This window comes from Eleutherodactylus coqui, chromosome 2 (genome assembly GCF_035609145.1).
Source record: "Eleutherodactylus coqui strain aEleCoq1 chromosome 2, aEleCoq1.hap1, whole genome shotgun sequence".
NCBI classification, from domain to species: Eukaryota; Metazoa; Chordata; class Amphibia; order Anura; family Eleutherodactylidae; genus Eleutherodactylus; species Eleutherodactylus coqui.
In genome coordinates this window covers 329,478,057-329,548,991 of record NC_089838.1, presented here as the reverse complement: position 1 = coordinate 329,548,991, position 70,935 = coordinate 329,478,057, and the positions used below count along the sequence as shown (strand labels likewise).

General features: G+C 50.0%; 4 protein-coding genes across 4 annotated transcripts; 2 read left to right on the top strand and 2 right to left on the bottom strand.

Moving 5' to 3' along the window:
* The first annotated feature begins 20,260 nt into the window (after positions 1-20,260).
* On the top strand, positions 20,261-31,559 carry LOC136613040 (dnaJ homolog subfamily C member 18-like). The gene is made up of 2 exons (XM_066593848.1): positions 20,261-21,643; positions 29,806-31,559. The coding sequence occupies exons 1-2, from the start codon at positions 21,149-21,151 to the stop codon at positions 30,799-30,801; spliced, it is 1,491 nt and encodes a 496-aa protein (XP_066449945.1). The 5' UTR covers positions 20,261-21,148; the 3' UTR covers positions 30,802-31,559.
* A 4,597-nt stretch (positions 31,560-36,156) lies between these two features.
* Positions 36,157-42,381, top strand: PSMB6 (proteasome 20S subunit beta 6). Its single transcript, XM_066593847.1, has 6 exons — positions 36,157-36,307; positions 37,855-37,922; positions 38,246-38,377; positions 39,935-40,064; positions 40,216-40,360; positions 42,187-42,381. Exons 1-6 carry the CDS (start codon positions 36,212-36,214, stop codon positions 42,312-42,314), a joined length of 699 nt encoding a protein of 232 aa, XP_066449944.1. The 5' UTR covers positions 36,157-36,211; the 3' UTR covers positions 42,315-42,381.
* A 2,241-nt stretch (positions 42,382-44,622) lies between these two features.
* On the bottom strand, positions 44,623-58,408 carry C2H17orf114 (chromosome 2 C17orf114 homolog). Its single transcript, XM_066593846.1, has 3 exons — positions 58,260-58,408; positions 50,385-50,464; positions 44,623-45,484 (listed from the first exon to the last, which is right to left on the bottom strand). Exons 1-3 carry the CDS (start codon positions 58,322-58,324, stop codon positions 45,312-45,314), a joined length of 318 nt encoding a protein of 105 aa, XP_066449943.1. The 5' UTR covers positions 58,325-58,408; the 3' UTR covers positions 44,623-45,311.
* Positions 48,437-50,357, bottom strand: LOC136613173 (uncharacterized). The gene is made up of 3 exons (XM_066594016.1): positions 50,349-50,357; positions 49,794-50,304; positions 48,437-49,539 (listed from the first exon to the last, which is right to left on the bottom strand). The coding sequence occupies exons 1-3, from the start codon at positions 50,355-50,357 to the stop codon at positions 48,962-48,964; spliced, it is 1,098 nt and encodes a 365-aa protein (XP_066450113.1). The 3' UTR covers positions 48,437-48,961.
* Positions 58,409-70,935: the final 12,527 nt, after the last annotated feature.

Genomic DNA, 70,935 nt, shown 5'->3' with positions numbered 1-70,935 from the left:
CTCCGGTGTGACGGCCGTTCTGTACGATCGGAGACATCCTTACACGGTGGAGCAGATCTGCTGGACGTCCCTTCTACAAAAAAAAGAGGATCAAAAGTGATCAAAAAGACGTCCGTTTCCAAAAAATAGTATTAATAGACACTACAGCTCACTCTGCAAGCCTGCCCCCACGGCCCAATAGGCAAGAACATAAAAAGTTACGGCCCCAGAATACGGCCGCAGAAAGCAATTGGGTTTTTAGAATTTTTTTTTCTACTTTTCAAAAATAGAAAAACATTAAAGAAGTATAAGAATGTAATCTCACCGCCCTGACCCACAGGACAACGCTCAGGCGTCATGTCTACTTCACTGGGCTGTTCCAAAAATGGCGTAATTGGTACTGAAAGGGTTAAATACCTCAGCAGTGAACTTCTCTTTGGCCAGAAGTGGTTGATAACAGGGAGCAATAGATGGTATTTACCTGCCCTATAATCAGCTTCTCCCAGCTTGTGATGTCTGATAACAGGGAGTTTGAATAGATTGTACTCCTCTCTACCCTGAAATGGCTGATAACAGGGAGCAATGTCCAGTCCAAGGGTACTAGATGAGCCATCAGTTCTCTGACCCTCTATTTAAAGATGCATTCACTCCGCTTAGAAAGTTGTGCGAGTTTTGCAGCTTATGAGACACTGAAAACGGGTGCGAAGATAGACCCCCTTGTCTGCGATCTCATTAATGGGGGGATTCTTCTCTTGCAGCGACCCCGGGAGAAGGGAAATCGCAGGATGTTGTATTTTCGTGCGGTCTCCCACAAGTGGATGGAGTGTCCGTGTGCCATGCGATGTAGCTCACGCCCAAGAATGTTCTCGCCGTGTGAATGACCCCCAACGTTCCTACCTGCTGGATATGTAAGGAGTAGCTGCACTCTTTTCAAACTTTTGACATTCAGAGCGACATGTCAGAAGTATTGATAATTAGGGGTCCCGCAGCTGAGACCCCCGCTGATTGGGAGGGGTGGTGGTGCTAACCCAAGGGCTGTGCCCCTTCAGCTATCGTGGTTGCTTGCTGCCTCCTCGCGTCAGTTGAAGATGGACACATGGAGGTCTACAGCCATCAGCCCCCTAATTCCAGTGACCAGCGGGGGTCTCAGCTGCGGGACCCCACTGATTAAAACATCCGACATGTTACTCTGAAAGTCAAAAAATTTAAAAAATGCAGCAACTCTTCAACTTCTCCCATGTTTTAGAGAAGCTGCAGTTTATAGACCGATGACTCCGGAGCGCCACCTGCTGGCCACTGAAAGCATATCACAGCTTATCTCAAATGATTGGGCGCAGAAGTCATGTGATGTTATGTAGTTGTATTTAATATTTAATCCCTTAACATCGCAGGCTGTAAAGCCAAAAACATCTCCTGATCCAACCCCCAGCCCTTAACCCCCATAACATGCCCCCTGCCCTTCACCCCCATAACATGCCCCCAGCCCCTCCCTATGGCTCCCCGTACCTTCCACTTGACCTATCGTATACATCTTCTGCCCCTGTGCCTCCTTATAACCCCTCCACCCATTCTGTTTCCTAATAATTAAATACCTATGTAATTTTCCTACTGTTTTGGGCTCCCCTGTGTCCCCCTGTACCTCCTGTGTCACCCCCACCTGTCTCTCCCCAAATAAGTGTATACCACGTCATTGTCTTGTTTGTATTTCCCATACTCTGTAAGTGCGGAATAAGTTGGCGCTATACGAATAAAGATTATTATTAAATACTCTCAAGGATGGAATGATCCTCGTCACTGCCATCTCCTCCCCTGGGGGTAGCGCGGGACCCGACCACATTACTGCAGGGGAAGGTCACAGGGGTTGTAACCGGGGGTCACCTCAAGTCCAGTTGTCACTCGTGACGCCAGTGTTCCGTTCTCTGCAGCGGATCTTCCAGATGTAATAAAGTAGTCCACACACAGGGCAACTTTCTGAACAAGAACCAGGAACGGTCGGTAATGTCCGTTTTCTGTAACCTTGTAAACTCCAATCCAAACAAACAGTCTTGGTACAGATATGACAAGCCAGAGTGGTGCAACAGGGAGGATTCTGGGGGTATTCGGATAATTCCCAGTTGTGATCCCACTACCGGCAACTCTTTCTCTGCCGGTCCACACTGAGTCTTGTTCTCTTCCTGCTGTGCAGTGACTTGTCCTACTCCCAGTGCTCCGTAGCAGCACCAAGGTCCCCCAAGTAGAATAGGCCCAGGCCAAGCACAAGAAGATCGCTCTGCCTCCTCCATTCCCTCCACACACAGACCGATGTCGGGTGTCTGTGTGGCTCATGTCTGTGTGGCTCACTCACTGTCAGACCTCACTCTTCCTCCTTGACTGACAGATTTCTTCTGCTCTCTTGCATTTTTACAAACACACACATCTCACAACATCACATGCACACATTTGATACATTTGATACATATAAACAGATACATTTCCCAGACAGGACAGGACATATCAGACATTAGGGCTGCCTGTCCACAGGCGAGTTTTCATTGCGTTCCCCGCGGCAATAATCCGGCCGCAGGGATCGCAGTGAAAGCTCTATGGAGAGCTCTTCCCCCCTGTCCATGAGCGGAGAATTATTGCGATTCTCCACTCGCAGGCGGCAAATCGCAGCATGCTGCGATTTGCCACGATTCTCCACGGTCAGCCTATCTATTAGATAGGGCTGACCGCCGAGATCCGCCTGCAGGCTCCTGCTCCCGGGCGGCGGAGAGGACAGGCAGCCTAACCCTCCTAGTCCTGCAAACATCCAATCCACATAAATCAAATGCACTCCATAAACAAGACACTGACAAGACAATGGCACGAGGCAGATGTATGACATTATGGAGGGGCCCCATTAACTCTGGGCCACTACACGTCTCCGGATGTATTTCATTAAGGGCTCTTTCACACCGCAGCTGGAAATAAATCGCATGAATGTGAGGAAGCCGTGACCAGGTCCTGGCTGCATCTGCCGTTACTCGTACGCTGCAGCCCGGAACCCTGTCAGCCGAGGGGGGTGAGTTCAGCTCGGGTGAACTCCCTCCCTGCCTCTTGCTGGCTGCTTAGCAGAGTTAGTCCCTCCCCCTCCATCCCCAGCCTATGGGAGCTGCCAGCAAGAAGAGGGGGAGGGAATTTAGCAACGCGAGCCTCCCACCTCCCTTTTCCGGCAGCTCTCATAGGAGTCTATAAGGACCCTGAGAGGTTGGAAAGCTCGCTGTAACATCATGGATTTGTGTTGGCCAGTACAAGGCCTCATATCTACAGGATCAGTTGGTTTCTCTCGCTGGGAACGATCACATTCTATTGCGTGTTTCGTTTTACCGTGTATTACGTGTTAGAGCCCGACCGCTCTTTATGGCTGCCTTTGAAATGCAGTGCAATTACATTGCATATGTGCGGCCATTTTTACACAGTGGTTGCTAGGCGACATGAGAAAGAATTTTTTTTTTGTTATTAGAATCCAGGAAGCCATTGTTATGGCAGCGCCCCTAACATCCGCTGTACGTGCGCCAGCATACATGAGCAAATACACCGCAATACCCAGTTCCCTACACCGGTAAATTGCAGCATATTATGATACAGTTGTGTGAGCCGCCCAAAGTCAGCGTCCTGGCCCAGTGGTACTTAGCACAACAGGATGCCAACCTAAACCCTGTGGATGGCAGGGGATCAGAGGTGAGCTAAGCCATCACGGACAGTCAGCAGGAGCCAGCCGTGACTGACTGTCAGCACCCTGCTGCCACAGTGGAGATCAGTGTGAACGCCGATCCCCGCTGTTACCCCTTACATGCCGCCATCAATGTAGATCTGTGACATTATTAGCCCTCCGCAATGACATCCCGCCATGGCCTGTGATCACTGTTGTAGGTAATAATGCATTGCAGTACTGAAGTACTGCAATGCATTATCATAGTAATCATTGTTTTTCTGGTTCAAGTCTCCTACAGGGGCAGAAAAGATGAAAAAAAAAAAAGTTATTAAAAAAACCTGTAAGTTGACATTCGCATTAAAAAAACACAAGCGTGCGGGAGCGCTAAGGCCTCATGTCCACGGGGAAATTCGGGACCGCACGGGTTCCCAATGTAGAATCCCACAGCGGGTCCCTCCAGCCCCACAGACACGAGGCCAGAAAATCAGATATACTTACAAGTCCGGACGTTGCGGCCGGATCATCTCTCTTTGGCCCGACGGATGTGCCTGGCACGCCGAACGCATGCGCCGCGCACATTTTTTTCCTTTTGGACTCCTGTTTTCCCGCGGTGCCACAGCACAAATACAGCTGCGGGTGTGCCGCGGGACCGGATGGAAGCCACGGGAGACCCGCACAAAATGGAGCATGCTGCGGGTGCTTTCCCACCTGTGCGATCCGTGCGCCGGGTAAAAATGGCATCCACAGGTATTTAATTACCTGCGGGTGTCCAACGATTCCCTGTGGGCGCAGATCACACATGCGAGACACCCGCGCAGATCTGCTAATTCTATTTTGCCCGTGGACATTGGGCCTAAAGGCCGGTTTCACGACAGCCGAGAAAATCACACGAGATTTGTGCGTCTCGCAAAATCTGAAGCCCGCCCTTTTGGATGTCGCCATTTACACGAGTGGAGTTTTCCCGCACCTATCGTGGTGTGAAAAACAAATCCTGGCATGTTCTAACTTTTCGCGTTCCTCACGAGGCATCACCCATTGATTTTAGTGGGACCTGTAATGCATCGCGCGGCTCTTGCTATACGATGTGCATGCGGGTTTCCCATTGAAATCAATAGAGCACACTGCGATTTTTGGGTTTTTGTGCGACCGAAGTGCGCAGGAAAAATCGCGCTGCATGCAGATCTTATTTGTCACATAAAATGCGGGCGGCGGAGTGGAAAGCGAATGGACACCATTATAGTCAATCATAAGACGGATCCCTTCAGCCGTGGGGATTCCCCTTTCTTGCTCCTTGAGTGGGGCAGAAAAGCAGATCCCCGAGTGCAAATGTGAGAGCAGCTTTTGTCAATTCCTCCACATATTCAAGATCTGTTTGCTGTCAGTGAATAGAAACCTTGGTTGCACCTGGTGGCTGGTGATTGTACTGCGCCGTGGACTATGTCATTGCTATGTGAGTATAATGAAGAGCCGTGATTCTGGGTCGGTGCGCCCCTCCCCCGTGCATCGTCATTGGCTCCATAATGCATGCAGAATGCTACGAGCCGCGCAGACCCCGTGACCCATCAGAACCGCGGCACTGAGCGGCGGGCCGCAGTCACATCGTGTTCTGTGCTCACCCTGTTTACGCTCTATATATAACCTGGATTATCCAGGCAGCATTATCCGAAGCGGCAACGACAGCCAGAACCTGCAGGAAGTACTGAGTGTGTGAAACTGGATCATCTGCACAAGATCAGGCAGCTGCCAGTCAGCCTCCATTATACAGGCACCGACGGATAACACTGTGCAGGTGGAGGATCTCAGGAGGCCAGGGACAATGACACCACGGATGTGACACAGAGCCTCAGTATGTGACTGACTGCAGACGTTCTGCTTTAACCCCTTAAGGATGCGGCCCTTTTTTTTCATTTTTGCTTTTTTCCTCCTCACTTTCAAAAAAAAAATCCCAATTCTTATGTATCCACCGACGTCGCTGTCGGAGGGCTGGTTGGTTTTTGTGGGACGAGTTGTATTTTTCAATGGTTCTGTATAATGTACTGAAAAACCTTTAAAAAATTCTATGGAGGAGAATGGGAAAAAAACACGATTCCGCCATCTTTGGGGTCTTATTTGTACGGCGTGCGCACGGCAACAAACAAGGCCCCCCCCCCCCCCTTTATTCTGCGGGTCGGTACAATTATTACCAATATTACAAAGTTAAAGGTTCGGGGTTTTTTGCTGTATTACTTTTAAAAAATAAAATATTTGGATAAAAATAAATAAAAAAATGTTTTTGCCGCCATAACTGTTTTGTTTTTCCGCCGACACAGTTGTGCGCGGGATTGTTTTTACAGGACGTCCTGTAGTTTCTATTGGTTGAATTTTCAACTACATACGACTTTTTTAAAGCAATTTTTATTCCATTTTTTCTTAGAGACGGGTCCAAAAAAGCTCGATTCTGACGTTGTGAGGTTTTTTTTCTGACGACATTCTCCATGTGCGTCAATAATGCGTCACTGTGATTCATCCGACTTACGGAAGCAGCGATACCAAATATGGTTTTGTCTTATTTATTTGGACATTTTATTATAAATATGGGAAGAGGTTTTTTTTTATTTTATTATCTTTTTTTTTAATAATTGACCTGAACTTGAGCCGTTCGATCAGACTATTCTACATTGTCCTCGATTGTTAAGGCGCATTCAGACGACTGTATATCGGCTGGCTTTTCACACCCGTCCGATATACGGCGTCTCTCTCTGCAGGGGGAGGAGGCTGGAAGAGTCGGGAGCAGTTCTCTGAGCTCCCGCCCCTCTCTGCCTCCTCTTCTTCCCCCTGCACTATTTTCAATGAGGAGAGCCGGGACAGGGGCGGGGCTAATTACCAAAACAGCCCCGGCCCCGTTCCGCCTCCTCTCATTGCAGAGAGGGGGCGGGAGCTCAGAGCACTGCTCCTGGCTCTTCCAGCCTCCCCCCCCCCCCCCCCCTGCAGAGAGAGACGCCATATATCGGCCGGCGTGAAAACCCACCGATATACGGTCGTGTGAATGCAGCCTTACACATATTTTGCTTTATCACACATTTGCGCAATGATTTTTTTGTGTGTGAATCGGCGCATTTTCCTGTACTTTTTGCACACACAGCGCAGGCTCTTTTGCTCGCTGGATACTACCACCCCTGATTTAAAAAAAACTATTTAAACTAATGAGGTCTAGATGTTTTTTTTCACAGAATTGTCCAGAATACTACGTATTTGCGCACATTTGAGCGCTTCCCACTGACTTCTATGGAGACCCTTGGTGCGCAAATGCACACAAAAATAGTGCAAGCTGCATTTTTCCACGTCTGCAAAATAGTGAAATGAGAACAAACTGAAATCAGTGGGTTCTATTCTTTACGTATTACATGCAAATCTGTTCGTGTGAAGGGGCCCTTAGGCTAGGCTGCTGCCTGTTTATGGTTGACTAGCTTAAAGGGGTTGTCTCGCGGCAGCAAGTGGGGTTATACACTTCTGTATGGCCATATTAATGCACTTTGTAATATACATCGTGCATTAATTATGAGCCATACAGAAGTTATTCACTTACCTGCTCCGTTGCTAGCGTCCCCGTCGCCATGGATCCGTCTAATTCTGATGTCTTCTTGCTTTTTTAGACGCGCTTGCGCTGTGCGGTCTTCTTCCTGGTGAATGGGGCCGCTCGTGCCGGAGAGCTGGTTCTCGTAGCTCCGCCCCGTCACGTGTGCCGATTCCAGCCAACCAGGAGGCTGGAATCGGCAATGGACCGCACAGAGCCCACGGTGCACCATGGGAGAAGACCCGCGGTGCATCGTGGGTGAAGATCCCGGCGGCCATCTTGGTGAAGGAAGAAGTAAGAAGAAGGAAGACGTCGCAGAGCGGGGATTCGGGTAAGTAATACAATTTTTTTTTTTTTTTAACACATCCCTTCGGGTTGTCCTGCGCCGAACGGGGGGGCCTATGGAAGAAAAGAAAAACCCGTTTCGGCGCGAGACAACCCCTTTAAGTGTGGTACTTATAGCCGATGCAGTGAGAAACGTTAGATCCCAGCTGTTCAACCCCTTACATGCTGTGATCAATAGTGACTACGGCATCTAAGTGGTTTCAGAGACAGGTGCTCCCTCTGTACCCCTTCCTAAGGATGCAATTACAAGGTGCTGGTTGGTTGATTTGGCAGCTGGATGCCTAATAGAGCTTTCACATAGCCTTTTAGGCCCTGGGTTTAAAAGGTTTACCTGTCAGCATACTGACAGGCATAATACACTGCACTACATAAGTAATGCAGTGCATTATGCAAGAGATCACATGCACCAATCTCCTGGTGAGGGGGGGGGGGTAGCAAAAAAAGTAAAATAAAGAGTAACAAAACAAAGAATATAAAAATCCAGACTTTTTTAGGGAAAATGTGCTGTGTTGGGTACAGTGCTCACCTGAAGTACAACACTTGGGTGTTATTTATACCACACGATGAGCGCCGTAAAATAACCACCAAAATTGGGAAGCAGCTGCTGTTTTGGTGGTTCATTCACCTTGCCAAAAAGAGAAAATAAAAATGATGTACATGTTCGATGTATCGCAAAATGTGAATGAAAACTACATGTCATCCCGGGAGAACAGGCGCTGCCAGTGGCAGAAGAAGATCGTCGTGCGCCTTCAAAGACCGCGGCAAAAAAATAACATTTTTTTAAATGTTTTTTTATTGTGCAAAAGTAACAACACATAAACAGCTGCATCCGCTGGATGTCTGTGAGGTCGGGCTCACATGAGCGGGTGGTAAAAGGTTGTGTATATAACGCAGTACTTGCCACAGCTCCATACATTTCATCCGTATGAGACAATGACAGCTCAGTGATATGGTCAGGACATCCTGCAGCCACATGTGTTCCTCTCAGGGCGGCTTCCAGCAAGATAATGCTTGGCCGCACACAAAAGGGGGTCACAGGAGCCCCACATTGTCACACTCCTGTGGCTGCACGATCACCAGATTTATCGCCAGTAGAACATGTATGGGACTATCTGGGATGCCAACTTCCACAGCCTATAGGTGTCAAACTAATTTTCACCGAGGGCCACATCAGCCTTATGGTTGCTTCCAAAGGGCCGATTATCATTGTATAGTAAGGGCTCATTCACAGGAGTGCATTTGTGCAGTATATTACGAATGCAAGTAATACGCAGCAAATAGACTTCCTTGATTTCAATGGGTTCGTTCACATGAGCATATTTTTTCACGTGATGTGCAGTCGCATAAAAAAATATGCAACAAGACCTATTTTGGTGCATATCACACACCGCGATAGGCCATTGAAGTGACTGGGTCGGTACAAAAGGCAGTGAATTGACAGGAAATGTGCATACTCACGTATTTTCACACCATTTCAATGGGCCTATCTGCACTCTTTTTTATGGGCGCAGATAAGCAGTGTATTTGCACACAAAAAACATGCCAAAGTGGCTAAAAAATACAGGCATAATCGATCTGCTGTGCAAATACATAATATATATGCATGACTAAAATGCGCTTGTGCCCATGTGAATGAGCACCAATAGTGACCCCCATTCTGGCCCCAGTAGTAATAGTGATCCCCATAGTGACTACAGTACTAATACTGACCCTCATAGAGGCCCCAGTAATACGTGACACCCCATAGTCATCACAATAGTAACAGTGATCCCCATAGTGTCCACAATAGTAACAGTGATTCCTCTATTGGCCTCTGTCTGGGCAGCATCCCTACAGGCTTTCCAATCACCCAGCTTTTTATAGGCCAAATAGGTCTCCAGGAGAAACAGAAAGGGGTGTTACAAAGCCAAACACAGTTACATCATTCATTTGGTTCAAACTGGTTTTCCTTTGAAAGGGAAAGAAAGGATCAAGTACTGTTTACTCAACTCTCTGCAGGTTTTATTGTATAGATAGAATTCTGGTATATCTTGTTTTTTCTTGTCTTTTGGAGACTCGCTGTGACAAAACATCATTAACATAGTGTAGAATTTACTCTGCCGAACATTCTGCCTGCAGATATAGCCGAAATTAGACTGGAATACAAAAACTAAATCATACAAGATATTATTTCCCTCACATTTCCTCTCTTTTGTGACCAATTCTGTTCTCTCCTTCATTATGCCAAGGGCCTGACCCTATTCACTGAGACCTAACTATCCCTCAGCCATGAAGCTATCCTTAGTGGTGGAGATGTCCATGCCGCGATTACCTAACCCTTATCTCCTACCATTACCCTTCCTACCTGAAGGGTTTTATAGGACAGTCAGAAACGGAACACATTTTACTGAGATACATAGTCTTGTTGGGGGTTACTGTAAGTTGGCTGACTTAGTGAGGATGTACCGTTCTAGTGAGGCTCCCAACATTCTTCTTCTTACCTACATTGCACAGACAGGGTACACAGCATAGAATCAATATAAAAGTAACATATACAGCAAAACATAGCAGAAGTATTTGGAAAATTGCCTGTACTATACCCATGGACCACCCTCCAATAAAGTTGAACCAGTTAGCTGGATTAAAAATAGAGACAGTGTCACTCCACCTGGAGTCCTGTTTCTTTTCACATTTTTCTAACTATGTATCTCTCATCTACTGGATTATCTGGATACTGGCGCTAACCTGTATGTTAAGGCCCATTTAGACGCAACAATTATTGCTCAAAAGTCACCTTTTAAGTGATAATCATTGTGTCTAAATGGGCCCATCTTTCACTGTTCGGTTGAACGATGGTTTTCAGTTCTGCTTGAAAACCGTTGTTCAGCAGAACAGCTGATAAGCAGGACTGCACGCTGTGCTCTGCCCGCGGAGAGCTGATTACATTGTTACTGTTCTCAGTTCTCAGCCCCACCAGCAGAACAGCTGATAAGCAGGACCACAAGTTGTGTCTGCTGTCCATGGTGCTGAATTTCCCCACGGGTAGCCCGTGGCTAAATAGTGGAGCTAGTTACAGAGCTCAGACCTCGTGCTGAGTTCTGCAACAGCCTCCAGAAGCTCATTTGCATGCAAATGAAGTTCATAAAGTACTAATAGCAATTAGTGCCTATTAGTACTTTATATAAAACGATCACTGATCTTTCAATCTTTTGAAAGATATCTGTGTGTGTAAATGGGTCTTTACACATAGGATCTATGTAATGTCAACAGGTAGGTCCTATAATTTTACACATTCCACCCTGGGCAGCAGGGAGATCATCTAGTACTATTGTGTGTTGGTGGGTGACCCCAGTTATCTGGGATCGTTTTTGATTTGTCTGATTAACCGACCCTAGAACAGCAAATATCTGGTCATCTATATAATCTGTGGCCTCCACCAACTTATCTCACATCTGCATGACCATTGGGTAGACAAATACAATCAGGAGGCTGGAATCGGCACACGTGACGGGGCGGAGCTACGCGATGACGCGTAGAAGGGGCGGAGCCAGAATGCCGCTCGTGCCAGACCGAGCAGAAGGATGAAGACCCTTCTGCGCAAGCGCGTCTAATCGGGAGATTAGACGCTGAAATTAGACGGAGCCATGGAGACGGGAACGCCAGCGCAGGGAAGGTAAGTGAATAACTTCTGTATGGCTCATATTTAATGCACGACGTATATTACAAAGTGCATTAATATGGCCATACAGAAGTGTATAACCCCACTTGCTGCCGCGAGACAACCCCTTTAAGTTGGTGTAGACACTAACAGTCTTACCTGCAGTCAGCTTACATGTTTCAGCAAGTGCCATCAGCTCTACTTCCTGAGGTTTCACCAGGAGAGAGTGGTTTTTGCATAACTACCTCCTTCTGTTGGTTACCAACTGCATAGCCTGTTTTGCTTCTCCATTTTCATGATATCTTGAACTATTTACGAAAAACTCAAAATCTGCATTAGTAATGGGAGTTTCAACATCATTTTTAAGACCCCTAGTTTCACTTTCCTTTAATCTCCTGACAATCATACAATAATTGCCCCTGCCTCACCTTCCTCCCTCCTTTCCAATTTTAGCAGAAGACATAAAACTGTATTTGGAACTCTACCCCTCTTGATTGTGATATGTGAGGGTGCTAGCAGGGCAGTCTCATACTTAGTGATTCTGGCAGCTGAAAGATGTTTAGTTTGTGCTCTATGCAGTATTTTTATGACCAATTGAGGGAGTGTGACAGTAAGGGGACCTGTGCAAAAACCTGTTGAAAATAGGAGAGAGAAAAGATTGTCATTACATTCTGCAACCATAAGAACTGCACCAATGGTGGTTAATTACTGATTCATTAGGGACTAGTAACCCTGCTACCATTTGGGATATATTCAATTGCTGCTTATATCGCTGTAAGCATGTCTGCCCCTAATAAGTTGACTGAGCAACTTATGACTGACATCAAAAATCTACTCATATTTATAATGTAACACACTTTAAGTAAAATCTATGTTATTAGTGGAAAATGAGATACAAATGAGATACACTTTAAATAAATCCTTGTTAATAATTTATTGTTCAATCATTTTTTATTGAAGTCATGACATTTAGCATATTATCAAAGAATAATAATCGTTTGACAGGTAGACCTTGACAGCATACAAAACTGGATCTAGATATTTCAGTAAGAGTATTACATCAACAAATGTGTTTAAATGTTACCAATTTCTATAGTTATGGTGAACAATCAACTTAAGAGGGGTAGGGGAGAGGGTAAGAGGGAAAGGGGAAGGGGGGTAAACAAGAGAAAGAAGAGGGGGAAAGAAAAAGGACTTGTAGGATCCAGTTGATATTCAGTAAGCTTAATATCAATTTAAACATATTAGGATTCCATATTTTCCAAACATTTGCATAAAAGACTCACATGCTCTAAAAGGCTAGCTCAACAGGAGACTCTTTACCCCGAAACAAGTCTACACTGCTGATATATATCTCAGATTTTGAAATTTTCTAATTGAAAATAGTCGTCACAAACTGCTTAACTTTATCATTTCATATGACACACAGAAAGCAGTTGGATTATGTCTGTCAATGATAGAATATGATTTGCTTTCCAGTTTCTTGCTATAAGCAATTTAACAAATAGGAGACAATGTGCTATTAGTTTCCTAGATTTGGTAGGAATGTTATCCAACCCTAACAGAAAGATAGCCAATTCTGGTGAAGAAGGAACTTTTATCCCAAAAATTCTCTTGAAAAGAGAGAAGAGTTCGTGCCAGGTTACTTGGATGTCAGGACAGCTCCAGAAAATGTGGAGTAGAGAACCTTGCCTACCACATCATCTCCAACATTTATTGGTAACATCAGGGAAGAAGTCTGACAACCTCACAGGGAATCTACACCACCTCTTGACGACTTTGCTATGCAACTCCATTAGAGTGGCATATGTAGAGGCCTTATTAGCCCATAAATGTGCATTCTTCCACTGCGCTGGTGAGAAGGAGTGGCCCAATTCTTCTTCACAATTTAAGAGATGGACCTTCTTATGGGGACTATAGTCATAATCTCCTTCACCACAAAAAATTTCACATAAATTTCTAAGTTTTAGTTTATATGGGGGAGGGTCAAATATAAAGCTATATAAATATAAAGCAAAGAAAACCTCTGGATTGAAACTGTCAGGACCGGCAGCTCTCGAGGTCTCTGTGCCCGCACCGCCTGTCCTATCACCCAGGCTGATGATGTGCGGTGCAGGGGAGTCGTGGTCTTGGTGACTTCCCCTGGCAGCCGCAGTCCTGGACGCCAGCTCCGGCCGTGCGCATCCCCATTGCAATGACTCCCGGGCTCTTTTGTTCTGCTCTGTCTCTGCAGGCGCCGGGGGGCTGTTCTCCCGGCATCTAATTTGGCCCTGCTGCTGTCAGGCTCACCGCCCTAATCAGCTGCTGGGGCGGGAGTTCTGACAGCATTTAAACTCCTTAGTTTCTCCTGAACATTGCCAGTGTATATTTGTCTCCAGGCTACACCGCATTATTCTGATCTGATTTCCCGTTGTGACCTTCTGCTTTTGGACCCGACTTTGACCTCACCTGATCCCTGGTACCGCGTATTCTCCTGTTGCCAATCCGGACTTCTTGACTTGCCTCTGTGTCTGTTTGTCTCTGTATTTGTTTGTAAGTCTGACCCCTTGCCACGCTTCCCTAGAGAGTAAAGGGACCGTCACCCAGTTGTCACCCTGGGGCCTTAGCCAGGGGAACAAGTAGGTAGGGACAGGGGTTGCGGGCAGCTCTTAGGGACTACCAGTACCCGGACCCCAGTTCCGTGACAGAAACCTTTGCCCACACACTATTAATTTTGGTATACAGGAGAAACTCTCTATCTGGGAGGCCAAATTCCTCCTGTAAGCATTTGAAGGGTTTCATCTTTGTACCATCAGCCAGATCTGATACTAAATTGATTCCTCTAATTTTCCAGTGTTGTGTAAATAGGTTATCTGACCAGAACTCCACTATCTCTATAGGGAGAGAGACCCACTACCTAGGGGAATGATTTTTAGAAATCTGTAACAAGTGCTGCCAGGTACTTATTACTATTTCGATCGTAGGGGACTTTGGTGGAGTTATATTAGAGTCTATAATAGTAGCTAATAAAAGGTTAAGGAGGGAATTTTTTCCCAAAACTCACTGTTCAATGTTAGGCCAGCTGATCCCCATTTGTGGCGCTCACCAAGCTCTCAGCTGGATTACAATAATAAGCTTCTAAGTTAGGGACTCCCAATTTCTCCATGTCCTCTAAGACTATACATTATAGATGCTGCCACTCTCGGTCTCTTTTTTTCCCCAGATAAATGTCATCAGTTGTTTTTGAAGGTTTTTGAGTAACTTGGTGGGAAATTTAATTGCAATTCTACAGAATTTGTGTAAAATGTTTGGAAGAACCATCTTTGTGTAAATTACAATTTTTCCCCACCTAGAATTCCTCCTAATTGTAATTATTAAGACTCTCTTGAATATCGTCTAACAAGGAAGCGATGTTGAGGTTCATTGTATTACTCAATGGAGAGATGATAGATATACCTAAGTATTGAGTCCCTGGTGGCTCCCATCCATATGAGAATTCTCGTTTAATTTGGGTCTGAAGTTTGATGGGTTGATTTAATAGTAAGAAATCTTGCCAACATTAGCTAAAAGGAGGGACGCTTCTCTAAGAGATTCCAAGGGAGAAGTCAACATCAAAATTATGTTGTCTGCAAACAAACCAACTTTATGCTGCCTGAATGATAAGGAGACACCCTTGATGTTGCTTTCCATACGTATTGCTTCGGCTAGGGGTTCCATGGTTAGTAAGAACAGAATAGGAGACAGGCGGCAACTCTGTCTGGTCCCGTTCGTTATTTCAAATGAATTGGAGATAACTCCATTTATCAATATTCTAGAGGAGGGGGCTCCATATAATGCTTGAACTGCTCTCAAAATTGCACCCTCAAACCCCAACCTCCTCAAGACCGTGAAGGCGTATCCCCAGTGGATCCTATTGAACGCCTTCTCCGCATCCAAAGCGAGGAGCAGACAAGGTGCTCAAGAGGCCTCCACTTCCCCCATCCAATAATCTTCTAGTGGCGTCCGAAGTCTGTCTCCACTTCCACAAATCCCATCTGGTCACTATGGATAAGATCAGGAGTTATTTCAAGAAGTCGTAGCCCTAAAAGTTTTGCATAAAATTTAGTGTTGCTATTTAATAATGATATTGGACTAAAGTTGGCTGGGGTGGCTGTATCTTTACCAGGTTTGGGTATTGTCACAATGTTTGCTTGAAGCATTTCGGGGGAAGGTGGCCTTTTGACATAGTCTCATTGAATAAGTTTTTCAGATGAGTTGCTAGCTGTGATTTGTAAATTTTAAAGTACTTGTCCAGGCCCGGGGCTTTGTCTTTCTTGGAATTGTTAATAACCTGCAAGATTTCTTGAAAAGATTTAGGGCTATTAGGCATATCCAAGTGAATTTTCTTTCATTTTGGGAGTTGAATGGAATCTAGAAAGCGGTTTATCTCACTTTCATTAGGCTGTGGATTGGAGGGTTCCCCTCTAAGATTATAAGGGATTCATAACATTTCTTAAATATTTCAGCAATTTCCATCGGGTTTGAAGTCTTACAACTTGAGATTGGGTCGATCACAAAAGGGATCTTTGCTTTGGCTCTCCTTTGTTTGACTCTATTAGTCATCAGTCGGGGAAACTTATTATTGCCAGGATAATAGGAGGATTTTAAGCTTTTTAGATTTTTTTCATGCTCGTCTCTAAGAAAGTTTCTATGAGTGCATTATGTAGGGAGATAGTCGGTGATTTTTGGAGATCTCTCTCTAAACTAGCTAACTCTGATAGGTTGTTTTTAAAGTTGTTTACCTCTCTCTTTTTTGTAAATGGCACCCTGTTGGATCATCACCCCTCTAATCACAGGTTTATGTGCGTTACACAGAATAAATCGACATGTTCTTAGGGAGTCATTGAAACGGAAGTATTCCTCTATTGCATCACATACTTTCTTTTGAAATTTAGGTACTTTCATGAGGAAGGTGTTGTTTCTCCAGTTTCCAAATGATGGAACCTGGGGACCCAGCTTTAATTTGAGTGTAATCGGGGCATGGTCAGACCATGACGTCACTTCTATTTTCGCCTCTTGCACTCTTTAAAGAACCAGGAAGTCCACAAGGAACATGTCGATTCTGGTAAATGATTTGTGATGAAATGCATAAAAAGTATACTCCCTTAGAGTTAACATTTAGACATCTAAATGAGTCAAACATCTCTGCTTGATGTAACCAGGTGGATAAGGTTGGACCCTCTCCCCGAGAAGCTGGTGTCCAAGGTTTCATCCACTATGACATTGAAGTCCCCACTTAAGATCAGATTACCCTGCTGAACTTTCTTTATTTTCCTCATGACTCTGTCCAGGAAATGAAGTTGCTTTGAATTGGGGGCATATATGTTGGCTAGGGTCATGAGTAAACCCTCAATTCTGCAAATCAAGATCAGAAATCTGCCTTCACCATCTGCTACTTCCTCCACAAGGTGAAAGTCCACCGAGTCCCCTATAGCAATCGACATACCTGCTTTCTTCTTGTTCGCATTAGCTAAGAGGTTCTTGGAGAACCTGGGATGAGAGAAAGTGGGGACTTTGTCCCTAGCAAAATGAGTCTCCTGGATGCATAAAATGTCCACTCTGGAGGAGAGAGCCTCTCCACAATGCCGCTCTGTTGAAGGGTGAATTAAGTCCCCTTACATTCAAGGATATCACATTTAATTCCATTTGGAAGTTAAGAAAAGAGCTTGTGGAAGTAACAGTTTATCCACGGGTATGTTCTTTGGAGGAACTTTATTTTGAAAGGATGAGATATTCTGAGTATACAATATTTGAAAAGGAATCCTACTTTGAATTTGAAAGGGTAAAATGGAAAAACAGGGTAGTGTAACTAATGGCTCTCGTCTGTTGAGAAACCATCTTGAATAAATGTAAAGAAAATGGACCTTTTTGGGAGTTCGGGCCAATGGTAGCCCAATAGGAAAAGGTCATGGTCAAGGGTGTAAACAGTTCAGCCACTGATGGATGATACCCCTGTAATTGGTGTGAGGCCAGCCGTTAAGCATTAGAGCATAGCGGTGTGTTAGCCATTAACGCTGATAAGTCAGTTTCCTGCTTGATTTGGGAGCTTGTTTCCGGATCCAGTCCCCATTCACATGGTACAGGAAGGCTCCATTTTTCGAGTAGGGAGATGCCTTCATCAAATGTATTAATAATGTAGATATTGCCCTCCTTGTTAACATATGGTTTAGTTGGGAAACCCCATCTATATGGGATTTTGCGTTCTCTCAAGATCGTTGTTATTGGACAGAATGTTTTCCGTGCTAACATAGTAATCTGTAAAAAGTTGGAAAAAAGTTTAATATTTCCAAAAGGTTGGGGAAGCTCTTTAAGGTTCCTAGAAGCTTTCATAAGGTCACCTTTGATGTGGTAAAAATGCACTCTAGCAATCATATCTCTAGGTGCATTTTCTGGAACATTTCTAGTCTTAAGGAGTCTATGCCTTCTGTCCAGAGTTTGGCAAGAGGGATTTTATGAGATCACGTGCACATTTATTAAGCTCTTCTGGTCTCACTGTCTCCGGTATACCTCTGAACTTGGTATTATTGCGCCTACTGCGGTCTTCCAAATCCGCCATCTTGTGTTTCAGAGCTTCAAAGTCCTCCTCTAGTTTATAGACAAACAGGCAGTCTACAGCACAATACCCCACCCTTAGAATGTATCTTATCTCCCATAAAACAACGACAACTAGTAAAGACAAATGATAAAGCTGTATAATAGATTTCACTAACAATTCAATATAACCTTCATCTTCTTCTATGGGCAAATAGTCAAGGCACGGCAGGTCCATTGCAGGTGTGGGTTTGTGTATTCTGTATCTTAAAATCCCCTCCCGCGGTCTGTTAATCATATGCGGTAATAATACTATGGAGAGACTTAGTGTAATATACGTGCCCCCCTTTACAAACTGCAAATCCACACTACACAAACGGGGACACATTATCATATGAAGTAGAAACTGGGATTGTACCTACTGTACACAGGACTGCCGACAGCGAACGAAACACATACAACTCTTACTTACTGCAGTTTTGTCCAGTATCGGTCATCCCCACAACATTTGCCCAATTTCCACTTACATACTTATATTCACCACTTCAGATATCCACTATTACCTGAGAGCATTCCCCTAAACCTTCCACCTTTCAATATTCAACCATCCCTCAGAACTTCTACATGCTCACTTCAACATCCGCTGACATGGACCTCCACCACATCTTTACCTTTGTCTTCTACTATTTTCCTTGTGTTCTTCCTCTGAGACCCCAATTTGTCATGAGTTCCCCACGACTCACCTCAGGCCTTTCCCTGCAACTTACAACACAGATCTGGCTTCAAAACACTTAGACTACAGGATGCGTTTTGTAAAAGCACCCCGTCCGTCCGGTCATAATCGGGAAAACCTCCAAGAGATCTTCTCCTGCAACAGATCTGTCCTGTTGGAAGTACAATGTCTTCTTCAGCAGTCTGTTTGGCCCACCGTAATCGGATCTTCTCCTGCAACAGATCTGTCCTGTTGGAAGTACAATGTCTTCTTCAGCAGTCTGTTTGGCCCACCGTAATCAGAGAAATACTCTAAAGGCCCATTTACACGGAGCGATAATCGCTCAAAAATCGCTAAAAAGCGATAATTTGAGCGATAATCAATCCGTCTAAACACGCGGCCATCGTGCACTTTTCGTGCACTGCTAGGTGATCGTTAAATTCAGGCCAACCTAAAATTCGGTGTGTGGTCTTATTAGGACCGCACGCTGAGTTCTCCGCGGGTATTGCTGATGGCATTGTTTCCTGTGGAAGGACAAAGGAGGTGAATGAAGATCAGAGCCCTCGGGCTATTAACTGCTTTCAGCTAAGGCTTCATTTGCACACCTAATTGCTCTTAAGTAGCTGAGTAGCTACTTAATAGTTTATGCAAACTGATCACTCAAATTGTCATTGGAGCGATCATCGCTCCGTGTAAATGGGAAACAATCACAGAGAATGTCCGTTACTTACTGAGTGAGGAGTGCATATAGATGCATCCTCCTCTCACCATGCAGGTAGCTGACTACCAAATGGAGGAGCTGATTACACCTGTGTGGGACACCGATGAGACAGCCACTCACACTGCCTCTTGATAATGAGGGGGGTGGCTGCTTGGCGTACACTCCCACACATAGTGGATACAGGGTGCCAGACCATTCTGATATATGTAGTGCACCATGCAGACCAGCAACCTATTAATGACGCCATGATAATTCGGCGGGTTGCCCTGCATTCCGTGTAAATGGGCCTTCATGTCGGCTCACTTTATACCACTGGCAGACTGTATAGGTCTGGAACTCTACACAGGATCCTGGTATTCCCTATGGAAAACGAGCGGTCAGCTATCCCTTCCTCCGGCCTCGCACCACTTTTACAGCACAACACAAATAATGTATGCAACAATCCTAATGCAATCAAAAGTACAACTTCACGTTCAAGCGTCCATGTCATTCTCAACTCTTATAAAAACCTTGTGACCCTGGAGTTCTTTTCTATTGACCAGCAGTGAGGAGAGTGCAGGATACTAGCAGGGGCTACAGGAGACTTATGTACCTTCTGTATGAGCAAGCACTCCGTCTCCTAGTCCCAAATCATCACTTACAGTCAGTCGGGATATCACTTCCCAGGCAACATAGAAAACCACCCAACATATTTACTTCACAGTATACATATATCCCCTCAAGGGGAGGGATGTTACTGCCAATGAGTGAATATATATATATATATATATATACTCCTAGGTGAGGGATGTTACTGACAATGAGAGAAAAGAAAATTTAAAAAAAAAAAAATATATATATATACTCCTTCTAGGTGAGGGATGTTACTGACAATGAATATATATATATATATATATATATATATATATATATATATATATATATATATATACTCCTTCTACAGGAGGGATGTGACTACAATGAGTATATTATGGTAAGACTGCTAAGAACTACATTTCCCATCATCCCTTGGGCTGCGGAGGATCAGCTGCTGCTGTCTGTAGTGTGCGGCCTCTCTCCAAGGCTTTTTATAGGATTGGTGGGGGAAGGGATATGAAAGGAGGCCATCAACATAGGATGCCTGGCTCCTGCGCTCCGGTTCATACAGGAGGGGGATGCTGGGATTACTGACATCTCTGCAGCCGCACCGTGCGGATGGCGATGACAGCGACATAAATGCTGCATTATAATCATCTCATCCTCCGGATGCTGCAATAATCACCGGCTCGCCGGATGCCGAGGATCCCGACATCAGCAGGATTGTACGCTTACACAAGCGGCTGGCATTCCCAGCAAACACTGCACAGGACGCTGCCATCCCGAGGCTACGGGGCGCCATATTCATCAGCAGCTGCTGACACCCCAGAGCCCTTGATGCGTTTCAACGACAGGCTGCGAAAAAGCCGTAACACCTCCATCAACATCCAGGACCGCGCTCGCTGCCCACGCCAACTGTGACACCTCCGTACGCTAGCTGGCAAGCCGTGTCACCATGTCACTCGGGAGCAGCCTGACTTCTGAAGGGTAACTCCAGCCACTCGCTACGCGCTGATACAAGCTGGCAATCATTGCATTTTATGGAAAGATGTAAGAAAATTTTGGTATCATCACAGCAAGTGGAGAAAAAGAGGAGAAGATGCGGTGAAGAACGCCCGGGAATGCCCGAGACTTCTGGTCGGATTTGTATCTTAATTTAACGTTTATTAATTATCCAACAATAACGATGAAGTGGAAACTCTGAACTGTGAAAACTTCTCGGAATCTTAAGAAATATAATTTATTCATTGTTATTTATTTAAGGCTTCTAATGAAATACAGAAAAACCTCCAAGGACTTTGAAAAAACTTAGAATTTCTTTTCAAAATTTTTGGTTATTTCCTCAGAATTTTTTGTTTTTGGCTGAGATAAGGACTTTCTTAGTAGTATCGGCTGTTAAGATGGATCGACAAAGAGCGGAGATGCTAATAAAGATCGCACGGGTGCGCCTCCAGTGTGGGAGAACGGGAGATGCTCTGAACTACCTGTATCAGGCCCAAAGCCTCTACCCCACCCGCACGGCTGCTGGCCTCATACAGGCCATACGGGGAGGTTACTTTGAAGGTGATGAAGACCACTCTGGACCAACACATGGTCATTATGAGCAACGCGACTTCTGGGCCCACCAGAACCACTATGCGGGTTGTGGGAACTGTGGCAGGCCAGAGTGGCATGAGGACGAGGAGGATGATGATGAGGAGGAGGATGAGGAAGACGATGAAGAAGAAGAAGAGGAGGGGGTGATACAAGGTTTTGAAGACCAGGAGGATCATTACAGAGTCCTTGGAGTCAGGAGGGATGCCAACACCGAGGTGATCCGGAAGGCATATCGGAAACTGGCGCTGAGATACCACCCGGATAAGAACAGCTCCCCAGGAGCTACAGAGGCCTTCAAGGTGAACAGGGATGGTGAGCCAATGTGAAGGCTAGTGGATGGTGTGTGCTGGATTCTAGGAAAGGAGGGAGACAATCAATATGGCTGCCTTCAGAGCTTCTACAATGGCTGTCACCCACCTTTATGGTAAAGCAGACTCCTTTATGATAAAGACCTCCAAGGGCCTGCAGATTGCTACAGAGACGTTATTTAATTTTTACTGGACATGTTAATCGCCGGTAAAAAATAATAACCACCTGTGAGCTGGCTGGGCAGAAACCCAACAAGTAGTTAACTCACTTGTTCTGTTGTCCTGGTCCGATGGCGCCAGCTGCCACCAGACCAGAACTAGAGCAAGTGAGTTAAATGGTTGTTGGGTTGCTGCTTGGCTGTGGGGCACTGTTATTACTGAAGCCACTATGGGGGACACTATCACTATTGAGGCAACTATGGGGACCACTTTGTCTACTGGGGTCACTATGAATACTGGGGCCACTATGGGGTCACTATGACTACTGTGGCCAATAACAGGGGCGCTATTAGTACTGGGGCCACTAACAGAGTCTCTATCACTACTAGGGCCACTGAGGGGGGGGGGGATCACTATTACTATTGGGAGCCCTTAAGGCAAACACTATTGGAGTCACTACCGGGGCACTATTGCTCCACCACTACAGATAGGTCTTAATTAGAGATGAGCGAGCATACTCGCTAAGGGCAATCACTCGAGCGAGTATTGTCCTTAGCGAGTACCTGCCCGCTCGGAAGAAAAGATTTGGGTGCCGGCGGTGGGGGAGAGCGGGGAGGAATGGGGGGGGGGGAGATCTCTCCCCCCCCCCACCCGCTCCCTCCTGCTCACTTCTGCAACTCACCGCTCACCCCTGCAGGCACCCAAATCTTTTCTTTCGAGCGGGCAGGTACTCGCTAAGGACAATACTCGCTCGAGTAATTGCCCTTATTGAGCACGTTCGCTCATCTCTAGTCCTAATGTTTTCAATAAGTGTTGGATTTCACTTTCAATGACTGTAAAATTAGATTTTTGGCAAAGGGGGGACACAATTTCACACTTCGCCTCAGGAAGCATAAAGACTTGGGGCCCCACTGGTCAGCCAATCCTGACACGTGAGCGAACGATGGCAGAGATCACTTGTACAGCCTGTTTATATTCTGTGTCTACATCCTCTGTGATCTTGTGTATTAAAGAGATCAATGGCGAAATCCGTTGTGATCTAGGAGGCAGTGAAGGAGTTAATATAGGAATCCCTGTTGGTCTAGGGCAGTGAATGGGTTAATGTAAGCGAGCCTGGTAGACTAGGGAAGTGAAGATGGTAATGTAAGCATCCTTAGTGTGGCAAAGGCGTTTGTGTCAGCATCCCGGAGGATGATGGGAGACTAAATTTAATACTGGCCTTTTGGTATCAATTACCGGGCAGGTCGGTCAGTTACCAGCCAGGTGACGGTAGCCAAAAAGGTCAGCGCTAAAACACACATAGGATGCGGCACCCAGATGTCCAAGACCCCCGATGGGGGGGTAAAGAGGACACGCAGAATAAGTAGGTACATTAACCCTTCGGAGGTCAAGAAAAGCCAGATGAGAACCCTACCGTGATGCCAGCCATGACGGCGGTCACCCAGCTTTCCTGCAAACAGATAAGCCAATGCATAGAACTTAACACAATATAGAAGAAATCCGGAACGTTTGAAGAAAAAGTAAGTGAACCCCTTAGAATTACCCAGATTCCTGCACTCGTTACAGATAAAATGTGGACACCATTGTGGACAGACACAATGTAACTAATAACACACACGTCTGTTATTGAGCATGCCGAGTAATATCCACAGGGCTGGGGGAAAATGTAAGTGAACCCCTGAATGTAAAAACATTTAGATCCCCTTTTATCAGCAATCACCTCCGCAAATGTTTCCTGTAGCTGCTGGTAAATTTTGTATAAAATTGAGGAATAATTTTGGACTTTTCCTCCCCACAAATGTTTTTCAGTTCAGCAATATTTTTGGGATGCCTTGCATGCACAGCACTCTTCAAGTCATCCCACCGCATCTCGATAGAGTTGAGGTCAGGACTCTGACTTGACTATTCCAAAACACAAATCTTCTTTTTTTACTGTTCTTCAGTTGATTTACTTTTGTTGTATTATGGCTGCCGCTGTAAGATATTGGACGTATCTACCTCAGGGCGCCCACCCACTACAGTTTTTTTTCACTGCGAAATTCGCAGAGTTTTTTTTTCTGCAGGGGTCTATGGGACTTGTAATGTTAAAATCACGATCGCGCAAAATCGCAATTTACCGTGAAATCGTGTTTTTGCGCGATCGCGATTCTAACATTACAAGTCCCATAGACCCCTGCAGAAAAAAAACCACAGCGAATTTCGCAGTGAAAAAAGACTGTAGTGGGTAGTCACCCTGAGGCCTCCTTCCCACGGACGGATTTCCGCCGCGTTGCCCGCAGCTATTAGGTTCTATTGAACCTAATAGCACAATGCTCATGGTGCGGAATTCCGTCGCGGAATTCCGCACCGTGAAATCTCCCGTCCTCACCCGCGGCATGCTCTATTTGCCGCGGGTGTACGCGCGGCCAGCTTCCATTGCAGTCAATGGAAGCCATCCGCTCACGCTATCTTCCGCTATAGCACACCACCGCCGTGTCATATTACGCGGCCGGCGCGTCATATGACACGGCCGGCCACATCATGTGACGCTGTGGGTGTGTCTTGTGACGTGGCCAGCGTGTCAAATGACGCTGCGGCGCGTCACACCGAAGCGTCATGCGGGACCCAAGACGCCGGATCCGCTGGTAAGTATGGGGTCTCTGGGGGGCGCCGTGATGGGCTTCGCCGCGGAATATTCCGCGGCGGAGCCCGTCACGGCCGTGAGCAGCCGGCCTTAGAATGCATTGTTTCCTTAATGATCATAAGGCATCCAGGACCTGAGGAGCAAAGCAGTCACAAACCATGATTCCCGCCCACCGAGGTCCCCATTCATGATGCTCCCTCCACTGTAGCCCCCAACTATGATGCTCCATCCACCAAGATTCCCATTCATGATGCTCTCTCCACTGTAGACCCCATCCATGATGCCCTGTCCACCGTAGTGCCCAATTATGATGCTCCCTCCATCAAGGTTACCAATCATGATGCTCCCTCCACCGAAGCCCCCAACTATGATGCTCCATCTACCAAGGTCCACATCCATGATGCTCCATCCACCAAGGTCCCCATCCATGATGCCCCATCCACCGTAGTCCCCAACTATGATGCTCCCTCCATCAATGTCCTCATCCATGATGCCCCATCCACCAGAGTCCCCAACTATGATGCTTCCTCCACCATACTTCACAGTTGGTGAGGTTTTGGCATTGGAGTGCAGAGTTCTTCTTCCTTCAAAGTCAACATTGTCTATTTGTTATATAAAGTCCCACTTTTGTCCTATCCATCCACAGAACATTTCCCAGCAGCATTGTGGAACATCCATGTGGTTTCAGGCAAAACTAAGACAGGATGCAGTGTCTTTTTTGGACAGTAAGGCTGGGTCCACACTGGGTGGAATTGCCGCAGAATTTCCGTGCGGACTGTCTGCATGGCAAATCCGCCTACGGCTCCTAATCCCGGGATTAGCCAGCAAAGTGGCTGAGATTTTGCAAAAATTTCGTGCACATCCTGTGGCCAAGCCGCACTGAAACTGACATGCCGTGCGGAAAACAAAGACGCGGCATGTCAACTCTTTTTTTTCTGCAGCAGCCTCTCTCCTCTCCGCAGCGAAGATGCAGGCAACGAAGCTGCTCCAAAATTTGCGGCTAAAGGCCGCGGGTTTTGAAGCTGCGCTTATCCTGTGGAAATCTTGAGGTTTTCCCGTGCAGCCAAGCTGCGAGAATTCTGTCCCATGAGAACCTGGCTAACAGCTTGTGGTGCCCTGCCATGATCCCCATTCCTGGTCAGTGTTTTGGTAGTAGAGGACACGTGGGCTGAGATTTCTGCAGCCTGTAGAGTCTTCTGTAGGTCTTCGTCTCTCTTCCTTGGGTTCTTTCTCCCCTCATACAGGATTGCCCGTTGTGCTCTTGCAGTGATACAATAGGACGTCCCTGGGGAGAGTAGGACAGTCCTGAATGTTCTCCATCTGTAGATAACTGTGGATTGCTGTACATCCAGGACTTCACACAAATTCTGAGGTCTTCGTTTTTTGCATCAAGACATGACTCCCACCATCTTGAGAACAGATCTGTCAGTAACCAGGATTCATATCTAACAGGTAAAACCCCTGTACACCCCAGGCTTCTAATATAATCTCCTTAATTGAAGCACGTTTTGCCAATCAGCTCTTGGAGGTTCACTTATTTTTTTTTCTCCCTATACTGCAGATGTTATTCAATGTGCTCAATAGAAGACATGAGCAGCACAGCTGTCTATGTGTTACTAGTTACATTGTGTTCTTCTAGAACTGTGACTTAGATACAATTGGACCACATTGTATTAGAAATCAAGGCAGAAATTCAGAAAAAGCCTCCTGTCCTCGGGCGATTGTTCATTGCGCTATCCGCAGCGATAATCTGCACGCAGGTAACGCATGAAACGCTTTCCATAGGATAACTATGTTAAACGCAGACCGCTGTCCACGAGCGGAACTCCATTGCGATTTTACGCTCGCATAAAATTATGGCATGGCGTGATCAAAAGCTGCGATAAATTGCAGTGACTTTAAATGTTCTCCCACGGTGGACATCTGCTTGCTTTAAAGCGCGATGCCCGAGAACAGGCGGCCTGATACCAAAGGGTTCAATTATTTATTTTTTAAACTGTATTTACCAAGGGTTCACTCTGAAGAGCCCGTTTGGGCCCCCGGTCTACTTGGCTCCCACTTCTTGCTGATGGACGGACTGCAGGAGATACATCTCATACAGCGGATATATAAGCTCTGCGCACCGCTCGGGAAATGACAAGGGGTTTTCGCCAAGTTAAAAACCAGACAAAAATGAATCCTTTCAGAGTCCTTTCGCCTCCATGGACCCGTTATCTGGACAATCCCACTGAAAAACACCCTGGAATCTTTCAGTGTGGAAAAATTAACAGAAAAAAACAAAAATAATGTGGCTGCATAAATCTGCAAACCCCCAAAACTAATAACTTTGTTGATGAACCCTATGACTTTAAGACTTTATGTCTTTTTGGGTCGGTGTCTAGCAGCTTGGCACATCTTGACCTGGCAATCTTTGCCCATCCTTTCTTGCACAAGCGCTGCAAATCTGTCAGATTGTGATGGCATCTTATGTCTAGCGCCCTCTTCAGGTCACCCACAGATCTTCAATGGGATTGAGGTCTGGGCTCTGGCTGGGACATTCCAAAACTCCAATCTTCTTCTAGGAAAACTACTCTTTTGGTGATTTGGCGCTCTGCTTTGGGTCATTGTCCTACCGAAAGGTGAAATTCCTCTTCAGCTTTTTAGCCGAGACCTGAGGGTTTTGTGTCAAAATGGATGGATATTTGAAACTGTTCTTAATTCCCTCCCCTTGACTAAAGCCCCAGTTCCAACAGCAGAACAGCCCCCCACATAATGCTGCCCCCCACTAGTGTCACTGCGGTCTGGGGGTCTTCTGGTGACGGCAGTGTTGGCTTTACACCAAACATCCCTTCTGGGATTCTGGCCAACAAGTTCCCCTCAGTCTCATCAGACAGAAAACGTTCCCCACAGACTGCTGGCAGACCGGATGGAGGTTTTGGTAAAACATGGCCGGGCTTGGATGGTCTTCTTTGTTAGATATGACTTCCGTCTTACCCCCCACCACCCCCCCTGCCTTACAGTCCAGACATATGAAGAATACGGGAACTGGTGGTCACATGACTACACAACCAGGACTTAACAGACACTCCTGCAGCTCCTTCAGTGTTGCTGTCGGCCTCCTGGACCAATTTTTTTCCAAGTATTTTCAGCAATTTTTGAGGGACGTCCAGTTCTCGGTGATGTCACTGTTGTGCCAAATGAAACCCACTTCTTGCTAACGGTCTCCCCTGTGCTCCGTGGTACATGTAATGCCTTGGAGATGTTGTGGTCCCCTTCTTGCTAACGGTCTCCTCTGTGCTCCGTGGTACATGTAATGCCTTGGAGATGTTGTGGTCCCCTTCTTGCTGACGGTCTCCCGTGTTCCATGGTACATGTAATGCCTTGGAGATGTTGTGGTCCACTTCTTGCTGACGGTCTCCCCTGTGCTCCATGGTACCTGTGATGTCTTGGAGATGTCTTGCCCCCCTCCTCCTGACTGACACCTTCCAACAATCAGACCCCTTTGATGAGCTGTAAGATCTTTATGGACCAACTAAGAAAATGTCAGGAAAATCCCAGAAGAGCCGAACTTTATATGGGGAATCGGAATCACTCTAGATAATGGGGGCGGAGTGCAGACTACTAGTGAACAGGAGGTCACATGTGATTGGCTGATTCTGAACCAACCCCATCTTCAAGTATAAGAGGGTGTGAACACTTATGCAACCACATTATTGTAGTTTTGTTATTTTTCCACCCTAAAACATTTCAGTTAGTTCTCCAGTGGGCTTGTACAGATAGCGGGCCACATGGAGGGGAAATAAGTCTGAAATGATTCATCTTTGTTGGATATTTTAACAATCAGTCATTCTAACAGGGGTATGTAGACTTTTATATCACTGTACTTCCCAATGGTCCCGCAAAGGAGGTGGGGCTTGTGAACGATTGCATAAAAAGTATAGATTTAAGGATGCTCCAAAACAGAATGGTGGTGGCATAAGACGTCTGACGCTATGATTGCTATGCTGATCTGCACAACAACCACTGTCTTGGCAACTTACTCGGGGCACAGAATGGGCAAGGATGTAAGGCAGGACTTACGATGGGACGGCTAGTAAGGAGGTCTCACATATACGCATAAGAAGACATTTCTTGTAAAATATTTTTGAAAGAAAATGATTTTCTGCTGTGATCTTCTGACCGCCAAAACTTTACATAGTTGTGTGAGTTTTTATGGGACGTCCCATAGTTTCTATTGCTACCATTTTGGGCTACACATGACTTTTTGATCATTTTTTATTACACTTTTTCTTTTAGACGGGGTGACCAAAAAAAAGCATCATTGTATATTGTGCTTTTTTTTTTTAACAATGTTCACCATGTGGGATAAATAATGTGTTACTTCGCTAGATCAGACTTTTACAGATGCGGTGATACCAAATATGCTTTGGGGGTTTTTTAGCTTTTTTATTACAAAAATATGGGATTTTTTTCCTTACTTTTATGATCCTTTATTTTTTTAATAATTAAAAAAACCTTTTTTTCACTCATTTTTACATTTTTTTTTTTGCCACCAAAGGGGATTTGAACTTGTGAGCATTTGATTGCCCCTGCAGTATAATGCAATACCACAGTATTGCATTATGCTACATTTTGACAGGAAGTCTGTCAAGACATGCCACATACAGGTCTTATTAGGCAATCAGTCATGGCAGCCCTGTGGGCCTTCAGAAGGCTCGAGGCTGCCTTGGCAATCAAATGGCACCTTGCAACCCCATTTTCGGGGGGTCGTTCAGAGCCCCTAAACACTGATCTGGGCACTTAATGGATTATCAGCTGCAATCAGCATCAATGGTAATCGCAGCCGTTGTGAGCTGGTGTCGGCTGTCTTTGACAGCTGGGCCCCACTTTGTGTGGTGCAAAATCAGCTCCCAGTCTTGCTCCATACAAACCCCATGCGTCTGGGATGTAGCTATATGCCTTGAGGCATAAAGGGTCAACAATGTCACCCAGAGAAAGCCTCTATAAACAGTGCCAGGAAACCACCGGTAACAGTCTTGGTCATTTTTATGAGTGCCTAAGAGTACCCTGATTAAAGGGCCATTTCAAGAATTAAGTTCACAGAGGGGATAGGAGGGTCACACTTAGAACCCCGCTATTGAGCGGGTCATAAGGTTATCATGCAAGCCACAGATCCCCCATAAGTGTGTCTTCTGCAGATGCCCTCATAACGTGTCCTCCTTAGAGGTCCTCATAAGTGTATCAGATGCAGATCCCCCCATAAGTGTGTCAAACACATCTGTTCTCAGTGTCTCAAAGTGTGTCCCCATGTTAGTGTGTGAGCTGCTTATCGCCATTGTTCTTGTACTTGTGGCTTCTTGCTATACTAATTTAATCTTATGTTTCTTTTTAGACTATTGGGAAGGCTTTTGCGGTTCTCAGTGATCCAACTAAGAAAAAAGCTTATGACGATTCCCAAGGCAGAGCTCAAGCAACTTCTGACCACGACCTGACAACAGATGAGATCTTTGATCTATTTTTCAGGGGTCACTTTTCTGCCCGAGCTGCTTACGCCTTCAATGGTCGTCCACGACAGCCACCGCGATCAACTAGAAGAGATGAGCCAGATGGGAGATGGCAGAGGTGGTCATCAGAGGATGATATGGAAGACAGAACAAAATGGCAGCAGAGAGAAAGTATGAGACAAAACGATGGCCAAGAATGGAGATCGAGAGAGGAGGCCTCCAATGAACAAAGGAGACAATGGCAAGAGCAGAAACAGGAAGGCGGTCAATCAAAGGGGCAGAAAGAAGTCAAACGAGAGCCAGGAAGACCGAAGACCCAACAGGAGAGAAAACAAGATGCCGGACGAACAAGTCCAAAGTGGTGGGAGAAGAGAGGTCAAGAACCCAAGAAGTCGAGATGGCGTGAAGAGATGGAGAAACATAATATAAAACGGCCTAGAAGACAGGAGGAGGAAGAAGAAGGCGGTCCACCGAAATCCGCCTATTCCGCCTTCATCCAGGTCTTACCCGTCCTGATCCTAGTGGTGGTATCAGTTGTTGCACAAATGACCGCCACCGCTCCATCTTACAGTCTTCATCCTAAACCTTCTTCTGGTCTAACAATCCCCCGGGAAACCAGCAGTCGGGGAGTCCCGTATTTTGTTGGCCAAAATTTTCAGAACCGTTATCGAGGTCAAATACTGGTGGAGCTTGAGAGGGCGGTGGAGAAAGAATACGCTGAGCAAGTTCAAGCGGGTTGTTGGAAAGAGAAACAGCAGAGGTCTGACTTGGCCAACCTTGCCCGTCTTTACGGAGACCAGAGATTAAGGGAGAAGGCTGACACATTCAAGATGGAGAACTGTAGAAAGTTGTCAGACCTCATAGGCATACGGAGGGGAGGTTGAGACAGTAGACATCTGGTGCGGTCCTAACAAGACTTTTCCAAAGGAGTGGGAAGCGGGACCTACCAAAATCATGTTTGCACCAGTTAATAGGAAATGTACATGCATTAGAGCCTAGAAACTTAGGCCTGGGTTACACGGTGACTCTGGCCATACACAGCCTGTAGGCTCAATGTGATGGTGACACCAAATCTCATGCCACATGCCGGTCAAACCCCAGTAAATAAATACTACTAAATATTTACCCAAATCACATGAAACTTCCACTATACAACCCCCGTATCACAATGCCCCAGAATTCCCCATGTAACCCAGGCCTTCTATTCATTGTAGGTTGCACTTTCTCAGACATTTCTTGAGACATTTTTAGAGACTTAATATCTCAATGTTCCTTATACTGTGAATATAGGTAAAGAATGTGCCAAAACAGCACTGCGCCCGACACCGAGACACAGAACGTCCTAGAACCAGAAGACCGTCATCAATACTGCGCTTCCCATCACTCTTTGCTTCATCCAATAGGCGCCCCCTACTAGGTTGGGAAACATCCCATACATAGTTCTAACTGTGATATTTCAAGCTGAGGTTGGTGAACTAAAGCTACAATCCTATTGGTTGTTACAAGCAATCCCCTTCAAGGACATCTCCGGGAAGGACTATAACATCCCCTCATGTCTTCAGTGCCATGCTCAGATCACTAGACACGTGTATTTTTCATTTTACTATGCCTGTAAGTTAATAAAGAGAACACTTTTTCCTCAGCCCTCATCCTTACCTCAGGAGGTGGTTGAGGGAGGAGACATTTGTTTCTTTTGATTGACACACAACTTCTTCCTGAGATCACATGACAGGGAGAGTGGTTTAAGATACCTCAGTGCTGGTGGGCACGGCTAGTAAGCATTAAGTGTTGTCAGAGGAGGGGGAGGCCTTGGCGAGGGTACACACATCACATGCTAATGAAGGTTACCAAGTGGATGTATTAAGGTGCATTTACACACAAAGATGATCGCTCACAAGATGGCTTTTGATTGATCATTTTGCATAAACTACTACTTGTTACTAATGCCTATTAGTACTAATTAGTAGTGTGTGAGCCACTGGAAGCTGTATTCAGGGAATAGACCACCCGCTGTTCCCTGATTACATTCCCTTTGTTCTGCCGGCGGGGCTGACAGCTGAGACAATGTAATCAGCGCTCCCCGGGCAGAACACAGCGTGCGGTCCTTCTTATCAGCTGTTCTGCTAACAATGGATTTCATGCGGAACTAAAATTCATCGTTCGGCAGAAAAGTGAAAGATGGGCACATTTACACCCAACGATTATCGCTCAAAAGATGGCTTTCGAGCAAATTTTAAGCGATAATCGTTGTGCCTAAATGGGCCTTTGCTTTCTTCTGCTGGCCATGGACGCCTATTGAAGGGGTGGAATAGAAAAAAATTGAGGAGGCTCGGTGCAATTAGCTTCAAGCGGTGAGCATCTACCTCCGAGTGATAAGGTTGGAGGGCGAGTAACATGATAGGTGCTGCTGGCCTAGTATCACTAATGAGCCAAAGATCACATAAGCATCAAAGACTAATGTGGTGCAAACAAAGCCCAGTAGGGGGCGCAACCCAAACGACTGTAATCATAGAAGCATAAGGATCGGCAGAAGTGCTTGAAGTAAAAAAAATGGTTTTATTTGAAAACCAGCATGTAACACGTTTCGAGGAATCCCCCTCTTCCTCAGACAGCTGGGCAACAGATTTGGAGAAGTTCCACGTTTTCATATCCTCATAGTCTGTGTATATATGTTCATGGCCACAAGCTATAATCACTAAGGGGATATGAAAGCTTAGAACTCCTCCAGGTGTTGCCCAGCTGTCTCAAGAAGAGGGTAATCCGTCAAAACGTGTTACATGCTGGTTTCGAATAAAGCCATTTTCTTCCTTCAAGCGCTTCTGGCAATCCTTGTTTCTATGATTGCAGTTGGTTGTGTTGCGCCCCTAGTGGGTTTTGTTAGCACTACATCACATTAGAGGGGTTGTCCAGACATATTCTGCTCTTTGAGATCGGGCAGCAGAGAGTTGAGCCTTTTGGCAACATCGTCAAAATCGTACAGTCACCATTCCTCAGATCTCCAGTCTACGGCTATAGTGACAGGCCAACCTGGACTGAACTGGAAATACTTTGCAGCCGTTACCCAGGAGGAGCAGTCATAAGGTGCCCAGAAGGAAGAATTTGGGGGTTCCTTTAAAGGGGGCTAACTCAGGGCAAAAAGCTGAATTCTCACTCTTTAAAGACTCCCTTATATAGGTGGTTACATGGCTGATATCTGATCCTTACAGACGTCATGAGCTAGAGGCTGCTAGACAGGAGGTCCCCACAGGGGGGAGCACCAGGTAAGAATGAGTTTGGGGGAGGAGGGGTATGGCGGTGAAGTGAGCTCCTGGGATACAGATGGACTTTGAATCATGGATGCATTCACAGGGAACACCACCGATCCCAACAACAGAGACATGCTGGTCCATGGGGGGGCACACTCCATCAATGTGAATGGGGGTTTCTGTAACTCTTACAGGACAGTCTAAAAGGGGTTGTCTACTTGTAAACTATTAGTGGCCTATTCTTAGAGTAAGCCATCAGTAGATCAGTGGAGGTCAGCTGCCCAAAAAGCCCACTGATTAGCCATTCTCAGGACTGATCCATTCCTGCATTGAGCTGATCTCTGCTGGAAGCAGACAGCTCCATTCTCACTCTAGTGGCCAGGCTTGGTATTACAGGCCATTCAGTTCAATGGGAACTCAACCTGTAATACCGAGCCTGACCACTGCAGTGAGAACAGAGCTGTGTGCTTCCTGCAGAAATGATCTCAATGCCTAAGGCTGCCTGTCCACGAGCAAGTTGTCATTGCGAGATCCGCGGCGATAAATCACCAGCGGACCTCGCATGACACGCTTTCCATAGGCTAACTATGGAAAGCGCAGCCAGCGTCCAGGAGTGGAGAATCATAGCGATTCTCGACTCACGGGATTAAAATCGTGGCCTGCTGCGGTTTGTCACAATTCTCCGAAGTGAGCCCATCTATTAGACAGGCTCATCGCGGAGACCTGTCAGTGCTCCCCCTCCTCCGCTAGCGATATTCTGTCCCGGCCGTGGACAGGCAGCCTAAGTGAACTAGCCCCCAGAACAGTTGATGAGTGGGGATGGTGGGTGGTGGACCTCCGCTCATCTACTATCAATGACTTATCTCGCAGACTGGCCACCAATAGTTTACAACTGGACAACCCCTTTACCTCCACCATCCCCCAACGAACCAAGACTTCTCCATGGGTGGCTACGGAGAAGCCAATCAGGATGGCCATGATGGTAGTCACTCAGTGGTACGTGGATTTTTCTGGTGGCCTCCCCCCACCTCCTGAGGTTTAACTTACCTGGAGCCCCCTAGACCGAGATGAGTGGGGATCCCTCACCAAGAAAGAGATAGGAACAGAATAGATCCCGCCGAAGCGGCAGGCAGACCCGTCATTCAGTACGATTGGTGGGGTCCCATCTCTGGGACCACCACTGATCAGCGGAAGGAGGAGTAATGGCATCACTTGGACCTGCTCGGAGGTTTCCGTGTGTCTGGTATTGCAGCTAGGCCCATTCAAGTGACGCGGCCAACAGGACTGAGCTGCAGTACCAGACACCGCCACATGGAGCATCTGAGGCTGCGTTGGGTCCTGATAGGAAGGTGCTGTGGACTGCTGGGAGTGGGACTCACAGCAGGCTGTAAAGTGAGAGGGTCAGTAATACAGGGTGTTGCACTGACCTCTAGTGGTCAGTATGAATACTACACCATATTACAATACTACAACGTTACATTGTGTGACGGACTGCGCAGCGTGTTTGAGCGGCCGAAAAATAGTTTTGCCCGCGTACTTCGCCTGCTACTCCGTATATTTGTGTGCGCAAATACACCGCGCGTTTACACGCACAAAACTACATTGATTTTGTGTGTAAATGCGCCACAAATACGTAGGCTTTCTGCGTATGTCGCGCGCATTTATGCAAGGCCAATGATTTCAATGGGCTCTTGTGCGCAAAAGATAGAAGACGCCGCGTATTTATTCTGTGATCACACATCGCGATAAAAAATACGCCCATGTGAGTGAACCCATTGAAATCAGAGGGTTCTATTCACTGCATATCACGCGTGTAATACGCTACACAAATATGGCCGTGCGATCGAGCCTCCGGGACCCTTCGACACGGCCGCTAATTGTTCAGATTCTGCGTCCAGCGGATTACCGTGCGGCGTAAATGCTGCGGCGACTGAACAACGGACACGAATTTGTTCGCTTCTCGTTCAGTCTGTGAGTGGCGGCGCGGCCGTGTAAACAGTACAACCTGCGAATGGCGGTCTGCTTACTGTGACTGAAGGCGGGCGGCCGCCATTCACTGAGTGAGGCTCCCTCCGGTGTAACGGCCGGGAACGATCCTCGCTGGGGCGGCCGCTGTCTGCAGGTTGTTCACACGCTCGCGTCCGTACGCTGTCCGCAAGAATGCATTAAGAATGGCAGATGGCGCGGACGGCGTTCATATACCGTCCGCTGCTCCCGCGCTCCTGCTGACTGTAACGTCGCACGGTCTGTTTTCCGAACCCGCTGCGGTTTTGTTTTCACGGACGGCCGGACCAGCTGTTATGGGTTCGCGCCGCCAGAGTCCGCTGTACGCTCGGACGGACGTGTACATGTGCGCCTAATAAATGACCGGTTGCCGGACTGAAGGGATTGGCCGTATTGTGGTGCGAGTCAGTTGTTGGCCGCCGTCACATTTATATCTGAGCCGCCATAAAATAGCGCAGTCTGGGACAATAGCTGCCAGGAGCCAGACAGCTTCCATCATCGTCCACGGGAGGGCGCTGTACTACATGACTGCAGCTGTGAATGCGCCTTTATATTCAGCCGTCCCATCATATTATTACACTTTCAGGTTACATTTGCCTATTCTGTGACATTATTGCGGTGACCCCGCCGCCATCTTTGTGCTCCTCCCCGTCACTTCTGTTTCCACAAGCCGTCTCCCATGACGTTGCATCCGCCATCTTTGTACACCCACGTCTGGAATCGCCCAGTCATCTTTCAGAGCTGGTATTGCGCGGCGTTCTGTGCTGTCACGTGGTTGCACCGGCGGGCATATATCCCTATCCCTAACAACCAATCACCGTGAATCAGCCAACAGAAGTAACCAATCACTTTGAATCAGCCCACCAAAATAACCAATCACCGCGAAGGAGTAAATCCAAACAACCAATCAGGTTGCGAATTGTGTAGAGATGGGGTGTAAAAGGCTAATACGCCGCGGGCGGCCATCTTTGTACACCCTGCTGGCGTCACCTCCGCGCGCCGGAAGTCTACATTGTCTCCATCTCTGTCCGCAGAACACAGGACGATGGCGGCGGTTCGGGTGCTGAGTCCCGGGGCTGCGGCGCAGATGAGCGCGGATAACATGGAGCTGGACTGGATGAGCCGGGAAGTGACCACCGGGGTGAGTGCGGCGGTCCGGGGGAGAGCAGCAGGGGAGGCCGGGCGGAGCCTGGCAGCAGGCCGGTGATGCAGCACATGTGCTGCTGGGACTTGTAGTTCCACCTGGCGCAGCATTATAGGTGGTGGCCTCTAGTTGGGGGTCTACACTGCCTGCACACAGGGGTCACCATCCAGCGTGGTGGCTCCTGGGAAAGCTGGGTGACAACCATTAGGGCCGCCGTGGCCCCGCCTACTGCGGCGATGGTCCGCTAACGCACTGATCTGTGCTGAGCGCTCAGCGGACCCCCGCTCCGGCCGCCATCACAGTGGGGGCGTCACTCTGCGCCCCCTGTAGGCCGGTCAGCGGGAGAGCGAACAGCCCACCGCAGCGGTGATGGCGGCCATGCTGGTTGTCAGCTGTCATTCCGCGGCCTGGACCTCAGCGCTCGGTGTCACCAGCGTGTCCACGCCGCGTCCGTGTGATAACGGCGTGAATACTGTGACTGCGGGCGGGGGAGGGGCGGACGCGTCCGTGTGATAACGGCGTGAATACTGTGACTGCGGGCGGGGGAGGGGCGGACGCGTCCGTGTGATAACGGCGTGAATACTGTGACTGCGGGCGGGGGAGGGGCGGACGCGTCCGTGTGATAACGGCGTGAATACTGTGACTGCGGGGGAGGGGCGGACGCGTCCGTGTGATAACGGCGTGAATACTGTGACTGCGGGGGAGGGGCGGACGCGTCCGTGTGATAACGGCGTGAATACAGCCCGCTTCACTGATTTATTCATGTAAAATAATCCGCAGCGCCGCCATGTTGTGTGCAGGAAACGCTCAGATCAGCGGGCCCGGGAGATGCGCACAACATACGCAGGGGGGGAAACCACGGTCGGGGTTGCGCCCCCGCCGGCCTTATTTGTACGTCTGATCTGCGCTCACAGCTGTGCGAACGAGCCGAGGACGCTGCCACACGGGTGGAGATCACGCCAGATCCGTGCGTGTCAGAGGCGGGATGTGACCTCATCCTTCCGCGGCGCGGCTGATCCCTGCGCGCTCCTCCGACACATCGCACCTTGTTCTCAGCGGGCCGGAAGCCCCGCAGGACGCGGATGAGCGCGAGGCTCCCGCTGAAAACGGGAAACGCTCACCGAACCGCGGGATCGCAGCCGCCCTGAAGGGTGGGAGGCGGCTTAGACACAAATCGCACGCTCATGAGCGCGGTATCGGGACAACATCCCGCTCGCCATGTAGGAAGCTGCCGGCCGCTCACACAGCGCTGCAAACACCGCGCTAAAGGCTGTGAAACGTCTCCATTGATTGTAATAAGGCTTCACGGTCGAGCGCCGTCCGCTGTGTTCCGGTGTGTTTTAGCTCTTTTTAATGCTCCCCCCCTCCCCTCCCCCCTAATGATGGCGACTGACATTTCATGAACTGAGAGCCGCCGTCTTGCTGCTGCCACCTGCTGGACCATCATCAGAATGTCACCCTGGGAGATGTTGCCGTGGGCCGGTGTTATATGCGGGGGTGGGGGTATGATGATTGATGATGATGATGATCTCTTCTCTCTGCAGACGACGATCATGGCGGTGGAGTTTGATGGCGGTGTGGTTATTGGCGCTGATTCCAGGACGACCACCGGGTATGTGAGTGCGTGATTACTGGGCCGTACCACCGGGTATGTGAGTGCGTGATTACTGGGCCGTACCACCGGGTATGTGAGTGCGTGATTACTGGGCCGTACCACCGGGTATGTGAGTGCGTGATTACTGGGCCGTACCACCGGGAGGGGTGGGAATCATAGCGCTCCCCCTACATATACAGGGATCACAGCCCCCTCCACCCTTTGTTTGTAGATGGGGCTGTACTGTCATAGCGCCCCCTTACCCATCATGCCCCTGGCCTCAGAGGGGCGGGGCTTATATACCTGCGGTATCGGGCGCTGACCTTGTTTCCTCTCCGCAGGGCGTACATTGCTAACAGAGTCACGGACAAGCTCACCCCGGTACACGACCGCATCTTCTGCTGCCGCTCCGGCAGCGCCGCCGACACCCAGGCCATCGCCGATGCCGTCACCTACCAGCTGGGCTTCCACAGGTAAGAGCCCTCTGGGTGTCATGGCAGCTTGGGATCTTCTGAAGCCCCCCGGACTGTCATCCATGAGATGGTCTATTAGGATGTGCTGCAGTGTAAGCCAGTGATGGGCAACCTTTAGAGCTCGGTGTGTCAAAATTCGCCAAAAAACCGAACATAACTCGGATGGTGTGGCATTTCGGGGAAAAAACATAAATTTGGGATATTTATAGTTTAAATAACAAATATGTATAATTGTAATATATAACTATGTTTAATAAACCCCAAACCCCCATAGCACAGGCCCCGCCTCTCGCTGCCTGATCTCAGTAATGATGAGCCCGCAGCAGTGACAGTGGCCCCCCACAGCGGCCCCCAGCAGTGACAGTGGCCCCCGAGACCCACATACTTACCTCCTGGAAGCGCTGCTCCTTCTGTGTCGGCGCGCCGCTAGCAGCGATGATCTCCGGCGCACACTGTGATGTCAGTGTGCTGCCGGACGCCTCCTCCCCTGGACACTCTCGCGGAACCAATAGGTAGGAGATGTCAGGGGAGGAGGATCTTGGCCTCACACTGACATCACAGTGTGCGCCGGGATCAGAGCTGCTAGTAGTGCTGGTTAGTGAATACCAGCAGGGAAGCCACGGCCCCTGCCTGTATTCACTAACAGGGTGAGCGGCCGCGTGTCAGCGACTATGGCTACGTGTGTCATAGCTTCGCCATCACGGGTGTAAGCCATAAACCCCCCAGTGACGGCTTTATTCTGATGCAGTCGTGGTTTTGACTACACCAGAGGCGCGGGGGGTCGTCTGCGGATAACAGTCCGGCAGCTGCTGAAGCAGGAGAGACATCCGCTCCCCGCGGCTCCACCCTTTACCTGCCGCGATGTGAGGAGATGTGGGGATAGCAAGAAAAAGTTTAGAATTAAAATGTCAGCCCCCCACGGCTGCAGCTGAGGAATCGCCCGCGGCCACAAGATGGCGACGCCATTTTTTTTTTCTATGGAGTAATAATCCGATATAAAGCTGTTCTCGCCGTCGTCGCACCGACTCGCAGGATAACGGCGACCTGTCCGTGTTACTCTACTGCGGACGCTGCAAAAACAAAAGCCCCAAAAATGACGCGATTGCAATTTTTTTTTTAATATAATTTTTATTCCCGGGCTTCTTTAATCCTCCAGCACATTACAGTGACGTCCCGTAAACGGCCGGGAAATGTAAATAACTACTAAGTGTGACCTGCAGGGGGCGACAGTCACTGAAGGGTTAATCTGAGATCTGGGGTAGTAGCGGCTCTCGGCACTCTTTGGGTATAATTAGGGCTCCTCTACTGTTTGGAGAAACGTGAAGCAGTGAATCAGCGGACGCCCGCAGTCACGGGGGGTGCAGTGCCAGGCAGCGGCTCTAGTGCCCACTGGCACCGCCTAGTCAGCAGCACGTAAGATCTCCATGATTCATGAGGGAGTCTGTGCCATGGAGGTCCCCTTTAAGTTTGTATATTACCTTGTCTTGCCCTCCCCCTCTGGCGGGGGGTACACAGGAGCGGGGTCCCCCCTTATATCTTGTATCCGTCTCCCTGCAGCATTGAGCTGGGCACGCTGCCCCTCGTCCACACAGCGGCCAACCTCTTCAAGGAGATGTGCTACAGGTACCGCGAGGACCTGATGGCCGGCATCATCGTAGCTGGATGGGACCAGAGGAAAGGAGGGCAGGTAAGAGAACCCGCCCCTGCGGAACATCCCTGGCTCCTCCCACACAGAACATCCGTCCCCCCCACCACCAACCTCTTTATCTACACAAAGGATGTCTCTGACCCCACTGGAACATCCCTGACCGGCTGTATATCATGTGTCTATGTTGCAGGTGTACACGGTGCCCATGGGAGGCATGATGGTCCACCAGCCGTTCTCCATAGGCGGCTCCGGCAGCACCTACATCTACGGCTTTGTGGATTCTACTTACAAACCAGGAATGACGAAGGAGGAATGTCTGAAGTTTACAGCAAATGGTGAGATCACATGACCAAATCATAGCCCCTCCCCCTGCAGGGTGATATATACAGAAAGGGGCCATGAGTCTGCTCCTCCTCCTGCAGGGTGATATATACAGAAGGGGGCTATGAGTCTGCTCCTCCCCCTGCAGGGTGATATATACAGAAGGGGGCTATGAGTCTGCCCCTCCCCCTGCAGGGTGATATATACAGAAGGGGGCTATGAGTCTGCCCCTCCCCCTGCAGGGTGATATATACAGAAGGGGGCTATGAGTCTGCTCCTCCTCCTGCAGGGTGATATATACAGAAGGGGGCTATGAGTCTGCCCCTCCCCCTGCAGGGTGATATATACAGAAGGGGGCTATGAGTCTGCCCCTCCCCCTGCAGAGTGATATATACAGAAGGGGGCTATGAGTCTGCTCCTCCCCCTGCAGGGTGATATATACAGAAGGGGGCTGTGAGTCTGCTCCACCCCCTGCAGGGTGATATATACAGAAGGGAGCTATGAGTCTGCTCCTCCTCCTGCAGGGCGATATATACAGAAGGGAGCTATGAGTCTGCTCCTCCTCCTGCAGGGTGATATATACAGAAGGGGGCTATGAGTCTGCTCCTCCCCCTGAGGGTGATATATACAGAAGGGGGCTATGAGTCGGCTCCTCCCCCTGCAGGGTGATATATACAGAAGGGGGCTATGAGTCTGCTCCTCCTCCTGCAGGGTGATATATACAGAAGGGAGCTATGAGTCTGCTCCACCCCCTGCAGGGTGATATATACAGAAGGGAGCTATGAGTCTGCTCCTCCTCCTGCAGGGCGATATATACAGAAGGGAGCTATGAGTCTGCTCCTCCTCCTGCAGGGTGATATATACAGAAGGGGGCTATGAGTCTGCCCCTCCCCCTGCAGGGTGATATATACAGAAGGGGGCTATGAGTCTGCTCCTCCTCCTGCAGGGTGATATATACAGAAGGGGGCTATGAGTCTGCTCCTCCTCCTGCAGGGTAATATATACAGAAGGGAGCTATGAGTCTGCTCCTCCTCCTGCAGGGTGATATATACAGAAGGGGGCTATGAGTCTGCTCCTCCTCTTGCAGGGTGATATATACAGAAGGGAGCTATGAGTCTGCTCCTCCTCCTGCAGGGTGATATATACAGAAGGGAGCTATGAGTCTGCACCTCCTCCTGCAGGGTGATATATATATACAGAAGGGAGCTATGAGTCTGCCCCTCCTCCTGCAGGGTGATATATACAGAAGGGAGCTGTGAGTCTGCCCCTCCTCCTGCAGGGTGATATATATACAGAAGGGGGCTATGAGTCTGCTCCTCCTCCTACAGGGTGATATATACAGAAGGGAGCTATGAGTCTGCTCCTCCTCCTGCAGGGTGAGATATACAGAAGGGGGCTATGAGTCTGCTCCTCCTCCTGCAGGGTGATATATACAGAAGGGGGCTATGAGTCTGCCCCTCCCCCTGCAGGGTGATGTATACAGAAGGGGGCTATGAGTCTGCCCCTCCTCCTGCAGGGTGATATATACAGAAGGGGGCTATGAGTCTGCTCCTCCCCCTGCAGGGTGATATATACAGAAGGGGGCAATGAGTCTGCTCCTCCCCCTGCAGGGTGATATATACAGAAGGGAGCTATGAGTCTGCTCCTCCTCCTGCAGGGTGATATATACAGCAGAGGGCTATGAGTCTGCTCCTATAATGTATATAGGAGGGGCTTCGAGTTGGCTCCTCCCCCTGCTTGGTGATAATTATGTATATAGGAGGGGCTACAAGTTGGCTCCTCCCCCTGCCGGGTGTTAAAGACTGTTGTATTGTAGTTGACCGTCTTCCTCTCCTTGCAGCTATGGCTCTGGCGATGGAGCGGGATGGATCCAGCGGGGGCGTCATCCGTCTTGCCGCCATCACTGAAGCGGGCGTGGAGCGCCAGGTGATCCTCGGGAACGAGTTGCCCCGGTTTCCCGTCTCGTGATGTCTCCCGAATCTCTTGTGGATTTTGTTACTGTTATGATGACTATAATAAAGCCTGATGTGATGAACTCTGTGTGTCGTGTCACGGGGGGCACATACTTATAGGTGACTGAGGGGACACTAGTCACATCCAGAGCGGCGTTCATCAGCGCCTGTTGTCAGTAGATTAGTGTAGTGCTCAGCCGGGTATGGCGGTATTTATGGTAGTACGGTGTGGCGGGGCTACGTGATGTGTGTGAGTGCCGTACTCGTGTGCCGGTAGCGTTAGTCTGTACCACGTGGCGGTGTTGGGTAGGTGTGCTGTTAGCATTAGTTATGTGCACAGCCGGATACAGTGGTGTACGGTATGGCAGTGATAGGTATGTGTCGGTAACATTAATAACCCGCACTGCGTGCTGACATTAGCTGTGTGCAGCAGTGTTATTTATAGGCCTTTTTGTACAATATGGCGGTATTTGTATTTCTGCAGTATCACAGGGGCATGTGTTCTGTGTAGTAGCGTTGGTTGTGTACTGTATGGCAACATGTGCATAGCAGGATATAGGTGTGTACAGTGTGGCGGTCTTGTGTGTATTAGGTGTGTACGGAGCATAAACTAGACTGTCTGGCAGTGTTAGATGTACTATGAGGGTATTATTTAGGTCTGGTGTAGGAGCGGTATGCGCACGGTGTGACGGTATTTGTACAACACAGCACTATTATTTGTACGGTATTGGTATTACATGTTCTGTGGATAGAATTGGTCTGTGATCGTGTTATTTGTGCGGTGTGGTACATGGCGGTATGGGTTGTGTGGTACATGGCGGTATGGGTTGTGTGGTACATGGCGGTATGGGTTGTGTGGTACATGGCGGTATGGGTTGTGTGGTACATGGCGGTATGGGTTGTGTGGTACATGGCGGTATGGGTTGTGTGGTACATGGCGGTATGGGTTGTGTGGTACATGGCGGTATGGGTTGTGTGGTACATGGCGGTATGGGTTGTGTGGTACATGGCGGTATGGGTTGTGTGGTACATGGCGGTATGGGTTGTGTACTGTGTGGTATATGGTGGTAGTGTTATATGTGCAGTGTGGTACATGGCGGTGTTGGTTGTGCCTTGTATGGGAGTGTAGTATATGGCAGTATAGGTTGTGTACTGTGTGGTATATGGTGGTACTGTATGCTGACACTGTACTGTATGGCAGCGTGGTATATGGCGGTATGGGTTGTGTACTGTGTGGTATATGGTGGTACTGCATGGCAGCGTGGTATATGGCGGTATGGCGTGTGTACTGTGGTATATGGTGTACTGTATGGCAGTGTGGTACATGGCGGTATGGTACATGGCGGTATGGGTTGTGTACTGTGTGGTATATGGGGGGTACTGTATGGTGACACTAATGTATGGCAGCGTGGTATATGGCGGTATGGGTTGTGTACTGTGGTATAAGGTGGTACTGTATGCTGACACTACTGTATGGCAGCGTGGTATATGGCAGTGTTGGTTGTGTACTGTGTGGTATATGGTGGTACTGTATGCTGACACTACTGTATGGCAGCGTGGTATATGGCAGTGTTGGTTGTGTACTGTGTGGTATATGGTGGTACTGTATGCTGACACTGTACTGTATGGCAGCATGGTATGGGTTGTGTACTATATGGCAGCCTTATATGTGCAGTGTGGTACATGGCGGTATGGGTTGTGTACTGTGTGGTATATGGTGGTACTGTATGCTGACATTGTCCCTGTGGTAACAATAACCGTCCATGTAAATCCTGCCCTCACCAGAGCTGCTGCAGCCGGTGACCAGCAGAATCATGAATGCAGCTCTGGCTGTGACTGGAGCATGACTCCTAGATAATTAAATCTCAACATGGCGAGGTAATCTCCCCCCCCCCCCCCCCCATCCCATGTAAAGTGGTCCTGCATCCCGGAGAGTAGAGTGTGAGCTCTGCGGTTACACCAGAATATTCACTCTCCTCGACCTCTGGATCACATTTTTATCCTGCTGGCACAGCTGTGGGTTTGTAACAGTGTATCAGTGTAGATCATCTGTGAGGCTCTGTTCACATTTCCTTACAGGTCGGCCCCCATCAGATGATGGAAGTGGGCGGAGCCTGATGGGTCCCACTGACTACAATATGTTCCATCATCTGCTAAACATGAATGGACGTGCGAGCGGCACCAACCTCACTGCGTGCAGGACATCGCGCTCACGGCTCTTGCCTGCTCTGATGCATTGTGGCAACCAGTGTGAGCAGGATTAGCCATTCACTGACAGAAAGCAGAGATCTTACACAATATGAAATCTCTCAGAAGTTTGGAGATGGCAGTTTTACAAATTTTTTTTTTTTAATGTTGATTTACAAAACGTATCTACAGTTAGTATGTGGTATGCGGCCGTGCTGGGACTTGTGGTGGCTGCTGGCTGTAGGGCCGGCGTCCCGTGTGTTAACCCCTTCCCCAGTGTCTGATGGTCAGGATAATCCCGAAGGGTGCACAATTAGACTAGACTTCAGCAGGCTCTGGGTTCCTCCGCAGCAGGGTCCGTATCTTGTGGGGCTCCACCATGAGGACCCCAGTGACGTCTCATCCAGTAACGTCCTGTGCAGTACTCTCTGCAGCCACAAGGTGTCCCTGCTCACCAGCAACTAAGTTGTATATGGAGTTATAGTAATGTCAGAACGCTCAGGGAAGGGGGGGTTATTACTACACATTGTCTGCCCCAGGGGGCTGATAATACAGAACCACAGCCCCTACTGTGCATAGCGGTCATCGGGGGCCGGAGTGAGGATCAGATGAACACTTTGGTGATTTGTATTTTTCAGTGGTGCCACCTGTTGGCGGATCCTCAGTACTGCACCCTCTATGTCCGAGAACCTCCGTGAGGAGGAGGATGATGGGATTGTAGCCCCTTCTCATGTCCGTCTATAGTAATGTCTGGGGGTCCTGGATCCAGGACAAGGAGGAGCACCCTGATCTGTGGTCACGCGGTAGACTTGTCTCTCTGCTACCTTCAGAAGGTGGAGTCGTTGACAAACGTGTTGGAGTCCATCTCATGGCGGAAGGACACCCTGGCTTTACCGCTGAAGTAGGCGCGAGCCTGCTGGCCGTCCGTATCGCTGCCAATGGAGCTGGTGGAGCGCAGGCGCGGTTTCTCCTCCTGAGGGGTGGTGGCCGCAGGGGTCTCTGAAGAAGAGGGAAGGAACACGTGTAAGATGACTATTCATACAGCGAGATCCCTATATATACTGTCGTCCTCACCTCACTGAATGTACACTAATCCATATACACTTTACCCCCCCCCCCCCCCCCCCATCCCCAGCAATCCTGTGCGGTCAGGTGATGTGTAGCATTAGGTATAAAGGAGAGGATCACACAAGAGATCCCAGTACAGAAACCATCAGATGTCACCAGGTTTAGAGCTGACAACGAGCTCTGGTGGGGGGATGTCACCATGTGTAGAGCTGACAGCGGGGTCTGGTGGTGGAGGGATGTCACCATGTGTAGAGCTGACAACGGGGTCTGGTGGTGGGATGTCACCATGTGTAGAGCTGACAGCGGGGTCTGGTGGTGGAGGGATGTCACCATATGTAGAGCTGACAACGGGGTCTGGTGGTGGAGGGATGTCACCATATGTAGAGCTGACAACGGGGTCTGGTGGTGGAGGGATGTCACCATGTGTAGAGCTGACAACGGGGTCTGGTGGTGGAGGGATGTCACCATGTGTAGAGCTGACAACGGGGTCTGGTGGTGGAGGGATGTCACCATGTGTAGAGCTGACAACGGGGTCTGGTGGTGGAGGGATGTCACCATGTGTAGAGCTGACAGCGGGGTCTGGTGGTGGAGGGATGTCACCATATGTAGAGCTGACAACGGGGTCTGGTGGTGGAGGGATGTCACCATGTGTAGAGCTGACAACGGGGTCTGGTGGTGGAGGGATGTCACCATGTGTAGAGCTGACAATGGAGAGTCTGGTGGTGGTGAGATCTTCCCCGGTGGAAAGCTGACAACGGGGTCTGATGGGCGTCTGATGGGCGGGGGTGTCACCAGGTGTAGAGGTGACAACGGGGTCTGGTGGTGGGATGTCACCAGGTGTAGAGCTCACAACGGGGTCTGGTGGAGGGATGTCACCGAGTGTAGCTCTGACAACGGGGTCTGGGGGGGGGGGGGGGATGTCACCGAGTGTAGCGCTGACAATGGGGTCTGGGGGGGAATGTCACCGGGTGTAGAGCTGACAATGGGGTCTGGGGGGGGGGGGGGATGTCACCGGGTGTAGAGCTGACAACGGGGTCTGGGGGGATGTCACCGAGTGTAGCGCTGACAACGGGGTCTGGGGGGGGATGTCACCGGGTGTAGAGTTGACAACGGGGTCTGGGGGGGGGGGGGGGATGTCACCGGGTGTAGAGTTGACAACGGGGTCTGGGGGGGGGATGTCACCAGGTGTAGAGCTGACAACGGGGTCTGGTGGAGGGATGTCACCGGGTGTAGAGCTGACAGCGGGGCCTGGTGGTGGAGGGATGTCACCAGGTGTAGAGCTGACAGCGGGGTCTGGTGGTGGAGGGATGTCACCAGGTGTAGAGCTGACAGCGGGGTCTGGTGGTGGAGGGATGTCACCAGGTGTAGAGCTGACAGCGGGGTCTGGTGGTGGAGGGTTGTCACCAGGTGTAGAGCTGATAACGGGGTCTGCTGGTGGGATGTCACAAGGTGTAGAGCTGACAACGGGGTCTGCTGGTGGAGGGATGTCACCGGGTGTAGAGCTGACAACGGACACTGGTGGTGGAGGGATGTCACCGGGTGTAGAGCTGACAACGGGGTCTGGTGGGGGGATGTCACCGGGTGTAGAGCTGACACAGGGTTCTGGTAGAGGGATGTCACCGGGTGTAGAGCTGACAACGGGGTCTGGGGGGGATGTCACCGGGTGTAGAGCTGACAACAGAGTCTGGTGGTGGAGGGATGTCACCGGGTGTAGAGCTGACAACGGGGTCTGGTGGGGGTGAGAGGTTTCCCGTTGGAAAGCTGACAACGGGATCTGATGGGGGGGGGGGATGTCACCACGTGTAGAGGTGAGAACAGGGTCTGGTGGTGGGCTGTCACCAGATGTAGAGCTCACAACAGGGTCTGGTGGTGGGATGTCACCATGTGTAGAGCTGACAGCGGGGTCTGGTGGTGGAGGGATGTCACCATATGTAGAGCTGACAACGGGGTCTGGTGGTGGAGGGATGTCACCATGTGTAGAGCTGACAGCGGGGTCTGGTGGTGGAGGGATGTCACCATATGTAGAGCTGACAGCGGGGTCTGGTGGTGGAGGGATGTCACCATATGTAGAGCTGACAACGGGGTCTGGTGGTGGAGGGATGTCACCATGTGTAGAGCTGACAATGGAGAGTCTGGTGGTGGTGAGATCTTCCCCGGTGGAAAGCTGACAACGGGGTCTGATGGGCGTCTGATGGGCGGGGGTGTCACCAGGTGTAGAGGTGACAACGGGGTCTGGTGGTGGGATGTCACCAGGTGTAGAGCTCACAACGGGGTCTGGTGGAGGGATGTCACCGAGTGTAGCTCTGACAACGGGGTCTGGGGGGGGGGGGGATGTCACCGAGTGTAGCGCTGACAATGGGGTCTGGGGGGGGATGTCACCGGGTGTAGAGCTGACAATGGGGTCTGGGGGGGGGGGGGGGGGTTGTCACCGGGTGTAGAGCTGACAACGGGGTCTGGGGGGATGTCACCGAGTGTAGCGCTGACAACGGGGTCTGGGGGGGGATGTCACCGGGTGTAGAGCTGACAACGGGGTCTGGGGGGGGGGAATGTCACCGAGTGTAGCGCTGACAATGGGGTCTGGGGGGGGATGTCACCGGGTGTAGAGCTGACAATGGGGTCTGGGGGGGGGGGGGGATGTCACCGGGTGTAGAGCTGACAACGGGGTCTGGGGGGATGTCACCGAGTGTAGCGCTGACAACGGGGTCTGGGGGGGGATGTCACCGGGTGTAGAGCTGACAACGGGGTCTGGGGGGATGTCACCGAGTGTAGCGCTGACAACGGGGTCTGGGGGGGGATGTCACCGGGTGTAGAGTTGACAACGGGGTCTGGGGGGGGGGGGATGTCACCGGGTGTAGAGCTGACAACGGGGTCTGGGGGGGGGGATGTCACCAGGTGTAGAGCTGACAACGGGGTCTGGTGGAGGGATGTCACCGGGTGTAGAGCTGACAGCGGGGCCTGGTGGTGGAGGGATGTCACCAGGTGTAGAGCTGACAGCGGGGTCTGGTGGTGGAGGGATGTCACCAGGTGTAGAGCTGACAGCGGGGTCTGGTGGTGGAGGGATGTCACCAGGTGTAGAGCTGACAGCGGGGTCTGGTGGTGGAGGGTTGTCACCAGGTGTAGAGCTGATAACGGGGTCTGCTGGTGGGATGTCACAAGGTGTAGAGCTGACAACGGGGTCTGCTGGTGGAGGGATGTCACCGGGTGTAGAGCTGACAACGGACACTGGTGGTGGAGGGATGTCACCGGGTGTAGAGCTGACAACGGGGTCTGGTGGGGGGATGTCACCGGGTGTAGAGCTGACACAGGGTTCTGGTAGAGGGATGTCACCGGGTGTAGAGCTGACAACGGGGTCTGGGGGGGATGTCACCGGGTGTAGAGCTGACAACAGAGTCTGGTGGTGGAGGGATGTCACCGGGTGTAGAGCTGACAACGGGGTCTGGTGGGGGTGAGAGGTTTCCCGTTGGAAAGCTGACAACGGGATCTGATGGGGGGGGGGGGGGGGATGTCACCACGTGTAGAGGTGAGAACAGGGTCTGGTGGTGGGATGTCACCAGATGTAGAGCTCACAACAGGGTCTGGTGGTGGGATGTCACCAGGTGTAGAGCTCACAACAGGGTCTGGTGGAGGGATGTTACCCGGTGTAGAGGCGACAACGGGGTCTGGTGGTGGGATGTCACCCGGTGTAGAGGCGACAACGGGGTCTGGTGGTGGGATGTCACCCGGTGTAGAGGCGATAACGGGGTCTGGTGGTGGGATGTTACCCGGTGTAGAGGCGACAACGGGGTCTGGTGGTGGAGGGATGTCACCGGGTGTAGAGCTGACAACTGGGTCTGGTGGGGGGGATGTCACCGGGTGTAGAGCTGACAACTGGGTCTGGTGGGGGGATGTCACCGGGTGTAGAGCTGACACGGGGTTCTGGTGGAGGGAGGACACCCGATGTAGCGGCGACAACCGGGTCTGGTGGTGGGATGTCACCCGGTGTAGAGGTTGACAACGGGGTCTGGTGGTGGGATGTCACCCGGTGTAGAGGTTGACAACGGGGTCCAGTGGAGGGATGTCACCAGGTGTAGAGGCGACAACGGGGTGTGGTGGAGGGATGTCACCAGGTGTAGAGCTCACAACAGGGTCTGGTGGAGGGATGACACCCGATGTAGCAGCGACAAGCGGGTCTGGTGCTGGGATGTCACCCGGTGTAGAGGCGACAATGGGGTCCGGTGGTGGGATGTCACCCGGTGTAGAGGCGACAACGGGGTCCGGTGGTGGGATGTCACCCGGTGTAGAGGCGACAACGGGGTCCGGTGGTGGGATGTCACCCGGTGTAGAGGCGACAACGGGGTCCGGTGGTGCGATGTCACCCGGTGTAGAGGCGACAACGGGGTCCGGTGGTGGGATGTCACCCGGTGTAGAGGCGACAACGGGGTCCGGTGGTGGGATGTCACCCGGTGTAGAGGCGACAACGGGGTCCGGTGGAGGGATGTCACCAGGTGTAGAGGCGACAACGGGGTCTGGTGGAGGGATGTCACCAGGTGTAGAGGTGACAACGGGGTCTGGTTGTGGAGGGATGTCACCAGGTGTAGAGGTGACAACGGGTCTGGTTGTGGAGGGATGTCACCAGGTGTGGAGCTGACAACGGGGTCTGGTGGTGGGATGTCACCAGGTGTAGAGTAGACAACGGGGTCTGGCAGGGGGATGTCGCCAGGTGTAGAGCTGACAACAGGGTCTGGTGGTGGTGAGATGTTCACGGTGGAGAGCTGAGAATAAACCAGAATCTCATCACCTTCTGTGCGTCTAATACTTCTCTCATCGCACGGTATAAGGCGGTGGCTCTTACCTTCCTCACTAGTTTTGCTGATTTTCCGCTCTTTTCTTCTCCTGTACCATGGAAAACACTGCAGACCCTTCACCCCCATCCTGGAAGGAGAAGACAGAAGTCAGACCTGATCTACAGCTAGTACAGCGCTGAACACACTGCCAGGGAACATGCCGGCTATTCCAGGAACAGAGCACTCCATACAGATCCAGACATATCTGCCATACCAGGCATACCTCCCCGGATACACCCCATCAATCATGTGTCAGAGAGGGGCAGCTGCTGCCGAGCTGGTGTATCTAAGCCTTTACACGTGCCCTACGGTCCGCAGAAAGCAAACCGCCTGGTAGACTGGGTTAACACAGGGAAGATTTTACGTGTGGACCTACATCACACTGCATCTATGCGCACACAATGTTCACACACATGAAGAAATTGCCCGTCCTTCCAATAGTTAAAATGGTAAAAATAGCACCACACGCTACTTGCATCTGGATGTGGGTGTGACACGTTTTTTTTATGTTCCTATTGGAACATACCGTCTTGGTTAATTCTTAAGCAAGAATCGTCCAAAAAAAAAAGGGAGAAGCAGAGCCCTTTCCATCGCGGACCATCGGCCTGGGGGAAGAATCACTGCTCAGTAACCAGATAGAAATCAATAGGTTCCTTCCATACCACAATCGGATGGAACTCGTGTGTGAACCGCGCCCGTGTAAACACACCCTTATACTTGCTTGGTGGAAATTTGGGTAACGACCAAAACACCTACCATTACAGCTCCCACAGCGGTGGTCAGCCAGTTTACCTTCATGCAACCAAGCAGATTCCCGATAGGAACCACAATGTTGACCATGGAAAGCAAACATTGTAGCTGACAGAGTCGCGATGCCCGCGCCCAACACAAAGGCAGCCAAAGAGCGTTGATGGCAACAGAGAAGAATAATGATGTCCTCATGGCAACCCAAACATGGCTAAGAATATGCGGTTACTCAAAGTAACCAAGAAAATACTCTATTAACCAAAACCATCGAACTTCAAAGGATGCTTGGTGTAAAATGTGTTGTTCGATGGAATCGTCTTGGTTTCTATGGGTAACAACAGTGCTGTTCTTAGGCAACCAATTCCCAGTGAAATCAAATTTGGTGTTGCATACGATGTAGACCAAGAAGATACCAGCTACGCACATTCATGTTGTCTGTGGCAGCCAAGACGATTCCAGGCTTCCTTCAGTGCTGTTGACCATGGCCACCAAGAGAATGAAGAGTGGCGCCTAGACACCAAAACATAAGCTAAAATCATGGATGTTGCTTAGAGCAACCAGAAGGATTCCCGATGACATCAGTGTTGTTGACCATGAGAACCAAGAAGATTCCCATTAATGTTGCTTAGGACAACCTAAATATTATGGCTAAAAATGTGGCGTCATCCATAGAAACCAAGACGATAGGAACTAAGCGACATGAAGGCTCGGTGGTGTTGACCACAGGAGCGAAGAGGATGCCATCTCAGAACAATGGTGTTGCTCATGGACACCAAAAAGATTCCTGGTAAAATCGGTCGTCTTGACGATGGAAATCAAGAAGATCCCCTCTAAGAACAGTGGTGGTACCGCCCTGGTGTCTACTATATAGGTAACAATTAAAACACTTGCGTGGCTTCAATGGCGGCTTTTAATTTGGCTGATTGGGGCAGCCATCCTGGGCCCGAGTCTGCACGGGGGCTGACAGCCATCCCAATTGCCCCTATTATAATACACAGCGCTAAACCTCCAGCTGCAAGGAGAGGAAGGGGTTAGAGGCCTTAGTACTCTCACAGCCTTCCCTCTCTGCTGCACAGCCGGACAACGTCAGGACCCCTTCCCAGCCCCAGTACTCCAAGTACAGTGAGTGCCGGGGAGAGGAGTGATGAGGTCCTGCTGCCTGTCAGCTCCTGTGCAGCAGAGAAGGAAGGCTGTGTGTAGTACGGAATTTAACCCCTTCCTCGCCCTGCGTCCGGAGGTTAAGCAGTGGGGCCAGGCTGTCTATCATGGCCACTTTCCCTATACTGTTTTGGGGCACAGAGAGGACCCTAGTACTAGATAGGGCCACTGATGATGTTGTTACTAATTGGGGGACATTTGAGGACCTATTACTAAAGAGGGCACAGAGGAGGTCATATTACCAAGTGGCACCACTGAAAAGGTTACTATTACTAAGTGGGGCCACAGTGCGCACATTATTACAAGGGCAAGCACTGAAAAGTAGATTAGGGGTTGCAGCAGTGTGGGGGGGGGAGTGAGCAGAGGCGAGTCGTGGCTGGAAAAATCGCAGTGGTGGATTCGGGACCTGATAGAAGAAGACTGAATACAGACGACTTCAAGCAAAGATGACATCACCTGTGATCACTGGAGGTAACTGCACTGTAAACACTATTAGGGTACGTTCACACATAGCGGAAATTGGTGTGGACTCTCCATAGTGGAAAATGAGTATCAAAATTTGCATCAGTTCCGCATCAAAGACCGCGGCAGAATTCACACCATTTATGTGGATTTTGATGCAGATTCACAGCTGGTTTCACCCTTGGAATTGAAAGGGTTAAATCCGCTGTCGATCTGCAGCAAAATCTGCAACAATTGGGTGGATTTCTCTATAATCTTTGATGTGGAATTTACTGCAATTTTGGGGGGGATTTCCGCTCTGGACGGACGTCAGTGCATTCATGGGAACTGATATGTGGAGTTCTACTAAACCAGAGCGGCTGTATCTAAGCCGCTGTATCTAAGCCCAACACATCGTGAAGGTTGTCCTATAGATTATATATCATTTTTTGGGGGGATGCACGCTCATGCATGGGAGATTTACTGCAAATGTTGCACAGTGGAACAATCCGCAGCAAATCTGGACCAAAATCTACCCTATGTGGTACGGATCCGCACAATTGGAGGGGTTACAGCGGGGCAGAGTCACATCTTCTTGGTTCCTGCCAAAAGCACCACTGATTTTAAGAGTGACCTCTTTGGTTGTCACACATCACTGCTGCCGGATGGAAGCGTCTCGGTCGTTATGAAGATTGTGCTGATGCCTGTAAAAACTATGACCAATCCCAAGGTTTCCTTCTTGGTCGCCATAGGTAACATCATGTTTGTAGACCTAATCAGTTCCAGCCTTCGGTTAGATGGAGCCCTCTGCAGACCCCCCCCCCCCCCCCTTCCATCATAAGAATGAAATGATATATAGCACTGACAGGCTGCCTGTGTTCTGTTTGTGCAGAAAGAAGCAAGATAGCAGCATCCCCACACCAGAAGAGCTCAGCGAATAAATACTGTACCAGAAGCAAGATCAGTACATAAATGTTCCACCAGAGCCAAACACATGACATGAATAGAGCATGGACAATCTCAGTACACAGATACAATACCAGAACTAAGCTCATCAATACAGCACAAGAACCAAGCTCATAATATAAATACAGCCCCAGAACCATCCACAGTATATAGATACAATACCAGAACCAAGCACATAATATGAATACAGATCAGGGAATAAATACTATACTAGAACCAAGCTCATAACTTGGCTCACACCAGAGCAAGTTTATAGCATAAGTACAGCGCTAGAACCAAGATCAGAATATAACTACAGCACCATGACCAAGTGATTGCCCCCAGGTCTACATCTGCCTGCTGCCCTATCTACAAGCTGGTGGTCAGCGCCCTATGCGCCAACATGGGTTGCATCTAGCTATAACTGCAACATTAACATCATTCCTGGCTCCTGCGGTCGGCTCTGATCTTTGCCTGTTGGCATGACTCTTTTATTGACCGCTGTTCCCAGTTTAGAGATAGAATTGGTGGTGTTGCTCATGGTGACCTAAAGCATTAAGCCTGACGTTACCTATGACCACCAAGAAAGGAGCATTGGAGTTGCTTGGGGTCTACAAGGAGATTGTGCCAATGCCTGTATAAACCATGAAGATTACATCTGACACCAATGGTGTTCATCCAAGCTGGTCGGAAGTTGTGTTCATGGCAACATAAATAACGTTCCATCACCGATAGAAGCCAAGAAGTTATCAGCTAAGAACATTGATGTTGCTCCAACAGCTACGATATGGAACAAGGGTGCTGACCGCGGTAACCAAAGGATTCAGACAAGGCTTTGGTGCTACCCCTGGCAATCAGTCATCTTCTATGGACAACCCAACCATTCTTAGTCATTGTTAGGGATTTTGTCATAGAATGCGCTGCAGCTCATGGCAACCAGAACCTTTTGGCCAAGACTAGTGATATCACCGATGGCAACCAAGAGATTGGAGCTCAGTATGTGTTGTTGCTTATAGAAACCAAGACAATGCTAAGAATAATGGCAACCAGGCATCTGTCATGCTGTGACCCCAACCAAACTTGGCCTTTCTCCCCATGTGGAGCCTCCACCCCAATTAGCATATCTCATTACTGCAGGCCATACAACAGACCTGAAATTCAAGTTCAAGACATATTTCCATAAGGAGCACAGAGGGGCGTTGACTATAAATGGGTGTCAATCAATATTCAGGGGTGCGGCTGAAAACCAAATATACAACGATATCACTCATCTGTTATTCCTGGGGGATTATGGGAAGTCAGTGCAGCCCCCAAACTCTTATGAAGATTCATGGAAGATGCCAACCTCCTTTCGGAAGACGTCTAAGGTCTTCCAAAGCAAGAGCCACTTTTGAGGAGGCCCCAAGCTGTGACAAGTAGAGTGAAGGCCCACCTGAAGACTCCTCCTTGCCTACCACCTCCACATCACCCTCAGGAGTTCTATGACCTCCATAGGATGTGCCTGTGGGCACGGTGCCAGTCTCTCACCCTGCTCTCCGAGTCTGGGTGATGTCATCAAAACATTAATAGGGACTTGGGCTAAACAATTCTTCATCCCTCATCCCCCCCAGAAGCTGTTGGACGTTCCTTCAAAGTCTTATTAGAATGATATGTCTACGGGGTGTGGATCAGGGGTCAGCGGCAAGGAATTTCTCTCTGTAAGGGGTCAGCCATGTGTGCTGGAGAGGAGATGAATGGCTTCAATTCATGTACAAGAATATGCTGCAGATGTCAAGTTCTGGAAATGTCCAAAAAAACATCCTGAGCCCCAATGGCCCTTATTTCCAGGAATGGGGGGAGTTCAAAGCCACGCACCCACATTATAGCAGAGGAATGTTTAAGGTGGTATTCCCCTTTAAGACAGGCTTAAAGGAATTGTCCATTTTTGGAAAATTCATTCTCATATCACAGGTCCCACTTTAAAAATATCCTTCTTCCCAGGTAATGAAGGGAGATCAAAGCCCCACACCCACCTTTTAACGGAAAAATATTTAAGGTGGTATTCCCCTTTAAGAGAAGTACTACACTTAAAGGAATTGTCCATTTTTTGAAAACTTGGTCTCGTATCGCAGGTCCCGGTTTAATAACCTGAACTCAGCAGCCTGAGCTCCCCTGTTTGTGGTCGGGGCATTGTCTGCCTTGCCTGTGGTTGTAGGCTGTCCATGCCACATCTGTTTTACATTGAGTATCTCTACAGTCCTTCTATGCTGAGTGCTCTCAGCTCTATCTAACAAAGGGGAAGGAGGGTTAAAGTGTGCCCCTCCCCCCTCTCCATTGGCTAAACCTGCCATAAAGTGCTATGAGACTATGTAATTACTGGGAGCCAACATGGCTGCCATTACAGCCTGCAATAAAAAGGGTGTCACCCAGCTTTCCCAGACTCCTGAATGGCACATCTGCCTTGTTATGCAGCTATATGAGAAAGATGGATGCTATTCTTCACAACTGGGACAACTTTTTTATTATGGCGGCCATATTGGTTGTCACCCAACTTTGCCAGGTAAAGAGATTAGTCAGAGATGTCCGCTGTGGAGTCTACATTGAGATTGGTTACAGAATCAGAGGGGGGGAGGGACTATGTACACACCTCACACAACGGCAGGGCCCATACATTACTTGTCCGCCATACTTTATCTTCCCCTCCTGAGTCCTGGGGGTAATTTCTAAGGGGTAGTAACTTTCCTAAAATAGTGTCTGTCCCTTTAAGACGACTAAAGCCTTTAAGTCTATCTTCTATCTATGTAGTTAAGTGTAGTGTTATTCTCTGTTATCAGCCACTTCTGATCCCTTTTAGTTATAAATCTAACCTTTTCCACCCACTTCAGACACATTGCGGCATCTATACCTTTAAAGGGACATTCACCCTGCAGACCATCTCCCCCTTTGCTGTGATGTTTATGCAGTCTATTGCTCCCTGTTATCAGCTGATCTACAGCTGAAGGTCTGTCTGTTGTGTAACACATCTTTGTGGGTTCAGGAACCGCTCGGCACGTATCAGATGCAGCGCGTTCCTACAAGTCAGTAGGGTGAAGACTAGAGCCAAAATAATACAAGTGATACATTCTATCCCCTCCCGCAGAGAGGGGTGTGCAGCGCTCGGGGGGTTAATAGTCTGCAGAATACACATCTGTCAGGGTGGCAATGTTCTGCAGATCTCTGGTGTAATAATCTGCAGGATGGGTGAGGACCCAGGAGCTTGCACTCTCCTCCTGTAGCCCCCAGCTCTGCACGTCCTCAATGCAGAGAAATCCGGCCGGACCGACAGAAACCGGTTCATCAGCGTCCTAAAATAAGAGTTGTGCACCAAATAACCCCCACGGAGAGCGACCACCGCCCCCCAATACACCTCTGCCAGCCGCCTCCCAGCGGTGTGCGGTGTCACACCCCAAACCAAAAACACACACCATCTGTATCATACATGAACTGCTCATAACTGCGTGTGTGCGGGATATGGATTGTTAGTGTATGAGTGCGTGATATGGATTGTGTGCGTTATAAACATTGATTATGATATGGATTGTTAGTGTATGAGTGCGTGATACAGTTTGTTAGTGTATGAGTGCGTGATATGGATTGTTAGTGTATGAGTGCGTGATACGGATTGTGTGCCTTATAAACATTGATTATGATATGGATTGTGAGTGTGTATAATACATTGTATGCTACAGATGGTGTGTGATACCGATTATATTATACGCACATATAGTGCTATCATACACATTCACAATCAGTATACACTGTACATGTATTTGTACGCTACAGATTGTGTTTATTATACACACACCCTCACAATCCATATGATAATCAGTCTGTGGCACACACACATACACTAAGGAAGATTGAGTATGATATGGATTGTGAGAGTGTGCGTATAATACATTGGTTGTATCTATATGCTACAGGTTGTGTGTGATACAGATCATATCATACACATATGCACCCACAGTCAGTATTACATTGTGTCTGTATGCTACAGATTGTGAGTGTATATGTTACACACTCTCAGAATCCATATGATAATCCATCTGTTACACACTGTCCATGTCATACATAACAAGTGTGAGTGTATGTGTGATACAGACTATGTGCGTAATATAGATTGATTATGAGATGGATAATACATTGTGTGTTACAGACTGAATGATATGTATATATAGTCACAATCTGTATCATACACACACAGTATTAGCCGTACATTGTATATGTGTCTGTGTACTTATTACACACGGCCCGTGTCATACACACATAATCTGTATTATACACCAAGGACAACATCTGCGTGGGGTTTGTATGTTCTCCGTATTTGCATGGATTTCCTTTCACACTCCACAAACACACAGATAGGTGAATGTTCGCTGTGACCGCGCCGGGGCATGAAGTTGTACAGCGCTGCGGAATATGTGTGTGCTATATAATAATCGCATCCTATACGTGCGCACTCACCTGCGACACACGGGGTCTCACACATACATGTTCCAAAGCCTCAGACACGTAACATCTGTATCACACGCCAACACATAATCGCTGCCACATCTGCCTCTCTGCAGCCTTACCTGCTGCTGCGTCTCCTCTGCAGAACTTGTGTGAGTTCACACTCCTGCAGGCGGCGGGTGTACATGAGGGTCACATGACCTCCTCCCTGCTTGGCACCCTTATCACAGGACACGGCCCCTTTAACTCCTGCCACTCATCCAATAGATGCTTCTGTACAGCCGGACTCCGCGGACGCAGGACGCTGCCCCTTTAATAGTAGCCTGACACAAGGCACATAGTCAGCATGATACACATGTACTGTCCCTTTAAGAGCTAGTAAGATATAAGCTGGTCATTATAATGCAGACATCGTGCGGTCGTCGCAGCGCACGGACATCACGCCGGAGTCCTCATGTATGTGTTGCGTGTGTTTGTAAGGGTCCGTGTGCCGTCAGCGGCATTCAGTGCGAAGCGCAGCATGTTTATCCTATCAGCGGGGCGTGAAAATAACCAGACGCTGATCATTGCTAGGTAACGGGGCGTTCACACCGGCGGATCGTAGAATGGAGCGCACAATCCAAACAAGGGGAAAAATGGCGGTCAGTTCTATTTTTGCTGTAATTTTCGCCATTCAAGGCTAACGCTGTGAGAACCAAGATGGATTCCACTTGCTTGATGCGACTGCGATCCGTTTTTTATGCCTGTAACCACGGTGACCGTAAAAAAATGAAAAACAGGGAACTCGCCCTTTTTTGCGTAATTTTTTTTAAACGCACTTAAAATTCAAAAGTGATGAATATGGCGCAAAAAAATCACGTAATCTCAGAAAATGGCGCGAAAAATCAGACGAAGTGTTTTAGGATCGAAAAAAGTTGTGGGTGCGTTCAGACGGGCGCTACTTCCATCTGATCTACGGACTGAAGATGTCAGATGGCAATAAAGCGCAGTGTTGTCAATGGTCACACGGCGGTTTGTTTAATCACACGAACATTTAAGGAAATACCGGCGCGGCGCTCGTACTGCTGGGATTTTCATGTTTGTTTTTTCTTCCACACTTTAAAAAAATCCCAACCTTATTATTGCGCCGTCCGCACGCCTGCCGGCGGCGCGGCTGTCAGTGGGACGGGTTGTAGGTTGCCACGGATACCGTATAATGTACTGGAGCGTTGGGGGTGAAATGGAACAAATACCGATCCCGCCATCTTTGGTGGGGGTGGGGGAGGAATTCTGTTCCTACGGAGTTCACACTGCGACAAAAACGGCATGACGGGTCGGAGCGATTACTGCGATAACACATTTTTTTGTTGTCTCACTTCCAAAATACAAAATATTTTGGGGAAAAAAACCACAATTATTGCCTGCCGCCATCTTCTAACCGCCGTAACGCTGTTATCTTTCTGCCCACACAGTTGTGCGACGGCGCGGTTTTTTTTGTGCGCCGTCCTGTAGTTTCTATTGGAATCTTTTTTTTTCCAATAATTGAAAAAACTTTATTATCCCCCCCCCCCCCCCCGCAGTATAACGTAACACCTTGGTATTGCATTATACCACATTCCGACAGGCATTCTACCAAGCCACGCCTCAGGCACCCTTCTAGGTAATCAGTCATGGCCGCCAGCTGTCATGTCCCCCGAATGGCCCCCCATGATCGCGTCACATTAATGGGGACCCCCGAACAATAATTGGGACTTGTAGAGGGTTAGCAGCCACAATCGGCATTAGCGCTGACGGCAGCTGTCGCAGGCGGGTGTTGCTGTCACTGACAGCGGCACCACTGCACATAAGCGCCTCACACCCGGAGGGGTAAATGTACGCCCCGTGGTGTTAAGGTCAGTGGGATGGCGTAATACGCAGTGACTATGTATGCTACATGCGTGTGCACTGCGTATTTATGCATGAAGGCCGCAGGAATCTGCGGGATCTTCTGCGTTTTTTTTGCGTGTATGACTAACGCAATGAATATACACGCAAGAAAAAGCGCAATACACACGGTTACAGTCCGTGAAAACGTATTTCACTAACCCTAGCGGCATACGCCGGTGTGAATGAGCCCCAATACACATCGGAGCCCCACCTCCTCCTGAGACCGGATTCACGCAGCCGTACGGGAGCCGCGCCCATGTTCCGCGGACGCACCTCGTATCGGTCACCGGCCTGTGCGCGCCGATCTCCACAGATACTGCAGATTGCGAGACACATACTCATCCGTGAAACTAGCGAGGACAGAACACGCAGCGTGTGGATCGCTCATGTGATCGGCCTTGTAGGCTAGAACGGCGCCGTGTGCTATCCGCGGAAAACACGCAGCACGCGGCTCCAAACTCGTCCTGGGAGGATTGTCCGCAGTGCGAGCTGGCTGTTGTCTGCTAGATCTTATCGCAGGGGAGTGGCGGTTGGTTCTGGTCTGCGGCTCACAATGGACAGTATTTGCTTAGGGGGGGGTCACATACTTTTTCTCCTCAGTTAACATCCAGTTAATTAATAGTCAGCCCGTTAATGAGGTTAAGTACGTAATTACCACACAGTGCAGAGGTGGATCATGTCTGCTGGCAGCCATTGTGGGGGATATCTCCAAGCCCCCCATTACATGAGTGACCACCTGATGACCCCAACAACCCCCACCGCTGTCCCTTGTAACGACCTTGTAATTATATTATCTAATCAGCCACAGGGAATCCCTGATATTAAGCCAACAGGGGGCGCCCATCAGTGGTTTCTCTTACTCCACTAGCCATCCGTGTGATTCGTATGCCATCCGTGTATGACCCATGTCGGTCCGTGCGCCGTCCGTGTGTTTGTTTGTTTTTAAAGAATTACGCTTGTGTGTGTTTTTTTTTACTGACATTAAAGACATGTTGTTTTTTTGCTTGCGTTATAACTGTATTACTAAGCTGCAAAAAAAACCACAAGCACGTCCCAATAGCTTTATGTGCAAAGACACAGTAACGATGCATGTAGCATGTAACACGTAGCATGTGGTATGTAGCGTGTTTCCCCAAAAACAAGACAGGGTCTTATATTAATTTTTGCTCCAAAATATTTCTTTTTCACATGTATATCTGCCTGGACACCATTTAAAAATCATGCTAGGGCTTATTTCAGGGTAGGTCTTATTTTCAGGGAAACAGGGTAGCATGCGTATTCACCGTGTATCTGCGGAGTCTCATGTATGGAACAAATGCGCTATTTTCATTCTAAATGCGGACCAAAATAGAACACGCAGCTTTTTTCGTGCAGGTCTGACTGTGAACCAACAGAGGGCGGTCACACGTGTCAGGCTTTTTACGACGAGCACTAAACTGGCGCTGAAGTCGACGCTTACTTACACGTGTGATGTTTGTATCGCAGCGGCGCAAAAAACTCACCTGTTGTGTCCAGCGAGGCCGGTTTCATACTGGTGATAAAATTGCGCAATTCATTCACTCGTGCGATGTTGCAATTAAAAAAAAAATAGCTGCACGTTCCATCTTTATGCGTTTTGCGATTTTTAATTTTTTTTATTTAATACGTTTTTTTCCTATCCCCCGCGTTTCCCCGCGGAGCCGCCTCTTTACCGTAACATTAGATACTTATATTTCACATCGTGGCAAAATCGCACAAGAAAATCGCAAGCGGCAGCGATGTTTGTGCGAGGAAAAGAAGCGCTGACACTCAAAAATCACGGGAACAAAGACGCAGGTTTGTCGATCTTGGCGATATTGCGATGTAAGAAACTACCCGGAGTTGGACAGAGATCGCACTCGCTTTTGTTCTGTGTGCGACACGATTTTTCCTATTGACAAATCGCAGTGAACAGCGCAATTTTACGGGCGTGATATCGGTCCAACTTTCTCCGAGTTTCTGGGACTGATATCATGCTCCCCCGTGTGACTGCGTCCTTTATGTAAGTTCTAGTTTACAAATAGAATTCCAGGATGTCAGTGAAGACCGACACATTCTGCTATTAGTCCCTGTGTAAGAGATAACACTGCAGATGCCTGCCCCGTGGAATGCTGGGTATTGTCACATCCAGTGCTGTTCCTCCACAGAGTTCTAATTTAAGAAGAGAATGCCAGGACTGCAGTGTAGACTGACACTGTCTGCTAGTTCTGTGTGAGGCTGGCGGACAGTCACTCTTCCGACACAGAGGGGAGCAGACGGGTGGCGATGTACCTCTCAATAACAATACGCTTTCTATGAAAGTTAGAAAAGTTAGAAAAACTAAGAAAAAGTCAACACCATTTTTTTATTTTCCTTTTTTCAGGAAATCTAACAATCCGGTTCGGCGCTTGTAGTTTCTGAGGAGCTGCGTGATGTTTTCCAGGACCCTCCTGAGTCGTCCGCCCACCTTCCATGTATCTCTTGTGTAAACAGGATTGTGCGCCAAGTCCTGGTGCGCAGCCCCCCCTCCTGCGCCGCTCAGCTCCGCCTCCTCTCTGTTTAACTCCGTATTACCTGCTCCCAACACGAAACAGGTTTTTGTATTTTATTTTTCTTTTCACAGGTTTAATGCCCAGAATTAGGGCCAGTGCCCCGGCCAGTGCCCCGCCTGAGGGTTGATCACTGCGCTGAGGGTTGTTCCCCACCACTGTTCACCTCATGTGAAAAGACCGGCACTTTCTGCACCAGGGACCTTTTTGGGTTGATATACGGGCGCTCTCTCACACGGGGGCGAGTTCCTTCTGATAGCGATACGATTGATTTCACTGTGTGTATTCGCATGAGCGATGCTATGAGACTGAGGAGTCGCCGCACGTCCTTCATTCCTCGCAAGGAATCGCCCATTATTTCCTATGGGATCTCTTGCATCCCACTCGCTCGCCGCGCCATTTGTACTATTAAAGTTAGTGGAGGCATTTGAACCCTGAATATCCGATTTTTGTGTGTGTTTTTCAGTGGGTAAATTTTTTAAAAATCGCATTGCGCCCGCATGAACCCCGCGTGTACGTGTGAGTGCGATGCAATTGTTACTCATGGCCAGTAATGGGCGAGCTTTCTGCAGTGATACAAGGATGGGTTCTATTTCCGTGAGTCTCACAGAGCCCAAAACTCAAGCGTTACTCCTTAGGATAAAGAACCCCTTCTATGTCACTATAGAAACCTTCTTTCCTCTGTATGACGCAGGCACAACATGCGGCCCGCGCAGAGGATTTCTGGCGGCTCGCGGACTGTCACATGACTATGACGTCAAGCAGCTAGCCTCTAGTCTCCTGCCATCATAGTTGTGTCAGTCAGGTTATGCAAGCCCCTCGCAGCAGTAAAGCCTAAACAGCTAGCAGCTGTTTCCACTAGTATGAGCACAGTAAGGGCTCATGCACACAGGCAATGAATTCACGCAGCCATTAGTGGCGCAAAAAAATTCGCACCGATAGATGCTGAAAATCCTATGAACTGATGACTTTTCCGCGCTGAAGATGAAGGGAAACCCTCAGGGAGATGAGGGGAAACCCCTGGGGAAGATGAGGGGAAACTCCTGGGAAAATGAAGGGAAACCCCCGAGGAAGATGAGGGTAAACCCCGGGGAAGATGAAGGGAACCCATGGTTAGAATAAGACAACCCAGAGGAGATGAAGGGACCGCCCAAGGAGACGAAGGAAACTCGTAGGGAGATGAAGGGAAGCCCTGGGGAGATGAGGGGAAAGCCCTGCGGAGATGGGGGAAAGCCCTGTGGAGGTGGGGGGAAAGCCCTGCGGAGATGGAGGGAAAGCCCTGTGGAGATGAGGGGAAGATGAAGGAAATGCCGAGGAGAGAAAGGCAACCCCTGGGAGATGAGGGGAATCCATAGAGAGAAGGGAAACACCAAGAAGGTGTGGGGTACCCCCAGGGAAAGGAATGGAAACCCCCTAGGGGAGATGAGAGGGAGATGCAGGAAAGCCTCAGTGAGATAAGGGAAAACCCCAGGGAGATGAGGGGAACTCCCAGGGAGAAGAAGGGACCCCCCAAGATAAAGGGAACCCCAGGGTAGAAGAAGACAACCCCCAGGGAGATGAAGGGAAGCCCCGGAGAGATGAAGGAAAGCCCCGGGGAGATGAGGAGAAGCCCCGGGAGATGAGGAGAAGCCCCGAGATAAAGGGAACCACAAGGTAGATGAAGGCAACCCCCGAGGAGATGAAGGGAAACCCCAGGAAGATGAGGGGAAGCTTCGTGGAGATGAAGGGAACTCCAGGGAGATGAAAGTAATCCACAGGAAGAAGGGAAACACCAAGGAGATGAGGGGAACCTCCAGGGAGATGAGGGGAAGCCTCCGGGAGATGAGGTGAATCCACAGGGAGAAGAAAAACACCAATCAGATGAAGGTTAGCCTCTGGAGATGAGGGGTATCCCCAGGGAGATGAATGGAAGCCTCAGGGAGAGGAAAGGAACCCCAGGGGAGAAAAGGCAATCCCCAAGGAGATAAAGCGAAGCCCCGGGGAGATGAAATGAAGCCCCGGGGAGATGAAGGGGAAGCCCCGGGGAGATGAAGGGGAAGCCCCGGGGAGATGAAGGGAAAGCCTCGGGGAGATGAAGGGAAAGCCTCGGGGAGATGAAGGGAAAGCCTCGGGGAGATGAAGGGAAAGCCTCGGGGAGATGAAGGGAAAGCCTCGGGGAGATGAGAGGAAAACCCCAGGGAGATGAGAGGAAAGCCCCAGGGAGATGAGAGGAAAGCCCCAGGGAGATGAGAGGAAAGCCCCAGGGAGATGAGAGGAAAGCCCCAGGGAGATGAGAGGAAAGCCCCAGGGAGATGAGAGGAAAGCCTCATGGAGATGAGAGGGAAATCTCAGGGAGATGGAGGGAAGCCTCAGGGAAATGGAGGAAAGTTGCGTAAAGATGAAGGAAACCCTTGGTTAGAATAAGACAACCCCCAGGGAGATGATGGGAACCCCCAAGTAGATGAAGGGAACCCCAGGGAGATGAGGGGAATCCACAGGGAGAAGGGAAACACCAAGGAGATGAAGGAAAACACCAAGGAGACGAGGGGAACAACCAGGGAGTTGAATGGAAGCCTCCGGGAGATGAGGAGAAAGACCAAGAAGATAAGGGGAAGCACCAAGGAGATGAGGGAAAACACCAAGGAGATTAAGGGAAACACTAGGGAGATGAAGGGAAACACTAGGGAGATGAAGGGAAACACCAAGGAGATGAAGGGAAACACCAAGGAGATGAAGGGAAACACCAAGGAGATGAAGGGTAGCCTCTGTGAGATGAGCGGTACCCCCAGGGAGATGAATGGGAGCCTCAGGGGAGATGAATGGAAGCCTCAGGGGAGAAGAAGACAACCCCCAAGGAGATGAAGGGAAGCCCCAGAGAGATGAAGGGAAGCCCCGGGGAGATGAAGGAAAGCCCCGGGGAGATGAAGGAAAGCCCCGGGGAGATGAAGGAAAGCCCCGGGGAGATGAAGGAAAGCCCCGGGGAGATGAAGGAAAGCCCCGGGGAGATGAAGGAAAGCCCCTGGGAGATGAGAGGAAGCCCCGGGGAGATGATAGGAACCCCAGGGGAGAAGAAGACAAGCCCCGAGGAGGTAAAGGGAAGCCCCGGGAGATGAAGTGAAGCCCCGGGGAGATGAAGCGAAGCCCCACGGAGATGAAGCGAAGCCCCGCAGAAATGAAGCGATTTCCCACGGAGATGAGAGGAAGCCCCGCGGAGATGAGAGGAAGCCCCGCGGAAATGAAGGGAAGCCCCGGGGAGATGAAGGGAAACCCCGGGGAGATGAAGGGAAGCCCCGGGGAGATGAAGGGAAGCCCCGGGGAGATGAAGGGAAGCCCCGGGGAGATGAAGGGAAGCCCCGGGGAGATGAGAGGAAGCCCCGGGGAGATGAGAGGAAGCCCCGAGGAGATGAGAGGAAGTCCCAGGGAGATGAGAGGAAGTCCCAGGGAGATGAGAGGAAGCCCCAGGGAGATGAGAGGAAGCCCCAGGGAGATGAGAGGAAGTCCCAGGGAGATGAGAGGAAGCCCCAGGGAGATGAGAGGAAGCCCCAGGGAGATGAGAGGAAGCCCCAGGGAGATGAGAGGAAGCCCCAGGGAGATGAGAGGAAGCCCCAGGGAGATGAGAGGAAGCCCCAGGGAGATGAGAGGAAGCCCCGGGGAGATGAGAGGAAGCCCCGGGGAGATGAGATGAAGCGAAGCCCCACGGAGATGAAGCAAAGCCCCGCGGAGATGAAGCAAAGCCCCGCGGAGATGAAGCGATGCCCCGCGGAGATGAAGCGATGCCCCGCGGAGATGACAGGAAGCCCCGCGGAGATGACAGGAAGCCCCGCGGAGATGACACGAAGCCCCGCGGAGATGACACGAAGCCCCGTGGACATGAAGGGAAGCCCCGGGGAGATGAAGGGAAACCCCAGGGAGATGAAGGGAAGCCCCAGGGAGATGAAGGGAAGCCCGGGGAGATGAGAGGAAGCCCCGGGGAGATGAGAGGAAGCCCCGGGGAGATGAGAGGAAGCCCCGGGGAGATGAGAGGAAGCCCCGGGGAGATGAGAGGAAGCCCCGGGGAGATGAGAGGAAGCCCCGGGGAGATGAAGGGAAGCCCCGGGGAGATGAAGGGAAGCCCCGGTGAGATGAAGGGAAGCCCCGGGGAGATGAAGCGATGCCCCGCGGAGATGAAGCGATGCCCCGTGGAGATGAGAGGAAGCCCCGCGGAGATGACAGGAAGCCCCGCGGAGATGACACGAAGCCCCGTGGACATGAAGGGAAGCCCCGGGGAGATGAAGGGAAACCCCAGGGAGATGAAGGGAAGCCCCAGGGAGATGAAGGGAAGCCCGGGGAGATGAGAGGAAGCCCCGGGGAGATGAGAGGAAGCCCCGGGGAGATGAGAGGAAGCCCCGGGGAGATGAGAGGAAGCCCCGGGGAGATGAGAGGAAGCCCCGGGGAGATGAGAGGAAGCCCCGGGGAGATGAAGGGAAGCCCCGGTGAGATGAAGGGAAGCCCCGGTGAGATGAAGGGAAGCCCCGGGGAGATGAAGGAAAGCCCCGGGGAGATGAAGGAAAGCCCCGGGGAGATGAAGGAAAGCCCCGGGGAGATGAAGGGAAACCCCGGGGAGATGAAGGGAAGCCCCGGGGAGATGAAGGGAAGCCCCGGGGAGATGAAGGGAAGCCCCGGGGAGATGAGAGGAAGCCCCGGGGAGATGAGAGGAAGCCCCGAGGAGATGAGAGGAAGTCCCAGGGAGATGAGAGGAAGTCCCAGGGAGATGAGAGGAAGCCCCAGGGAGATGAGAGGAAGTCCCAGGGAGATGAGAGGAAGTCCCAGGGAGATGAGAGGAAGCCCCAGGGAGATGAGAGGAAGCCCCAGGGAGATGAGAGGAAGCCCCAGGGAGATGAGAGGAAGCCCCAGGGAGATTAGAGGAAGCCCCAGGGAGATTAGAGGAAGCCCCAGGGAGATTAGAGGAAGCCCCAGGGAGATGAGAGGAAGCCCCGGGGCGATGAGAGGAAGCCCTGGGGAGATGAGATGAAGCGAAGCCCCACGGAGATGAAGCAAAGCCCCGCGGAGATGAAGCAAAGCCCCGCGGAGATGAAGCAAAGCCCCGCGGAGATGAAGCGATGCCCCGCGGAGATGAAGCGATGCCCCGCGGAGATGAGAGGAAGCCCCGCGGAGATGACACGAAGCCCCGCGGAGATGACACGAAGCCCCGTGGACATGAAGGGAAGCCCCGGGGAGATGAAGGGAAACCCCAGGGAGATGAAGGGAAGCCCCAGGGAGATGAAGGGAAGCCCGGGGAGATGAGAGGAAGCCCCGGGGAGATGAGAGGAAGCCCCGGGGAGATGAGAGGAAGCCCCGGGGAGATGAGAGGAAGCCCCGGGGAGATGAGAGGAAGCCCCGGGGAGATGAGAGGAAGCCCCGGGGAGATGAGAGGAAGCCCCGGGGAGATGAGGGGAAGCCCCGGGGAGATGAAGGGAAGCCCCGGGGAGATGAAGGGAAGCCCCGGGGAGATGAACGAAAGCCCCGGGGAGATGAACGAAAGCCCCGGGGAGATGAACGAAAGCCCCGGGGAGATGAACGAAAGCCCCGGGGAGATGAAAGAAAGCCCCGGGGAGATGAGAGGAAAACCCCAGGGAGATGAGGGGAACTCCCAGGGAGAAGAAGGGACCCCCCAAGATAAAGGGAACCCCAGGGTAGAAGAAGACAACCCCCAGGGAGATGAAGGGAAGCCCCGGAGAGATGAAGGAAAGCCCCGGGGAGATGAGGAGAAGCCCCGGGGAGATGAGGAGAAGCCCCGAGATAAAGGGAACCACAAGGTAGATGAAGGCAACCCCCGAGGAGATGAAGGGAAACCCCAGGAAGATGAGGGGAAGCTTCGTGGAGATGAAGGGAACTCCAGGGAGATGAAAGTAATCCACAGGAAGAAGGGAAACACCAAGGAGATGAGGGGAACCTCCAGGGAGATGAGGGGAAGCCTCCGGGAGATGAGGTGAATCCACAGGGAGAAGAAAAACACCAATCAGATGAAGGTTAGCCTCTGGAGATGAGGGGTATCCCCAGGGAGATGAATGGAAGCCTCAGGGAGAGGAAAGGAACCCCAGGGGAGAAAAGGCAATCCCCAAGGAGATAAAGCGAAGCCCCGGGGAGATGAAATGAAGCCCCGGGGAGATGAAGGGGAAGCCCCGGGGAGATGAAGGGGAAGCCCCGGGGAGATGAAGGGGAAGCCCCGGGGAGATGAAGGGAAAGCCTCGGGGAGATGAAGGGAAAGCCTCGGGGAGATGAAGGGAAAGCCTCGGGGAGATGAAGGGAAAGCCTCGGGGAGATGAAGGGAAAGCCTCGGGGAGATGAGAGGAAAACCCCAGGGAGATGAGAGGAAAGCCCCAGGGAGATGAGAGGAAAACCCCAGGGAGATGAGAGGAAAGCCCCAGGGAGATGAGAGGAAAGCCCCAGGGAGATGAGAGGAAAGCCCCAGGGAGATGAGAGGAAAGCCTCATGGAGATGAGAGGGAAATCTCAGGGAGATGGAGGGAAGCCTCAGGGAAATGGAGGAAAGTTGCGTAAAGATGAAGGAAACCCTTGGTTAGAATAAGACAACCCCCAGGGAGATGATGGGAACCCCCAAGCAGATGAAGGGAACCCCAGGGAGATGAGGGGAATCCACAGGGAGAAGGGAAACACCAAGGAGATGAAGGAAAACACCAAGGAGACGAGGGGAACAACCAGGGAGTTGAATGGAAGCCTCCGGGAGATGAGGAGAAAGACCAAGAAGATAAGGGGAAGCACCAAGGAGATGAGGGAAAACACCAAGGAGATTAAGGGAAACACTAGGGAGATGAAGGGAAACACTAGGGAGATGAAGGGAAACACCAAGGAGATGAAGGGAAACACCAAGGAGATGAAGGGAAACACCAAGGAGATGAAGGGAAACACCAAGGAGATGAAGGGTAGCCTCTGTGAGATGAGCGGTACCCCCAGGGAGATGAATGGGAGCCTCAGGGGAGATGAATGGAAGCCTCAGGGGAGAAGAAGACAACCCCCAAGGAGATGAAGGGAAGCCCCAGAGAGATGAAGGGAAGCCCCGGGGAGATGAAGGAAAGCCCCGGGGAGATGAAGGAAAGCCCCGGGGAGATGAAGGAAAGCCCCGGGGAGATGAAGGAAAGCCCCGGGGAGATGAAGGAAAGCCCCGGGGAGATGAAGGAAAGCCCCGGGGAGATGAAGGAAAGCCCCTGGGAGATGAGAGGAAGCCCCGGGGAGATGATAGGAACCCCAGGGGAGAAGAAGACAAGCCCCGAGGAGGTAAAGGGAAGCCCCGGGAGATGAAGTGAAGCCCCGGGGAGATGAATCGAACCCCGGGGAGATGAAGCGAAGCCCCACGGAGATGAAGCGAAGCCCCACGGAGATGAAGCGAAGCCCCGCAGAAATGAAGCGATTTCCCACGGAGATGAGAGGAAGCCCCGCGGAGATGAGAGGAAGCCCCGCGGAAATGAAGGGAAGCCCCGGGGAGATGAAGGGAAACCCCGGGGAGATGAAGGGAAGCCCCGGGGAGATGAAGGGAAGCCCCAGGGAGATGAAGGGAAGCCCCGGGGAGATGAAGGGAAGCCCCGGGGAGATGAGAGGAAGCCCCGGGGAGATGAGAGGAAGCCCCGAGGAGATGAGAGGAAGTCCCAGGGAGATGAGAGGAAGTCCCAGGGAGATGAGAGGAAGCCCCAGGGAGATGAGAGGAAGCCCCAGGGAGATGAGAGGAAGTCCCAGGGAGATGAGAGGAAGCCCCAGGGAGATGAGAGGAAGCCCCAGGGAGATGAGAGGAAGCCCCAGGGAGATGAGAGGAAGCCCCAGGGAGATGAGAGGAAGCCCCAGGGAGATTAGAGGAAGCCCCAGGGAGATGAGAGGAAGCCCCGGGGAGATGAGAGGAAGCCCCGGGGAGATGAGATGAAGCGAAGCCCCACGGAGATGAAGCAAAGCCCCGCGGAGATGAAGCAAAGCCCCGCGGAGATGAAGCAAAGCCCCGCGGAGATGAAGCGATGCCCCGCGGAGATGAAGCGATGCCCCGCGGAGATGAAGCGATGCCCCGCGGAGATGAGAGGAAGCCCCGCGGAGATGACAGGAAGCCCCGCGGAGATGACACGAAGCCCCGTGGACATGAAGGGAAGCCCCGGGGAGATGAAGGGAAACCCCAGGGAGATGAAGGGAAGCCCCAGGGAGATGAAGGGAAGCCCGGGGAGATGAGAGGAAGCCCCGGGGAGATGAGAGGAAGCCCCGGGGAGATGAGAGGAAGCCCCGGGGAGATGAGAGGAAGCCCCGGGGAGATGAGAGGAAGCCCCGGGGAGATGAGAGGAAGCCCCGGGGAGATGAAGGGAAGCCCCGGGGAGATGAAGGGAAGCCCCGGGGAG

Bases quoted from the DNA above. Each gene is read 5' to 3' on its own strand.
- LOC136613173 (XM_066594016.1), bottom strand. The intron at 49,540-49,793 runs CTCTACACCGGG...CCCGTTGTCAAC, and splicing joins CCACCGGACCCCGTTGTCGC to CTCTACACCGGGTGACATCC.
- LOC136613040 (XM_066593848.1), top strand. From the start codon at position 21,149: ATGGATCGACAAAGAGCGGAGATGCTAATAAAGATCGCACGGGTGCGC. The intron at 21,644-29,805 runs GTGAACAGGGAT...GTTTCTTTTTAG, and splicing joins GAGCTACAGAGGCCTTCAAG to ACTATTGGGAAGGCTTTTGC.
- PSMB6 (XM_066593847.1), top strand. From the start codon at position 36,212: ATGGCGGCGGTTCGGGTGCTGAGTCCCGGGGCTGCGGCGCAGATGAGC. The intron at 37,923-38,245 runs GTATGTGAGTGC...TCCTCTCCGCAG, and splicing joins GATTCCAGGACGACCACCGG to GGCGTACATTGCTAACAGAG. The intron at 40,065-40,215 runs GTAAGAGAACCC...TCTATGTTGCAG, and splicing joins ACCAGAGGAAAGGAGGGCAG to GTGTACACGGTGCCCATGGG.
- C2H17orf114 (XM_066593846.1), bottom strand. From the start codon at position 58,324: ATGTACACCCGCCGCCTGCAGGAGTGTGAACTCACACAAGTTCTGCAG. The intron at 50,465-58,259 runs GTAAGGCTGCAG...TTCTCCTTCCAG, and splicing joins CAGAGGAGACGCAGCAGCAG to GATGGGGGTGAAGGGTCTGC. The intron at 45,485-50,384 runs GTAAGAGCCACC...CCTCTTCTTCAG, and splicing joins CAGCAAAACTAGTGAGGAAG to AGACCCCTGCGGCCACCACC.